A 72,089-nucleotide genomic window follows, 5' to 3' on the forward strand; every position below is an offset into this window, starting at 1 on the left:
ATTACAATCAGGATCAGGGTGTCCCACAAGGCAGTATCTTGTCTGTAACTCTGTTTAGCATAAAGATAAACAGTTTGTCGAAGGTTTTAAACGATCAATTTGATGGATAATTATTTGTGGATGATTTTAATGTTTCTTGTCATGGTGAAAACATGCATACCATTGAAAGGCAACTACAACTGTGTTTAAACAAAATCCATAAATAAGTTGAACACCAAGAGTATTCTCTCCACTTCTAAATTTGGTTATTAGCCTTCTATATTCACAATGCTTAATATTTGATAAATATTTTTCACAAACGATATAAGATTTATGCAGTTTATGGAATGAGAGGGTCTTGCTGCCTAGAGATGCATGCCAATCTTGAAACGAACAATCTTTAATTATTTCGCTGAACATATGTACAAATTATTCTGCATTGCCAAACGCTTTGTTGCTTACAATATCAATTACTGGTTTGCCTGGTGATGTCTCTATTATGTATGAGCAGCCGTCATATAGTCATCTTCCCGAGGCAAGAGAGTTAACTGACTTTAAAAGTCCAGTTTCCACCCTTGCCGAACTAGGCTGGAATTCCTGGGCTCGATCGTAGCGCCACCAGTGGCTATTGCGAGTTATGTCCTTTCTATGCCTCTCCTATTGACCAATCAGATTCAACCTCTCGTATCACTTGCATTTGCTTCAAACAAAACGATGGCGCCCAGTCAAGACGATCTGATTGATAATCAAGATCTATATTGTGATAAAACAAGTCTTACAACCGACTATAAAAGTCCAGTTTCCACCCTTGCCGAACTAGGCTGGTATTATGGAGTTATATTTTGGCTGGACTAACGAGTCTATGCATAGTCGAAAATCGCTCACTGAAATCGAAATCCGGTTCGTAAAGTGTCATGCAGATTTCGGTCGACTACAGGATTTGCAAAGCATGTTCACCGCTAACTCGTTGTCAACAGATATTTTCTTAATCTTTTCATGCTTTTAATCAAGGTGCTCACGTGATTTGATGCACTTCGCGATGTAAGACTCGTTTTATCACAATAGAGATCTTGATTATCAATCAGATCGTCTTGACTGGGCGCCACCGTTTTGTTTGAAGCAAATGCAAGTGATACGAGAGGTTGAATGTGATTGGTCAATAGGAGAGGCATAGAAAGGACATAACTCGCAATAGCCACTGGTGGCGCTACGATCGAGCCCAGGAATTCCAGCCTAGTTCGGCAAGGGTAGAAACTGGACTTTTAAAGCCAGTTAACTCTCTTGCCTCGGGAAGATGACTATATGACGGCTGCTCAAACATAATAGAGACATCACCAGGCAAACCAGTAATTGATATTGTAAGCAACGATCCACGCGGTCAAGGTAGATGGCACTAGTCAACCAAATTACCGAGTCTGACCTACCAATTCATTGAGTCGCCTCTTACGACAAGCATAACTACTGGGAATCCCCACGGCGTTTGAATATTAACAGTCTCACTATATTGCTGGCATATGTTTAGAAATACTTCTAAACATCTCATAGACATGGTGGATATGGCATTGCTTCATAATTTTATTGTAATTGATTGATATAAAATGTGTGTACTATTTGTTAACTTTGGCCATGAAAGGACAGATTCAGTCAAGTAAATGAGTTTTAAAAATGTGTTTCAAGCATTGAAAAGACAATGTCAAATTTACCACGTTGCCACGCTTACTGAATATGTCTGAGAAATTCATGTTGAAATTACTAAAATCCGAAAACAACCTTCGTCTCTCGTCAGTTTTTATCATCTAATTTTAATATCTTATTTAAAAAATAATAATTTGCAAAGGAAAGATGAACAGCTGAGAATGAATGAGATGAATGTCTTGCCAAATATACTTTTGTACAAAAGAATATATTAGTATTTATATCAGAGAAGTTCAATACTTTCAAAACAGGAGTAAGAGAGAGCTGCTGTAATGCCCACATCAATCTTACTGTAAGACACGGGTAGAATAAGAGTTATCGTTTAAAGTAGTTATCATGTTCATACGCCAATATGGAAACCTTCAAGAGGGGCACGACCCCAGCTGACCTGTCCCAGTTCTTCCCCTTCATGCTGAGCACAGGGCGGGTAACAAGTAACAGTTCTGGAGAGACTGGGGATTGTGTCCACATGCATCTTTGTGAAACACATATACTCTCAAATCGTAGATCATTGATTATAGGGGGCAGGGGTGGCCCAGTCTTCTAAGGCGCCGCGATTCCCAGTGCAGAGTTGTGTCCCTTGGGCACGCCAGAAACCTATGATTGTGGATTCGAATCACGGTTCGCCCCGATTATGTTTCTAGGTTTGTCAGCACCATACCTGTGCTCGTGGGTTTCACCGAAGTGGTAAACATCTGAGACCTGCATCACTTCAGGCTTTCCTCCCACATCAATCTTACTGTAAGACACGGGTAGAATAAGAGTTATCGTTTAAAGTAGTTATCATGTTCATACGCCAATATGGAAACCTTCAAGAGGGGCACGACCCCAGCTGACCTGTCCCAGTTCTTCCCCTTCATGCTGAGCACAGGGCGGGTAACAAGTAACAGTTCTGGAGAGACTGGGGATTGTGTCCACATGCATCTTTGTGAAACACATATACTCTCAAATCGTAGATCATTGATTATAGGGGGCAGGGGTGGCCCAGTCTTCTAAGGCGCCGCGATTCCCAGTGCAGAGTTGTGTCCCTTGGGCACGCCAGAAACCTATGATTGTGGATTCGAATCACGGTTCGCCCCGATTATGTTTCTAGGTTTGTCAGCACCATACCTGTGCTCGTGGGTTTCACCGAAGTGGTAAACATCTGAGACCTGCATCACTTCAGGCTTTCCTCCCACATTAAGCTGACACGCCGTGATATAACTGGAATACTGTTAAAAGCGGCGTTAATCCCAACTCACTCACTCATTGATTATATAATCACACATACAGACACTAACTATAATCTGGTCACCTGAGACGTCATCTAGTACCTAAACAGATAAAGGGAGAAGTGATCTTGTCTTCCCCAATCTGGATCTCAAGAAGCAAATATCACATAGAACTATTTTGATACACGAGACCTTTTATTCTCAAAACATGATGCCAAATTGCTTTTCCATGAATATGACCATGATGAATGGTACATGACACTGGTGCACATCACACAGTATTGAGTAATGAACAGAATTCATAATTGGAGTTTCTCCCTTGTCTCAGACAGATCACATTGAAAACGTACAGCTAACAGACATAAATAATCAACAAGCCTAAAATTACACAATATTTACATAGATATAAAATGTAGTGTTAAATGTTAACCTAAAATTGTCCAAGCTTGTGAAAACAAAGGGTAAGACCTTAAAACTGGGTTATCAGACCGAACCAAACCAGCTTCGCTGACTGAAGATAATGTCTATTAGCGGAGGTCTGCCTGAATTGTGGAAGCTATGTTTCCATGTGGTACAAATATGCTGGATGGATCTGAAGAAACGTCTTACGTTACCAAAACGCTTCCTCGGACATCTGCCAAATTTGTTCTTTTTTATCCCCTAAATAACAATGTTATTCAAGACAATTAACATTTTACTAAAGTCTGTATCATATAAAGTCACAATCAGCCTTTATTACCTGTGATCACCTTGACAACTGCACCATCCCATGATGACAATCTCCAGCACACACAAAATAACTAAGTACATATGACAATAATGACAATGCTTGGCTTGGCACACAAATGTTGCACCAAGTCTCCTTCCATCTCCTGTAGAGTTTTTATGTTTCCATGGAGATATGAGAGACAATGATATACACCATAAATGCAGGTACGACCAGAAGCAGACTGGCTGATACTAGTCACCAGGCCGTTAGCAGTAGACTCAGCATGGATAAATAGTTCACTTCTAACACACACGTCCTCAAGGCTTCTTCTTCTTGGGCCGGCCTCTTCCATCAGGCGTACCATCTGCCTTCCGCTTCTGACTCTGAAGTTATACAGTATATGTTGTTTTATAGTTGTAAGATGCTGACATTGAAATTTACACATGTGCATCTAATGAAATGGCAAATAAATATGTGGACCCCGATGCAAACATTGAAACTTTTACATATATATATATCTGATGAAATGGCAAAAAAACCTACGACCCGGTATGATTTGTTTGTTGTTTAACGCTGTACTCAGCAATATTCCAGCTATATGACGATATGGTCTGTTAGTAATCGAGTCTGGACCAGACAATCCTGTGACTGATATCATGAGCATCGATCCACACAATTGGCAAACGATGACATGCATCAACCAAGTCAGCGAGTCTGACCAACCGATCCCGTTAATGACCTCTTACAACAAATATAGTCGCCTCTTATGGCAAGCATAGGTTGCTGAAGACCTATTCTAACCTAGATCTTAATGGGTCTGGAATAAGCTCAGTATCCTATGCTGGAGTTATGCCCTTGGCCTACACATATATGCTTATTATAACTCAGACATGGTATAGGCTCAGTATCCTTTGCTGGAGTTATGCCCGTGGCCTACACATATATGCTTATTATAACTCAGACATGGTATAGGCTCAGTATCCTATGCTGGAGTTATGCCCATGGCCTACACACATATACTTATTATAACACAGACATGGTATAAGCTCAGTATCCTATGCTGGAGTTATGCCCGTGGCCTACACATATATGCTTATTATAACACAGACATGGTATAGGCTCAGTATCCTATGCTGGAGTTATGCCCGTGGCCTACACACATATACTTATTATAACACAGACATGGTATAAGCTCAGTATCCTATGCTGGAGTTATGCCCGTGGCCTACACATTGTTGATCCCCCAACTATGCTACAGGCTAATACTGCATCCGATAGTACTTACCTTGGGTGTTCCTGATTTTGGTCGTCCCTTCCTCTTCTCGGCCTTCTCTCGTTCCTCCAGTTCCATGTTCTCTCTCTCTATTAGTGTGATCAGTGTGTTGCAGCGACGTTGTAACTCCTGGAAAAGTTAATTTTGTACAGATCTAGAAAATCTTGTTTTAAATCAGGGAGGGCTTGGAAAGTTAACTATGGGTTTGTCAAGATAATCTCAATATTACCAAAAATAATTCTCCTGAGGGTACCTGTTTCTTTGTTGTTTAACACCACATTCAGAAACATTCTAGCAATATGACTACGGCCCTTAAATAATGATTCTGGACCAGACATTCCAGTGATTGATATGGCGAACAATGATCCATGCCACTGGGGTACGATGACATGCCATCAGCCAAGTCACCAAGACAACGGATGTTCGCAGCTCAATTTGTAGTCATGGTTAACATAACACAACTAGATTTCGGAAATAAACAAGCAGTCCTTTTTAATTATCACTAGTATCGGGACAATTGTCACTTTTTATTCCGATTTTTATTATAAAAATATCAAACAGCATAAAGAGACAAAAAATTAACAATGTCACTCAATTTCATTATTTCTTAATACTAACCATGGCAGTCCTTGACTTGATGAACCAATCAAATCGGAACTGAGGAGCCTGTCGTACTGCCTGGCGGAGGTCGTCGTACACGTTCTCCTTGTCAAAGCCCAGCTTGTGCAGCATGCACACCAGGAAGCGGTCCTCCTCTTCCGTGTAGTTCTTGCCCTTGTTGGTTCCGTACTGGATACGCAGCTGGTGGAATGGTGCTCGGTAACGGGCCATCTGGACACACGATAACATGGTGATGATGTAGCTTGGAGTGAGTGAGTGAGTGAGTGAGTGAGTGAGTGAGTGAGTGGGTGGGTGAGTGAGTGGGTGGGTGGGTGAGTGGGTGGGTGGGTGGGTGAGTGAGTGAGTGAGTTGGGTTTAACACCTATTTTAACAGTATTTCAGTTACATTGCAATGTCAGCTTGAGAGGAATGTGATGAAGGTCTTAGAGGATGAAGTTTTGAATACATTTTAGCTCTATGACTACTTGTGAGAGGAAACCTAAAGAGACACAGGTTGTAGACATTTACTGCTTTGGTGATGTTTGTTTGTTGTTTAACACCACACTCATGGAATATTCCAGCTATATGACAGCCTTTAAATAATAGTCTGGGCCAGTCCATCCAGTGATTCATGCAATATTCCAGCTATATGACGGCCTGTAAATAATAGTCTGGGCCAGTCCATCCAGTGATTCATGCAATATTCCATCTATATGACAGCCTGTAAATAATAGTCTGGACCAGACAATCCTGTGATTGATATTGTAAACAATGCTCCATGTTGTTGGGGCCGATGACACGCAATCAACCAAGTTTCCGAGCCTAACAACTGTATCCATTTGGTCACCTCTTATGACCAGAATAGGTGCCTGCGGATCTACTCTAACCTGTAATCCCCACGGCATGCTAATAAACCAAGACACAGCCTGTACCAATAACATTTCAGTCAACTAGCCTAAAATTGGAGTGAGTGAGTAAGTGAGTGAGTGAGTGAGGGAGTAAGTGAGTGAGTTGGAGTTAATGCCAGTTTTATCAGTATTCCAGTTATCTCACGGTGGGGGACACCAGGCTTGTACCCATGTGGGAAAATGGAACCTTGGTCTTCAGCGTAACAAGCGAACGATTTAACCACTAGGCTACCCACAGCCCCAGGCAGAATTGGAATCTTTGCATTGCTTTAGTAGATTTTAGTGTTATATGCTCTACTATCAGTTTTACAGACCTAGGCTTCGGAGTAGTGGCTAAGACACAGTATGATAATAAAGAATAATCTGGTATACCAAACCTACAACCAGTATACACAGCCAAGGCATGCAATGGGGGTCAGTGAATGCCTAATGATTAGACCACTTCTCCGTGTATAAACAATTAAATATTCAGATGTATCTGTTTAGCAAGAGAAGGATTGCAACATACAGTTGTCACTTTTTGCACATGAAAGTACTGATTCAAATTCCTGAATCTGAACACGAGTATTTACATGACTATCTTGTGAAACAATCCTCACCTTGGCATCGAGGGCCTTCTTGATGCTGATTCTCCGCTGAATTCGAGCCTCTCCCCTCTCGATCTGTGCCATGATTCTCTCAATATCCTGGAGCTCATTACATCGTTCCCAGAATACCGTTGAATACGCCATCACCTGCAAACATCAGTCAGACTACAGGCCTTGTCTCGCAAAGCGATGTTAGTGTTACCACTTTCCAATTCAATGGTAAAGTATGGGAGTTTGATTGTCTTGGCACTAACACTGCTTTGTGGATTGGGCCCAGGATAGTAGTATCCTGCACAAGGTTGGTTGGTTGGTTGGTTTGTTGTTTAACACCGCACTCAGCAATATTCCAGCTATATGATGGCGGTCTGTAAATAATCGAATCTTTACCAGACAATTCAGTGATTCATATCATGCGCATCGACCCACGCAATTGGGATTGATGACATGCATGAACCAAGTCAGCGAGCCTGACCACCCGATCCTGTTAGTCGCCTCTTACGACAAGCATAGTAGCCTTTTACGGCAAGCATGGGTTGCTGAAGACCTATTCTACCCCGGATCTTCACGGGTCCCCTGCACAAGGATACACATGTACACATCAAATGTCATTCACTGAAATTCACTTCAAGATGTCATTTTCAAGTTTAATTTTTCAGCCTTAATGATTTACCTCTTCTGGTGTTTTGCCTTCCACTTCTCTGGCAATACTTTCAATGTCATCACGACCGTATTTCTCATTTGCTTTGATGAACTGTTGGAAGTCTCTCTTGGTCCAGTTGGTGAAACCCTGCAATTGTTCACAATAAATTAGGAAGGACATTTCAAGGTTAATGCAAAATGTCAGTCACAAAAGGTTAATGGATTCTCATGCACATGATCCTATTTCAAGGCCTTATGATTTTGTTTGCTGTTTACGCTGCACTTAGCAATATTCCAGCTATATGATGGCGGCCTGTAAATAATCCAGTCTGGACCAGACAACCCAGTGATTGATATCATGAGCATCAATCCACGCAATTGGGATCGATGACATGCATCAACCAAATCAGCGAGTCTGACCATCTGATTCCGTTAGTCGCCTCTCATGACAAGCATAGGATGACTAGAAACTAAAAGTCCTTCAAGACACACCTCTTAAATCAAGTTCTTTTCAAGACAGATCCTGAACAAACCTCACTGTCTGAAGTCCTCAATCAAATAACAGGTAATGATTTGCATAAACCTGATAAATCACAACAGAAAAATAATCCACAAGTTTGAAATATTTCATCTCCCATGCACTATGCTAAAACATGACCTTCGAAATATTAACAAATGGCTTCTACGGGTCATGTGTAGGTAACTCTATTACATGTCTACCTGTTTGAGGAGGTCTTCCTTCTCGCCTATCTCCTCATCATTCAACTGCTCCGATTCATCGATCCTTATCTGGTCCTCCTTGCGAACTCTGTCTGCATCTGACCCCAGGTCAGGGTTCTTCGGTACCTAGTGACAGTTACACACACTTGAGCATGAAGTGAGGTGAAATGGGGTCTTACGTCGCGTTCAAGATTATTGCACTTTTTTTTTTTTAAAACGTCTTATCTTACCTATGTGTTAGAATGATGAGATCTGATCAGTTCACGTGATCTTGACAAAACACTTATACATCCCGCCTGGGTGGGAAATATATTTCTGAGCAGGAGAATAAATCCATTATACCCTGCTACGAAGTAAAACGTTGCATGTTGCTTACAAGTCAATGAAAGTCATGTGACACAGCACAAGTTCACCTCAACCCAGATATATTCTTTCAACAATGGCAGATTGAAACATGTCGGCAAGATAAATTTGTTGTAGCAGTATCACTCGGGGTATATCAGCATTAGAAATTGGCACTAGTCCTATAGTCCTTGCCAAACTGCCCAATGGTAAAGGTATCATAAGGACTAGTAGAAATTTGCCCTGTATTAGGGTTTTACTATATGTTATCATTATAAGGACAAGTGGACGAAAACTGTTAGTGTCTAACCCTGTATTTGTGGTTTTATGTGTCCCAGAATAGATTTTATACCACTCGCCTCCAGCGAGATAACAAATCAATTTTGGTTTACATCCATCAGCGGTTGTGCACAAACCTTGTATCCAATAGTTTTGCGGTAGAAGTAGATCTCCTTGTCCAGGAGCTCGAACAGCCGGGGAGGGAAGAACTGGAAGTCCTGGATATTGGGCTGCTTCGGGGGACGGGGAGCCTGCAACATATCAGAATACACTGTACCATTCCGCATCACTGCAACATTACATTGAGTCACTGTACACACTCCACTGCAGCATGACATGTATCCACTGAGCCACGCCAGATCACTTCATGCCACTGTTCAAGCAGTCCAGACATTGCAAGATGGTAATAACTACTGAAGCATCTTGAACTACCTCTACACAGCTGTATGTTTGGTGAAAGTGATACTCTGCCATGAAATAAGTTTATCTGATATGTGATAGATGATCCAACAGAGTAAGCTCAGGATTCTCATCTTTTTGCGAACACCTGGTATCATCACTATTTGATAGTGATTCATAAACACATGATATAATTGGAATCGTACCATCATGTCCGCTTTCGGCAGTGATTTCATATGAATATGGCAAGGGTCTTGACGTTTTTAATCACAAGGCCAGCCCAGCAATTCAAAATATTCAAAGAACTGCGCCATGAGTGTCATCAGTGAGTGGAGTGAGTGGGTATGGTTTTACACCGCTTTTAGCAATATTCCAGCAATATCACTGCGGGGGGACACTAGAAATGGGCTTCAAACATTGTACCAATGTCGGGAATCGAACCCGGGTCTTCGGCGTGACAAGCGAACGCTTTAACCACTAGGCTACCCGATCGCCCCTGAGTGTCATCAGAGTGGTGTATGGACATACCTTGGGTGCCTTGGGCTCACTGACACGTAGTGCCTCTCTAAAGTATGCGTCCACAGCGTAATTGGCTTTCCTCTCTCTCTTGGGCGGCTCAATCCAGTGGCCTATACCCAACTTCTGCTTGTCCCGATAATCTTCTCCCTCGAACTTGTACACGCTCTCCTGGGACTCCATGGTGAAGGTCCGCAGACTTCCCTCGCCCATGTTCTCAAACTTCTCATTGATTTCTTCAGTCTACAAAACATACTTTTACCATGAGATTATCATATTTCATCAAAGCAGTTGAAACTAAACAGGGTCTTAAGCTTTGCTCCCATAGTATTTCAATCTAGGGACCCCCTGATTCTTTAACTCTACCATAATGGCAGTGACAAGGACCCACCGACTTCCTTGCTTAATTGTGTTGGTTAGTTGGTTTGTTTGTTGTTTAACGCCGCACTCAGCAATATTCCAGCTATATGACAGCGGTCTGTAAATAATCGAGTCTGGACCAGAAAATCCAGTGATTAATATCATGAGCATCGATCCGTGCAATTGGGATCGATGACAAGCATCAACCAAGTCAGCAAGCCTGACCACCCGATCCCATCAGTCGCCTCTTACGACAAGCATAGTTGCCTTTTACAGCGCTTAATTGTGACCACTGCAGAGACATATATAGATCTCTAAACATTAAAGCCAATTCACTATAAATCATTAACAAACACATTTGAAGGGATAATTCTAGGGTGGGGCTTTGTGCTTTAAGCCCCTAAATTTGAGAAAAGGCCCACATTTTCAAATACTTTGGGGCATTTTAACATTGTGCTGTATGGGCAAATGTGGGTGTACCTCTGGAACATTTGATTTTTTCAGATGAAGGGCCCATGTCAGAAAGTTCCTAGAGTGAACTCTGCATTTGATAATACAACTTCAAAGAAGACTATAGCTCAGGCAAAAAGGTAGTCCTGGCAAGGTTGATTTTGGTAATGGATACAACTGTGATAACTCAAATATTAGAAACATATTAATCAAACAGTTAATGAATACCCTAATTACAGATTGACAATGTCAATTATAACACCTAGAGAGGAGAATGGGCCAATTGAATAGATCACCGTCCATCTTTACTACATCGGGCTAGTAGTACCTTTCTCTCTCCCTTCTGGATGATGGAGTCGATGTCTTCATCTGTGATTTCACTGTCTTTCGAGGCAAACACGTGACTAGCACCATGCCTGATCATACTGAGCACCTCGTCCTTACCCAGCTTGTTGGCCGAGTGATCCAGCAGACGGCCTGACAACACAAAACATACTTTGAAATAATTGTGTTTATTATCCAAAACTATGAGATATCACTTGGATTAGATCATCGGTTATCAACAATGCCACACTCAAAGGACATCATTATTTTATTTGTTTGTTTGTTGTTTAACACCGAAACACAGCAATATTCCAGCTAAATGACAGCGTACAGTAAACAATAGGGTCTGGACCAGTGATTGATGTCATGAGCATCGATCCATGCAATTGGGATACGAAGATGTGCATCATCATCAATGTAAGCGAGCCAGACCACTATCCTCTTTTGACAAGCATTGGTTGCTGAAGACATATCTAAATCGGATCCTCACAGGTCTTTTTTTCTGTCATGTGATATCATATGTACGGATTATTTCAACTAGGTGTGTACTGTATTTACTCCCGTGTGAGTTATCAAGTACACGGTACCATGTGTGGCCAGCCTGTTGTCAACCTAGGTGTTGGTTTTCTTGGCTGGGATTCTGCAATGTTTCCGACAGTTGTCAGGACTAAGAAACATCATATAGATCCTAGCAAATCTTTGGCTACCTACCCAATGCCACTGAACAAGTTGGCACCGATTGAGCTTGCATGCTTTGTTTGTTTGTCTGTTTGTTGTTTAACACCGCACTCAGCAATATTCCAGCTATAGGACGGCCTTTAAATCCATGTTTATTTAGTTCCCGAAGTCTTGATCATCTTTATAAATTTCATTACTGCACCAGATTTTGTGCTGAGAAGGTTTGTAGTGAGCTCCAACTCCAGTTGGTTAGTTGGTTTGTTGTTTAACGCCGCACTCAGCAATATTCCAGCTATATGACGATGGTCTGTAGATAATCGAGTCTGGATCAGACAATCCAGTGATTGACATCATGAGCATTGATCCATGCAATTGGGATAAATGACATGTATCAACCAAGTCTGTGAGCCTGACCACCCGATCCTGTTAGTTGCCTTTTATGGCAAACATGGGTTGCTGAAGGCCTATTCAAACCCGGATCTTCACGGGTCAAGCTCGCATGCTGCCTTACAGAATGTAACAAGAGGATGTGTTCACCTTGTTGAATAACGATGTTATCAAGCCTCAGCTTCATCTCAGCTTTTTCCACAATGCGTTCCTCCACAGTGTTCTCAGTGATAAAACGGAACACCTTCACCTGTTTCTTCTGACCAATACGATGAGCCCTGTCCTACAGTTCAAAAAGAAAATGGGTTCTCTTTTGTAGAAGAAACAAGTAATATAACAACAATATGTTTGTTTGTTGTTTAACACCGCACTCAGCAATATTCCAGCCATAAGATGGTGGCCTGTAAATAATCGAGTCTGAACCAGTGATTGACATCTTGAGCATCGATCCACCCAATTGTGATACGATGACATGCATCAACCAAGCCCACGAGCCAGAAAACCCAATCCCGTTAGTTGCCTCTTCCGACAAGCATAGTCGCCTTTTACGGCAAGCATGGGTTGCTGAAGACCTATTCTACCCAGGATCTTCATGGATCAACAGCAATATGAAAACCAACAAGAATCTGTCTTCCTCTCGGGAAATATATCTCAGACGTTTGATTTTAGGGGAACAAGTAATGATTGAGAATTCCAGGAAATCAACAATTATAATTTATCCTCAAGTTTATACCAAGAGGACTGTCCTGAGAGTCACTCCGAAAGTTCTAGGCTTGCCCATTCAAAGAAATTATATGAATTAAGCAGTAGTAGAATAAATATTTGTTCCAGCTATACCCAATCTTCCTGAGTTATGAATGACTTGAATCTAATTTTCTGGGGTTGAAAATTGTCCAAAGCATACATCTTCCCGAGGCAAGGGAATTAACCGACTATAAAAGTAAACTTTCCACCCTTGCCGAACTAGCCTGGAATTTCCAGGCTCGATCGTAGCGCCATCAGAGTTATGTCCCTTCTATGTCCCTCATATCCATCAATCAGATTCCATATCTCATATCACTTTCATTTGCTTCAAACAAAATGGTTGCCTCCAGTCAAAACGATCTGATCGCTAATTAAGATCCACATTGTAATAAATCGGGGTTTACCCTGAAAAGTGAATCAAATCGCTTGAGCGATCCTGCAGTTGACTGAAAATCTGCACATTTTGTTTACACACCGATTGTCTAGTTCGTTCTGCGATTATGATTCGACTATGCATGAACATGTAAGTCCCGCCAAGATGTAGTTCGGCAAGGGTGGGAACTGGATTTTTATAGTCAATTAACGCCCTTTCCAAAGGAAGATGGATATACCCCCACCAAATTATCAAGTGGTCGACCAAAAGATGCTTGCACTAATGACAACTTGGTCCCTATGGCCCTGGGAGGTAACAGAACAAATGACATACCATGGCCTGTAAATCAACTTGGGGATTCCAGTCAGAGTCGAACAAGATGACAATGTCAGCTGTAGCAAGGTTGATGCCAAGACCGCCAGCCCTTGTACTCAACATGAAGACAAACTTCTTACTGTCAGGCATGTTGAAGTCATTGATGGAATTCTGTGGAGGTAAATCAACATGGCGGAGGGTCAATGGTTGATGGCATTTATTAAGAGTCTGATAAGCAGCCTGAAGATCCAGTGGAAATTAGTCCACCATTACTTGAGATTCATTTTAACATGATGATCGCAGCTGTTATGAGAAATAATGTATAATTTGGGGCTAGGCCAAAGACAATACTCCCTAATAAAGGAAATTGAAAATGTGAAAATATATTTCATGTTGCTCAGATGACAATCACTCAAAGACCTACAAGAGAAACATCCTATCATCTACGTTTGTTTTGGCGTAAATTCATAGATCCCATATTAGTGTAAATTCATACATTCCATAAAATTTGTAGAATCTATTGTTTGAGCCAGGGTGTGTTTAGCTAGTTTCAGCTCATAATCAGCTTGTGAGGGTGTACCTGTCTCTCCTCGTGCGGAGTGCTACCGTCGAGACGGCAATAGTCATACTGCTTCCAGTAGCAGTAGTCCTCAAGGATGTCCAACATACGGGTCATCTGACTGAAGATCAACACACGCGACCCTGCAAACACCACATGCATATTAGATGAAAATTGGTCAAAATACCATTTCATACCTCAAAATGTATATGCCTTTTCACAGAAAAACTAGTGTGTAAATACATTGATCTATTGATAGGCTATCGATTCGTTAAATAACCCACTTGATTCCAAATAAAAATAAAAAGCATCTATACTACTCAAAAGAAGTTAAGGATCACCTGATTCTTCCATATTACAATAGTTATTCTCTCATGCCATGACAGATCAACATTACCAATATGAAAGAATTGGGTGATCCTTAACTTCTTTTGAGTAGTATATTTAATAGAATACCTCAGATTTCAATAGGGATTTTTTCTCTTGTTTGGCTTGTTATTTGTTTACCCCTAACTCCGGTATATGGCAAGGTGGGAGGTGAAACAGTTTTACAGCGCATTCAAGATTACTGCACTAATATAGACATCTCCATGTGTATGTGATTGCTTGCATACTGACTCCTAGCCGACAAGTCCTTGTAAGAGGCGACTAACGGGATCAGGTGGTCAGGCGCGCTGACTTGGTTGAAGCATGTCATCTATCCCAATTTCGTGGATAGATGTTCATATCAATCGCTGGATTGTCTGGTCCAGACTCGATTATCTACAGACCATCGTCATATAGCTGGAATATTGCTGAGTGCGGCGTTAAACAACAAACCAACTAACCAACTGGAGTTGGAGCTCACTACAAACCTTCTCAGCACAGAATCTAGTGCAGTAATGAAATTTATAAAGATGATCAAGACTTCGGGAACTACATAAACATGGATTTAAAGGCCGTCCTATAGCTGGAATATTGCTGAGTGCGGTGTTAAACATCAAACCAACAAGCCCATTAATGCCGAGCACCAGGCAGGGTAACAACAATTACCATCTTTTATTTTGTCTTTTGGGATGATGTTGCCAGGGATTGAACTGACCTTCAAGAATTTGAATTTGTCCCGACCATATGGCTGGTTTCTGCTATCGCATTTATTATCAAAAGGTTGGCACATAGATAATGGTTAAGTAATGTGTTCATTAGTCGAGAAGACAAACCTTCTCTCTTGAGTTTGGGCAACATCTTGTCCAGGATGACCATCTTGCCACTGTTTTCTGCAATGTGGTAATCTGTGGTGTAGGGGGGCCCCGGCTCGGCCCCGTCAAACAGGTACGGGTGATTACAGCACTTTCTCAACTGCATGAGAATATTGAGCAGTCGCATCTTGTCTGTTTTGCCAGCTCCGTTAACAATGTCGATGTCCTTCATCAGAATCTTGGTGTACCTGCATGTAGTAGACTTCTGTAGGGTCCATTCTGGCATGTACTTTACAGACAGGTTACCTAATGGCTATCATCAGTTTTCAGTGTAAAATACTTGAAATGTATTATGCCCTTAGAGAGTATTGATAATACACAAGAACAACTGACAGTAGTGCATGATACAAGAAATCATCTTCCCAAGGCAAGGGAATTAACTAACTATAGAAGTCCAGTTTCCACCCTTGACAAGCTAGGCTGGAATTATGGAGTTATATTTTGGCTTGACTAACGAGTCTATGCATAGTCCAATCAAAATCGGTGACAAAATCGACATCCAGGTAGTAAACTGCCATGGGGATATCTGTCGATTGCAGGATTTGCAAAGCATGAGTACCGTCAATATGCCGTCAACAGAAATTCTCAAAATCTTTTCATGTTTTTAATCAAGGTGCTCACATGATTTGATGCACTTCACAAAGTAAGACCCGTTTAATTACAATATAGAGTTTGATTATTGATCAGATCATCTTCACTGGCGTCCATATTTTGTTCGAAGTTAATGCAAGTGATATGAGAGGTGGAAGTCAATTGGTCAACAGGAGGGACATAAAAGCGACATAACTTCTAAAAGCCACTACACACGTTACGATCGTGCCCAGAAATTGCAGCCTTGTTCGGCAAGGGTGAAAACTGGACTTTTTACAGTCAGTTAACTCCTTTGCCTCGGGAAATGCATGTACACCTCAATGCCATAAGGAAATTCCTGCAATCTTGATACTGCCACTACTGTGGGGACAGAATGTGCCACTAGCCTGCTAGCCCATGTCAGGTTGTCTAATGTTCAAGGTATCCCAAGTGCTAGTATAATTTAGTAGAGTGAGGTGTGGGTGTGGGTGTGGGGGGTGGGGGGTGGGGGGTGGTGTAGGGTTGGGGGTCTAATGGCTCGGAATGTTTTTTACTTTTCTTACCATTCTCTTTGCATTTTGCCCAAACCGACAAAGATCTTGGTCTCTTTCTTTGGTAGCAAACGTTTCTCCACCTCAGACTTGATACGTCGCAACAAGAAAGGTCGAAGCACCTGTCAAGTAATAAGTGTGAAAATGGTAGATAAAAGAGGGAAAGAAAGACGTGTCCTTTTTTATTAGTCTGCAATCTCAAACTTAATAATTAAATAAACGTAAATTCATCTGTGGACTTAACATTTTCCAAATTCACCATCATGATATACACAAAAACATATGTCACCACACTGTGGGGTGTAGGGAGGCAACTCTCAACAGCAGGTTGCAATGTTATAATCCATTGGATCACTTGTGACCAAGATATTCACAAACGTACGTATTTGGAGAGAAAAAGAAGCAGTCGTTGAGTACTTACCGCATGAAGTCTTTCAACTAAGGCAACATCTCCGAAGCAATTGTTGGCATTAAACCAAGAATCGAAATCCTGCATTGAAAAAAACACACCAGAGTTTAGTTTCAAAACTGAAACTTGCATACAATATCCACCCACATAAATAGACCAGATGACCCTAGCCATTGTTTGTATGATTGCATGGTATACAGGAATATATACCTTTGACAGTAATCTACAGTACCATGGTGTCCTCTACAGAGATCCACATTATGTCCTTGCTAATGTTTCTGTCAACAAATTACCGTCAATGGCAAATATTTCACATGCTTGACCTTGCCAATGTTTAGAGGTCCTTGTTTAAGTTTTACATAATGAATAAGAAAGGGTAATTCCTCAAGATCACAGTGATAACCAGAGCTCAAGATAAGCTTTTGGTTATTTTCCCCAGGGGTTGGATGTGGATTGGGTATTCAGCACTATAGCTGGGATATTGTTGAGTGTGGCGTTAAACTGACACAATTTTTAAAGGGAATTCAAAAACAAATTACCCAGCTGATTCTTGACATTTGGGTATTTTAACTTATCATTTAATCGGTAAATCATTTAAAACTAAATGAATAGTAGTATACCTGTCTGTTTAAGACAACATGCACATTGACTAGGCAGATTGTGCTTTTCAATTCGAATCTATTGGTATTCAAGCTTGTTTGTCGCACAAGCTTTTCCGAATGTAGCTATCAGTAAGTGAATTATGCAATCAGCTTATAAACAATCATTTTATCTAACAGTTGTAATATATGCAACTGTTTTATCTAATAGTGGTAATATACGCATCAATTTTAGTCAAATCTAAATATTTTTTTACATTTGTATACTTATCCTGCATTACTCCTTAATGCATCTTAAACGTAGTAATGCAGGATAAGTAAAAAAATCAGTAAAATCTAAATATTTTTACATTTGTATACTTATCCTGCATTACCATTTCAATTGCGTTCTTTTAGTTCTTGTTGCATATAGGAAGGGGTTTGATTTGTCTGTGTATTTCATTATTATATCTAATGCATATTTTACGCAAAAATGCAGCCTATCTTGAGCTCTGGATAACCACAGAGTGAAGCTTGGCTCAACGTCTGGTCAAAGAGACTTAAAATATATTTTGTACAATTTTATGGTTCAACAATGATCCATGATTTTTTCTCCAAAAATGTACAAAGGTTATTATATTTTGTCTCCAGCCAGAGCATCATCCCTGCAAACAGCATGTATGGTAAAGGCCTTACGTCAGATGAGTTGAAGACATCAGGGAGCAAGAAGTTAAGAAGTGCCCACAGCTCGTGCAGATTGTTCTGCAGCGGAGTTCCAGTGAGCAGCAGGCGGTTTGTTGACTTGAATTCTCTCACAATCTCAGAAAGCTGAAATGGAAAAACTTATCTACAAAAACACACCAAAGAAAAGGTCATTTTCTTGCCATACAACACATCAAAATTACTGAGTTGCAATCAAGTCATTGGTCTCATTGGCTCACAACTGAACTGCTTCTGATTGGGTGATAATAGAGTGAACAGGTTTGTGTTACATTATTCCACCAATCAATGTCCCTGATTTTGTATTGTCAGTGTTCCCGTTTACCGGTAAAATTAAGCTTGGACCGGTAATTCATGTTACTGCCAGTCCCTGTGGACCGGCAAATATAGCATCTTATAAATCTTTGTTGTTGAACAAAACATTGATGATATTCAAATAAGTATATATTTCGAACAAAGTCAAGTTGTCAGTTGACTTCTTGGTTCCCCTTGTCTGTTTTTAGTGCTATTAAATAGCATTTCGCTTTGCTTCAAGGTTAAATATATATTTGCAGTGATTTAGTCTTGTAGAATTTTCCTATTCGGAATATTCTATAAGTAATACGTTACCACTGTTATACCGAGGCTGTTGTCTCCCACAACTGCTGCTATAGCGAAATCTACCACAGAGATCTCAATTACCTCATGCAGCACGTGCGTAGCCACCTAGCTGCCATGTGACACCCTTCACTCTTGTCTCCTGCGAGAGCAAGTGCTCGGGGGACGGACGGGCGGGCAGCAGCCCAGTGGTAACGTATTACTTATACAGTGATCGCTCGCTATTGCGCTACCAGTGGGGTCCAAATAATTGGTGGGCGCTATAGACGGTGAGCCGTTTAACCGAAGCCGAGGCGGGGGAGCGCGCTCGACCAATCTCACGATCTTCGCCTTGTATCGCACATTGCAATGATACAGGTTGTTCATAGTGTAAAAATAAAGATATTCCCATTGTGTTTTCGTCGTTTGTTATTATTTACAAGCCTTAACTGTCACATTCAACGTGATACATGTATTAGCCTACTTACATGTAAATATCGATCGATAATGGTAGTAACAGACGCTATGAGTGAAGGGCCAACAGCCTCGGTAATGTCTGTTTCTGTGAAGCCGAGAAAATCTTCATCAAAGGCGCTGCCCAGTCCCTTTCTCCAGCAATTGTCAATGGTGCTTGTCGTAATCTGAGTCCATGCGTAATGTGTTGTGAATATCACGTCCTTCATGGTGACTGTCTTTATGTAGTCTGTTGGGGGCATGGCGGAATCCAGCAAATTGGTGATGAGTTTCCTCTTGCAGTGGGATTTAAAGGCCTTTATAATACCTTGATCCAAGGGCTGTATTAGTGACGTTGTGTTTTTCGGCAGGAGAACGACCTTGATTTTGCCGTCGTGTGAAGACAACGTTGAGGCAGGGGGGTGGGCTGGGCAGTTATCCAAAAGCAGGATTGCTTTTTCTTCGAGTTTTTGTTGTCTCAGGTAATGACGTACGGCGGGGATGAAATTCTTAAAAAACCAGTCTTTGAAGATGAATGCCGTCATCCACGCATTCTTTGAACTTTGGTAGAGCACTGGCAACGTAGAGCGGTTCACGTGGTGGAGGGCGCGGGGGTTCTTCGATGTTCCTATAACAAGTGGCTTCAACTTATGGCGTCCGGTCTTGTTACAAGCAAGCAGCACTGTCACACGTTGCTTGGCCTTCTTGAACCCTGTCTTCTGCCTGGGGTCATTTTTCTCGGCGAGAGTCTTGTCTGGGAGCATCCGATAGTATAGGCCGGTCTCATCTGCGTTGTAAATCTGCTCATCTTGCAGGCCTTCCGCGTCAATAATGTCTCGTAGTATCGTTGGATATGCCGCAGCAGATTCAACATCGGCAGATTTAGATTCCCCGCTGACGGTGATGGACTTGATACCGTGACGTCGCTGGAACCTCCACAACCAGCCATCACTTGCCTTGAAGGTGTCGTCGTCCCCGTTTATCTGCCTCGACAACTTCTGGGCCTTGACCTTAAGTATTTCACCCGAAAGGGGAATACCATCGTGTCTGGATTGTGTGAACCACTCGAACAAGGCCTTGTCCAGAGTGGTGTCGTCGGCTCCACGGATCTTCTTCGTCTGCGGTCCTTTGCTGTCGTGGCATTCGGCGGCGGCTGTCTGAAGTTTTTCTTCATTCTTTATCCACCCCCTGATGGTCCCCGCTGGAACGCCGGACTGGCGGCTAACGCTGGCCTGTGAAGCGCCATCTTTAACTTTCTTCACAACGTCTAGCTTTTCTTGCACTGTGTACGCTTTCCTCATGTTGAAATTGGAATGCCCCTGATCTGATAAATTCACTTTATATACAGTAACGTATGTCAAGCCAGTTTAATTGGTTTGATACGGTTACTTGATCCGAATCAAAAGGAATGACCGTCGTGTTGTGACAGTAACTAATGTGAGTTGACAGTGTCGCCTCAAATTGGATTGCCCACTAATTAACTTGTGATTTTTGTGAACTTCGCTTGTGGTTCTCTTTTATTGCATGCATGCGCTTCTAAGATCAAAGGATGTATAGTGTGAAAAGTTAACTAGTAGAACAATCGTATTTCCGGGACCTGCCGCGGATGTTTTCAAACAGATAATTAGAACTCCATTCAGCGATAAACCGTTGATTATGCAATGAGAAGCGTTATGTGCAAATAAACAACGAACAACAATACAATCATGTCTGTGTAAAACTCTCAGTATTAAAAGTGTACATAAATTTTGGGAGCCATGCGTTACCGCGCGTAACAACCGAAGTAGCGCTTTATCGAAGAGCGCAATAGCGAGCGATCACTGTAGAATATTCCGAATAGGAAAATTCTACAAATTACATTAAGTAATACGTTACCACTGTTATACCGAGGCTGACTACCACAGTAGGCGGTGGGGAGCACCTACAACCCGAATCCTGACTGCTAGCGTTCCTTCTGACCAGCGGAAGTAAACACCAAGGCGGAAGCACTCGATGCGCATGCACCTAGCTAGGCGTTACCCTATAGGAATACCAAAGCATTGTCATGCGCATACCGTAAGGCTCAATCGTCATTGCCAAAACGATTGGTGACTCCAAACGGCCCCACTGGATAGGTATTTCATCGCCGCAGCGGATGAGAACACTGTATCCGCGTGAGCTAAATCTTAGATCAGGTTAAACAGTCGAAAAGAGGGAAATTAATTTCCTTCAGACCGTATATCCCAGAGCAAGCCTACTGAAAGTATGCATTAGGCGCGTGACCTAATTCCAGTATTCGTAAGCATGTATCGCAAGGTTGGAATACACAACAGACAATTAAATGCATAATTGTCAAAATACAAATAAGGACAAAACACACATAAAGCCGCCTCACCTGTGGTGTGAGTGCGCTGGTTTGCAGGACCCCCACTCCGAAGCCGGCTTAGAATGTGTGGTATCAACGCTGTCGGCGGGTAAGCATAAGCGTCCAAGCCCGTCCAGTCTAACGCGAGAGCATCGTGATCGATGGCCCTCGGGTCCGGGACTGGTGATACAAACAACGGGAGTTGATTGTTGAACCGCGTTGCGAACAGGTCGACCATCGGACGACCCAAACGTTCGCACAGCCACTGAAACACTACTGGGTTCAGCATCCACTCTGTGGGGCTCGGATCCCGAGGCCTCGATAGAGCATCGGCCAGTACGTTCCGCACACCTGGGATGTGACGGGCGCGTATCTGGCACGGGACACTGTCCACCAGAGCGTAAAACTCGAACGTGAGATCGAGCAGCGAGTGACTGTGGGTTCCCCCCAGTTTGTTCACATAGGACACTACCGTCGTGTTGTCGGTCGCCAGCATGAGCCGGGCGTCGACGAGACGATGCTTCCAGTGATTGACTGCGTTGATCACTGCCTTGAACTCGAGACAATTGATGTGAAGACCTAGTTTGTCTACGCACCACAGCCCCGAGCTCACCTCCCCCTCTAGATGGGCGCCCCAGCCCACTAGAGAGGCGTCTGTATACAGGTTCAACGTGGCCCGGTAGGGCCGCATAGAGACTCCTGATAAGACATTGTAAGGGACCGTCCACCACTCCAGATGCAGTCGGAGCCGATCCGGGAGGGCGACGGTCGCACTGTTCACCTCCGTTGCTAACAACTGGATTAAAAACCGTTGCAGTGGGCGACCAGTTGCAGTTGGAGACGACCCCGTACAGTGCAGTCCTGGGCTGATACAAGTAGCCCTAACAGCTGTTCCCAAAAGTGAACAGTCTGTTGCACCGCTAAGACTTTGGCAATCATCGCCTGAATTTTGTGCCACCGGTCTGGGGGGACAAATAGGCGATGGGACACCGTGTTGAACCGACCTCCGATGAACTGCAAGTTCTGAGAAGGGGTTAACTCGCTCTTGGGGAGATTGACAATCCACCCCAATTGCTCCAAAAGCCGACGTGCGAAAACGAGATGGCGTGACAGGGTGTCCGACATTCGATTTGCTACTAGCGAGTCGTCCAGGTACGCGAAGTACCGGACACCCCTCTGGTGGAGGAACCCCACTATGGGGGTGGTTAACCGGGTGAACAGCCAGGGAGCGGACGAAAGACCGAATGGGAGTACAACCCACTCGTAGTGCCTGCCTTGAAAGACAAACCTGAGATACCTGTGATGATCCGAGTGAATCGGAACATGCAGATAAGCATCCTTCAGGTCGATCGAAGCTAGCCAGTCGGCCGGCATGATCAGTGCTTTCAGGTCCGTCAAGCTCAACATTCTGAACTTGGGCGGCTTGCGCAGGTAGAACTCGTTGAACGATTTCAAGTTGTGAATCATTCTGAGTTTGGCACTGTCCTTCTTGGGAACGAGAAATATCCTGGAGTAAAACCCCGGTGTTATTTCTGGTAGAGCTAACTCCCGAACTGCCCTCTTCTCCACCAACCTGCCGATGGCATTGGCGAGGAAGGGAAGATCGGTTTCCGAATAGAAACCTGCCGACGGGGCAACGGTGAGCGGCGGATTCGCTTTGAGATCGAGCCGATAGCCGTACCGAATCTTGTTGACCACCCACGGGTCGTCGAACACTTGTTCCCAATTCTCCCAGTAAGTCTGGAGTCTGGCTCCCACTGGGGAAAGAGAGGGGGGCCGGACGGGCTGCGGCAGGCGCAACTGTCCAGGGCCGTGTGACTCGGGTTCGCCTACGGGCCAACCGAAGTTGGCGCTGTTGGCATACGAACCCCTCCAATGAGAGTCACCTGGAGGGGCCCTTGCCGTCCTTAGACGACTTGGGCTTCCCCCAGTTCCCCTTCTTCCCGCGAAAGGGCTGCTGAGAACCCTTACCGGAGCCCTCAGAGCGGGGCTTCTTCCCGGAGGAAGGAGGACCCGACCCCTTAGGCCTGCCGGACGCAGCAACCTGGGGCGCGCTCCGCTTCGGAGCGGCACCCAGGCGCCTATGCAAGGACCCCACAAGATCCAGTGTGTGCCGAGAGGCCTCGGCAGACACAGCGGCCTGTTGTTCCATCAGAACCCCAGGGATCTTGTTATTAAACAGGGTCCGAGCAGACCAAGGCTGCGAAAGGAGCACCTCCTGATTGGCAGCGTCCAACCCTGAAGCAACCAGATACGACTGGCGCCGAAGAAAATGGCACGTGCCGGAAACAAAGGCCGAAGCCCCGGCAACGTACTCCAGGGAAGCATTCAAACCGAGCAAGCAGTTGTAAATGCGCTGGTCACGGTCCGTGGGAGAACCTTCGACCAGACTGGCCGCCTCAGCCAGGTATGTGTCTCCGTGAGACATAGCCAGCATGGAGTGTCGAGCGAGGGTGTCCAGCTGTTGCAGGGTACCTTGCGGTACCGTGGCAACCGGTGGGGCACGGACCCCCAAACGCTCCACATGGGCTTCCGCAGAAGGACCAGCCTCGGGAAAGGCAAGGTCATGAACTGGGAAAGACCCTTTTCTCCACGACGGGGGAGGTAACGGGAGACCCCGACCGGAGGCAGCCGTGAAGGCTTTCTCCAAAGACGGCTTAATCCCGCGCAGCAAGGTTGATGCCGGGAAAGCCTTGTCGGACGACTCGTCGTATACCTCGGAGGAACCCACGGAACCGTGGATACCCCGCGGTATCGGCAGGGGCTTTGGCATGTCCTCGAAGAGGTCATACACCATGGCCACGCGGTCCTTAACCGATAGCGGAAGCAACGGTTCGGGGGAAGGACCGGCAACCACGGCAGCCGGCGCCGTACCGGTGGACCCCGCGTCCGAACCCGCGGCCACCGAAGAGGCCGGGGACGGAACAGCCAGCGGCCTATCTTGCGATAAGGCCGCCAGCTTGGAGTCCACAATTTGCGACAACAATGCGGCGACGGAAGCCCCAGACAGCCCGAGGGCCGCAAGGGGATCCGCCGCAGCCGACAAGGAGGTGCCCGCACGGGGGCCCCGACCGGACGAACCGGCCACCACAGGGGTGGAAACGGACTGCGCGCACAGCCGGTACCGCTCAAACTCCGCAGGTCCCAGACCTTCGCACAGGGTGCACCGGGTTTCCTCGCAAGGAACCCTGCACCGCGGGCAACGATCGTGGGGATCCCGGGACGACAAAAACTTTCTGCACACCCCACAACTCCGAGGAGCAGGGGTAGAGGGGGTGGAGACAGGGGACATATCCATGTCAGACATTGATTGTTTTCTAGAAACAAAGAACAAAACATGGTTACAACGCACGCACCACAATGATTCACAAACGAACATTTTCACAAGAAAATAAACGAGCAATGTGAACATATAACATACACATATAACTTTTACTAAAGAAATAAGTTATGTTAACCCCCAAAACATACAAGAACAGGGGAAACGTAAAACACAACGTGCATACGCGAACCCCGCAAGTATATAGAAAAAAGGGCGGGAAAAATTTTCCGTTTGGCGGGAAAATTATAACCAAGCGTAGCTACCACAACGCCCCATAAAAGCACAGTTTATTAGAGAATAAACGATAATAAATATCACCAAATCTTCAAGGAACGCTTCAGCAGGAGAAAACACGTCTTGCTAAGCAGACGAAGGAGACAAGAGTGAAGGGTGTCACATGGCAGCTAGGTGGCTACGCACGTGCTGCATGAGGTAATTGAGATCTCTGTGGTAGATTTCGCTATAGCAGCAGTTGTGGGAGACAACAGCCTCGGTATAACAGTGGTAACGTATTACTTAATGTAATTTGAAATATTATACAAAAAGTGAGTGGAAAGAATTAAAACCAGGTGATTTTCATGGGTTTTTTTCATTTGTTGAAAGTTCTGACTGACAAAAATTAGGGGGGACTGGTAATTTTTTAGAGTTGCCAGTCATGGTGGACTGGCAGTTTCAAAAGCCATCGGGAACACTGATTGTTTAATACATTTTTTAACGTAAATGGTTGAATAAGCATTCTGTGAAGTTATTATTGTTGACTTGTTTATTTATAAGTATTGACTTCAATCATGCATGGAGGTATCAGCACGAAAATTGGTGTGAACCCCAATGCATAACTCCACACACACAATAAACATTGAAGTCTATTCTTAAGTAACAATGATTAAAAAAAGAGTACTTGTCTGCAGATGACATACGTTCTCCTTGCTACTTAAACCTTACCTTGGATTTTTCATTCTTAATTCTGTGAGCTTCATCAATGACAAGGTACCGCCAGTTGAACTTCTTAAATACCGACTTTTCCCGAATGACCATCTCGTATGAGGTGATACAAACATCCCACTCGCCGGGCATTAGAGTGTCCCGGATAAATGCAGCCTGAAACAGCAGCAGGGATGTGCAATCATGACGCCATCATCATCACATCATGTGCGGACAAACAAAAACAGCAGATATTACACAGCCATTTGATGATAAAATTATTGATGTCATCAATGATATGCCGAGTGTCATCATGGCATTGTCACAATGTCTAATCATAAATCATAAAGAAATATATAATCATTTTGGATGATTTGAATCTAATTTTCTGGAATTGACAATTGTCCGAAGCATACATCTTCACGAGGCAGGGGAAAAAACTGAGTACCAAGTCCAGTTTCCATGCAGGCTGAATTAGGCTGGAATTTCCAGACTCGATTGCAGGGCAGCCTAGTTTCAGCAAGGGTGGAAACCGGACGTTTGTAGTCAGTTAACTCCCTTGCCTCAGTAAGATGGAAGCATAATGCATTTTAACATTTGTTTAAGTGAGACTATTCCATGGTCTGGTGAAAGTTATCTGCCAAGGTCAAGACACTCATTAATACCATGTGTGGAACTTAGACATTGTCTCTGTGTAATCTGGGCTATCATTAACTGTTCAACTTGTTGACAAGTAGGCCCAAAACTGTCAACCGAGAGATGTGAATCAAATTTGCTAGGATTGCTAAAAAGTGGCGTCTTGTCTCCCTTTAAATTAAGCTTAAACACTATTCTTCCATCATCATCATCATCATCATCGAGGAAGCTTGTTCCAGTGACTGGTCAGGTACATGCTTTGTAACAAGCCATTAGAGACTGTCTTTGTGTTACCAGGGTAACTGATAGACTGCTATGCATAAGAAACAACATCAAGCTGACAAACAAGGTGGGCTTGAAATATCTTGCATCAAGCTTGACATTAATGCTGATTTACCAGGCCTAATCCCCTCTCAACCAAACCTATGCTCAAAATTGATTTGGTCGGATCAATACAATTTATTTGCTTAGAAAGACAAACAGCTTTGAACATTTAGAAATACGCATAATGCAATCTGCTCTTCAGCCACCTATCTGAAGCCCAAGTCTAGTAAACCAGTTCGGACTAGTAAGCTTAGCTATTAATTGTTCATATGATAACACTACAATGTACTACAAATTGTGCTGAGAGTCAAGTTGGGGCAGCAGTTTTGGGCACAGACGTATAATGTTGAACCCAGTTAAAATCTATTTCAGTTCGAGATGTGGGAGTACAACCTACCCTCTGTGCCTGGTCTCCAATGAGACAGACAGCTCGGAGGCTGGGACACCATCGGTTGAACTCGTTCCTCCAGTTGTGCAGGGTGGACTTGGGGCAGATGACCAGATGAGGTGAGGCGATGCTGCGGTAGTGCTTCATGTAACCCAGCAGGGATATCGTCTGGAGAGTCTTGCCCAAACCCTGATCACAAAAACACAGCATATCTTACACACACCTGCTTTATGGCAGTCACTAAATGACGATACCACAATGCACTGTTGACCATCATGCCCAACAGAAACAAACATGGCTGTGCCCAAAGAATATAATATTGTGACAACGATATCCTCAATATAAATTTATAATCTTCACATGATTGCTGTAAATTAAGTATTGTAAGTTAGCATTTGAATATGTGCTATGTGAAATATTTGTCATATATTCTATGTGTGTCATAAGGGCACAGGAACTTAGTTCGAATCGTGATTTTAACCATGCAATTGACACACTTGTATGTGAGTGATTGAGTTAATATTTAACGTCACATCGGCAATATTTCAGCCATATCGTGACGAGAAGTTATATGTTAAGAATACCTGTACACACTTGTATGTACAAATTTCAAACCCTGGACCTTCTCTCTAGACTGATGTTCCATCCAACAGATGAGCTGGAGGATAGAACTCCCTAAATCTAATCTTCCAGTCGAAAACCTCGGACCATGGCAAAAAGGGCTGGGACCAAGGGCACCCGGGAACCATTAGCGATCTTCATGACAGAATTGAGCGCTGCAAGATATGTTAGTGTAACCAGCAAGGTGATGGGGTTGGCAGAGAAAAACCAAGAAGTTAGCCAGTTGGGGGACGGTGGCATCCACCAGAACTATGTACCTGGACAAGCAGGAAGCCTGGAACAGTATTCCAGTTATATCACAGCATGTCAGCTTAATGTGGAAGGACACCCTAAGTGATGCAGGTCTCAGATGTCTACCACTTTGGTGAAACCCACGAGCATGGATATGTTGCTGACAAACATACAAACATAATTGTGGCAAACCACGATTCGAACGCACAATCTTAGGTTCCTGGCGTACCAGAATGGACGCAACTGCATAGTGAACTGCAATTCCTTAAACAACTGGGTCACATGTGCCCCATACAACCGGAGTAACTCATACCATCTCGTCTGCAAGGATTCCGTTGATGCCATTCTCGTAAAGGGAGATCATCCAGTTCAGGCCTCTGACCTGGTAGTCTCGCATCTCTCCAGTTTTAATGTCTAGAAAACAAAGACATACATTTAACAAATTGTTAATCAACAGAAAAAAATGTCAATGTTTCAAATTATGTTTTAGCCCCCTAAGCATTAATTTGATACAAATAGTTTCAACATGTGTCTTTTTTTTTATTGGACAACAGATAAATGATATATGGGTGTCATTGGTTTACTGTATGACAGATCAGGCAGATATTGGCGTGAAACTGACGAAAATTCCAAACTTCTTGGATGGAAATATCAATCATTTGAAGATTTATAACCTGTTACAGAACCATTTTCATTCTTACTAACAGGTTTTGAATATATTGTTGAATTTTTTAAGTGTATTTTTAAGGAAAGATAATCTGATTTTTTTTGTCAGATAAATCAAAATCTCAGCAGAAATCCTTTTGTTCATGGGAAACTGATCTGCATGATTGACCTCAGAATTGATATTTGTTATCTCATCTTTGAACATGAAACTTTTTTTCTCACATGAAGGGGATGCCTCGAATCTTGTGAGGACGGCTGTTGTCTTTCGACTCTCAGACAACAGTTCTTCGTCCTCCTCTTGCTCGGTTCTGCGATGCCGGTGACTACAACAAAGCGCATGGCAATATTACCTAATTAGTATTGAGTACAATGATCATCAAACAAGTCACAAGCAATGATACAAAACACAATTTATGACAAACCCAAAAAAAGTATGGGGACATGTAAGATAATGTGGACAATATATATCCAATATGTAACAGAGGTCTCAAGCTACTGTTTTACCAACTGTTTGTTTGTTGTTTAACGCCAAAATCAACAATATTCCAGATATATGACTGTGGTCTCTATATAATAGAGTCTGGACTAGACAATCCAGTGATTGACATCATGGGCATCGATCCACGCAATTGGGATACGAAGACATGCATAACCAAGCCAACAAGCCTGACAACCTGATCCTGTTAGTCGCCTCTTACGACAAGCATAGTCGCCTCTTACGACAAGCATAGTCGCCTCTTACAAGCATAGTTGCCTCTTACGACAAGCATAGTCGCCTCTTACGACAAGCATAGTTGCCTCTTACGACAAGCATAGTTGCCTCTTACGACAAGCATAGTCGCCTCTTACGACAAGCATAGTTTCCTCTTACGACAAGCATAGTCGCCTTTTTACGGCAAGCATGGGTTGTTGAAGACCTATTCTACCTCGGATCTTCACGGGTTGATTTACCAACTGACACAATGTACTAAATATATTTAGGTAAGCTTCCCTTTGATGAAGTGTCAAATTGTCAAGCATCTTGCCACCACCTTAGTATTGTTACACCCCTTTCTATGAGGGCATTTCAGTTTTGCAGTATATTCAAATTCTTAGCCTTCTGTGACATAAACATATGACCTGGAATGTCACCAAGATCTTATACTTGAAATTTTTTATAAATCAAATTATCAAATGCTTCATGGTCACTAGTACCAGAAACAGATACATGCATAGTATTGGATGTCAAATCAGCTGTTATTGTCTGTTGTTAAACGCCACACTCAGCAATACTGCATCTAAATGATGGAGGCCTGTAGATAATCTAGTCTTGAACAGACAATCTAGTGACTGATATCGTGAACAACAGTGAGTGAGTGAGTATGCTTTTACACCGCTTTTAGCAATATTCCAGCAATATCACGGCGGGGGAAAACCAGAAATTTGCTTCACACATTAAACCCATGTCGGGAATCGAACCGGGGTCTTCGGCGTAACGAGCGAACGCTTTAACCACCAGGCTACCCGACCGCCACTTCGTGAACAACAAGCCATATTGTCAGGGTACAAGGACATGCAATCAACCGAATCATCAAGCCTGACCACCCATCCAATTGGTCACCCGTCACAACCAGTATAGGTTGCTAGGGGACCTACTCTAACCAGGATCTTCCAATGTGCACAAATCAAGTCAGCAGTCCACCTACTCTCCCGCAGCAACCAGTTTAGCCTTCTCATCCAGCTTCTTGACCTTTGGCCGACCTGGCTTCATCTTGAGGGGACTTGTTGGTGCAACAGCCCCCGTTTTGGTCCCAGTCGACATGAAGTGAGCGAAGAGCTCAGTTTGTTGAAGCAAGAAGTCAAAACGATTGCTTCTGTCATTTTGCTATAAAAGACACAAATAACTTTGTCAGTCAAACATGGTCAATTGCTAAGGGAAAATTAATCAACATCTTTGTATCACCTGCGAACTACGAATTGCTCTCTGCCATCTTAACAGATACTTACTATATTCTGATTGTACTCAGATGATCTGGCTTGTCTGTTTTGTGTTTATACTAACCCAACAAAAAAAGCATGTTTAACATCAAAACACAAACATAGATGCAACAATGCATTAGTGAGGAAGTTTAGGGATAGACACCATTGCTCATATCCAAAAGGTCATTTCAGAAAAAAAATAAAAATTCCAAAACTAAAGAGCTCTGGGCACCATAATTGGAGATTACTCATGACTTTGTTCAAAACTAGATTGTAAAAAAAAAGAAGAAAAAAAATAAATTAGGAATAATAGGACATTGTTTATTTTTACTGTCGCCATGGTCATTTGCTGCAGATATGAGGCCGAATATCCGCCTCTGAGAGGGTATAGCTAAAACAAGTTTGCAGAAAAGAACTACTCACTCTAGATTGTCACTGGTCTAACCAGTCCCTGAACCTGAACCCTGTGTCCATGGTATCCAGCTTTCAGAAAGGCACTTTAAATACCTTGATTATTTCCCCAAATTTCCCTCGGTGGATATGACATGCATAAGTGAAATTTACCACATTGACCATGTTGACAGTGAGATTACTTTTATGACATGTGGTAGATCATGTTAGCATTGCAGTGTCCAACCCAGAATTGAAAATCAAGGGGACTTGTCCCCCCATCATGTAGAAAATAGGGGGGATTTTGAAAAAGTAGGGGGGATAATTGCTTTCTTCAAAAATGTCTTATTTTGTATTATGTACTGTCTTTCTTCGTTAATTGATTAAAAGATTTAGTGAGTATTGAATATAAAGGTAGGGATAAACAGCTGATAAAGTAAGTGACTGTACGAGAAAATACTGTGCGTGACAGATCGCGCTTTCATTTTTTTATGAGGGGCGATTTGATTTTTTTTAGAATGAATCGCGCGGCCTGGGTTGGACACTGGCATTGTAGGTTGCCAAATCTTCAATGTCATGTCTATAACTTAGGTGTGATATTACAACAGATGATTACTAAGTACTGATTATTTTCATCAAAATAAATCCAAATTTTATACAATACACTTCAGAGTTTGTAATCATGCTAGGGCTGCAACGATTATGATTATATCGCAAGTACGGGGTAATGAATACAAATATTAAATCACGAATACAATAACAAGTCAGATTTATTATTTGTTACATTCAGTGAAAAAAACATAAATTATATGACATGGTTTGTTAATTATTAATATTTAATACATTTATATTCTGTACTTATCCAGGAACTAGTATCTGCTCTAATGCGACAATGACCAGAGACCACAATACTGTCCAATTGAATATTATAAGAGTGTTGTCTTTGAAGAAATCTATGCATTTAATATGTTCTTATGGATATTTTTAGGTACAGGGTATGTAAATGCAGATGATTGCACATTCATAAATATTCGATTCTAGTGGCCACGATTAACGAATTCAATTCGTGAATGGATACAGTTCGATTCACCGAATGCGAGAGTGAATCGTAACAGACCTAAATCATAATATTGATAACGAAGATGGATACTCACGATTTTCTCTTCAAATTCTTCATTATCCTCTCCCCCTCTTTTAGGGGGTGATTTCAACAAGACAGAAGGACCTGGCACTGGCTGAAATAAACAATAGGAACATACATAATCATGATGATCATTAGCCATGTTCATGTGATTTAGCACATATACAAAGTGCAGAGCTCCAGATAAGCTTTTGGTGTTGTGGGTATTTTACCCATGCATTTTAAAATCATTACTGATCATTGGGTATCAGTAATTCTACCTGCGTATTCATATTTCTGTTACCCACTAGTTTTTACACATGTGGGTATTTAAGTTAAATATTTAAAAACACTATTCATCTAGTCCCAGCAAACTGGTGTCTTGTGGGTTCGAGAGCTTTATAGGACTCAAAAATACCACGATACTTCCACAAGAAAGTGTGATGGCAAATGATCATGATGTAACTGTCATCGTGGAGTTTGGCAAGGTTGACGGAATGCCCCTTTATAATTTCAAAATAAGTTGCTGATTTGCTAATCGAATACGCAGGGTTACTTCACAATATTTTGATGATACGCACAAGTTTTATTTTTGTAGCGTATCTGTAATGTTCGTTGCGTATTTGATACGTTTGGATTATATTTTACTGTGTATTTCTGCATTTCTGATGCGTATTTCACGCAGATACGCAGCTTATCTGGAGCTCTGAAAGTGGTTAAGTCTTGCTCGTTCTTGAAATATGCCTGTTGACATTTGTTCAGCAATATCATGTGAATATTTATAAATCACTAGACATGACAATTTCTTGGTAAATCTCACAGCTTACATATCATGACATGCAAAACAGTGGCTGAGGCCAATCTCATTGACTATTGACACATAATACAAATCAAAGGGGTTACTTAATGAGAAAATTTATAATACTTAAGAACATGACTTACATGAGGGTATTAACATTTCCATGACAGTCTTTTTTCAGGTGTACTTTTGAAAAAAGCATGTGAACCTGGTGAAGGCCAATGCCATTGTTACTGCAGAAAGGATCTGTATCTATTATATGTGTATCTAAAATGTTTTGGCCGGGGTAAAACAACTTCCAATCAGACATTTTGTATGCAAACTCTGAACTCAAAACCTACAGCAGGTACCTGAGTAAGGTTGTAAATTTTGTAAAATATACAACTTTCTCTCTTCTCTTCGTGAGTTGTCTTGGGTACAAAGGCCACACTACTTGAAACATGACCATATCAAAAAGTGCACTTCTCCTTCAGTTTGTAAGTTTGGAAATAACCATTTGGAAATTACTGACTGTGCCGTAATACATATTATTGTCTTTCGAAAACTGCGGTATTATCAGCTAGAAACTTGTCATCAAGTCATTTGACAATCGTCAGGTGTATGAAAAAGAAATGTTATCATTGACAATTTCAAGCTGTAGAATACCAACTTCACAAGGATGTACAACATATAACAGAAACCACCTTCAATTATTTCGTCGCTGTTAATAAAGTTATGAACTCAAACAATGATCATGAAAATCGAATGATCGAAAACTGAACAACATCCCCATGTGAAGCACAACACAAAAGGAAACATGACCACAGTCTTTTAATAAACTCTTCTAAAATAGCAGCTAAAAGCTTTGTGAAGAATACTTACAGATTGATCCATTGGTTCATCCTCAGGACCACTGTCCGGTTCTGGCTCAGATTCGGACATTGTGCTTTTGGTACAAATTGTTTTTATGTCGTCCTTTATCTGTCGTAAGAGCACCCGGCTTTTGGCGGGGGAAACGCTTGCTGATGCACTTCTCGCTCGCAACGAGATTTTAGAAAAATAATCAACATACGCAAGCTGTTTTTGGTCAGAATAACAAAACTATCATAGAAATATCATGGCGTCCAATATCATTTATAATACAATATATTCTACTTAAAAAAATGTATTTGAAAACTAACAGTATGGATCGGTTTTACTCGGACATTTCCGAGATAAAGGCGGTAAACTGGTTCCACTGTTGGTACGCGCCATCTACTAGACATGAGCCCAGTCATTAAAAAGACTGGGGATTACCTCCCTTATACTGAAGCCAAAGAAAGTATTTTTTGCCGTGTCTCGAGACCACCCAATAAATATTTCTTTGTTTGTCGGGATTATTTATCCATGGTACCGAGCTGACGGGAAATTATGGTTACAATTTTTAACAAATAACACCGTGGGAACGCGGGGAAAATGTATCCCCAGCACCCCATGGGGTGATGTCACAGCGATGCAGTCCATCACTGCGCATTTGGGACAGAGGACAAAACAGACGCTGTTGAATTCCATATAAATTTGTTATCACAACACAATCATTGCATTTACATTTATAAAGTGAAGCATTCATTCTCTATAGCATTCACGACAACTTATTAAACATACACATACATACAACTAACATCAACACAATCAAACGCAGCACAAATAAACAACAACAATGCCGACATCGCGTCGATCGATGCTCCATCACTGCATAGCCTGGTCCAGACAGTCATTATATCGCTGGAATATATTGTATATCGCATTTGTCACACAGAAGTGCTTGCTGGCGCAAAATCAAATACTTTAATAAATATAGCCATAGTTCAATTGAGTGTGTATTGTTTTCGACCGCCTTTAGCAATATTCCAGCAAATGGGCTTCACACGTTGTACCCATGTCGGGAATCGAACCCGGGTCTTCGGCGTGACGAGCGAACGCTTTAACCACTTGGCTACCCGACCGCCCCTTACTCACGTATAACCGCTAAGATAAATAAATGATGCAATAACTACTTTGTCTACCCAGCAAAGTCACTCATCCTTGACTCTACCTGCATGGGTTGTCTAATTGCTACTGCTTACCTGTTTTAAAAAAATAGACGAAACAGGTTGATACCCATCAATGACTCTGATCATATAACATTATTTTTAAATTCTACATTTGTTCATTGTGATTAACTGGATGAAAACACAAGTGCTAACTCGCCCCATCCTCGATTATGCTGCGCAATAAACCTTCATTCTATAAATTAATTATATATATATTTACAAAAAAAACCGTGAATACTTTACATATATTCCAAAGCATTTATGATGTTCCCCGCCGTGACATTGCTGGAATATTGCTAAAGTCAGAGTATAACCACACCCACTCATTCCAAAGGACCACATTTTGAAGTATCCACTCGTATCAGGTTTGACCCCGATGAAACAAACACTGACTTTTCACTCATATGGTCTATTAAATGTAAATGTAAATATATACAGAACACGCGTAAAACCGCGCTAAACATCCGCGCTAAACATGATTGGTCTGACAAACTGTCCAGCCAGAAAACGTGGTTCGGTCCATGACTTTTCAGCTCCATTTAACAACGATCATTTCCTGGTGGTGTGCATCTATACACCTATTCACAACGATCATTTCCTGGTAGTGTGCATATATACACCTATTGACCAACGATCATTTCCTGGTGGTGTGCATATATACACCTATTAACAACGATCATTTCCTGGTGTTGTGCATCTATACACCCATTTACCAACGATTGTTTCCTTGTGGTGTGCAACTATACACCTATTTACCAACGATCATTTCCTGGTGGTGTGCAACTATGCACCTATTAACAACGATCATTTCCGGGTGGTGTGCAACTTTACACCTATTTACCAACGATCATTTCCTGGTGGTGTGCAACTATACACCTATTAACAACGATTGTTTCCTGGTGGTGTGCAACTGTACACCTATTTACCAACGATCATTTCCTGGTGGTGTGCAACTATACACTTATTTATCAACGATTGTGTCCTGGTGGTGTGCATCTATACATCCATTTACCAACGATAATTTCCTGGTGGTGTGCAACTATATCCCTATTTACCAACGATCATTTCCTGTTGGTGTGCAACTATACACTTATTTATCAACGATTGTTTCCTGGTGGTGTGCAACTATACACCTATTTACCAACGATTGTTTCCTGGTTGTGTGCAACTATACACTTATTTACCAACGATAATTTCCTGGTGGTGTGCAACTATACACTTATTTACCAACGATAATTTCCTGGTGGTGTGCAACTATACACCTATTTCCGAACGATTGTTTCCTGGTTGTGTGCAACTATACACCTATTTACCAACGATCATTTCCTGGTGGTGTGCAACTGTACACCTATTTACCAACGATCATTTCCATGTGGTGTGCATCTATACACATATTTACCAACGATCGTTTCCTGGTGGTGTGCAACTATACACCTATTTACCAACGATCAGTTCCTGGTGGTGTGCAACTATACACTTTTTTATCAACGATCATTTCCTGGTTGTGTGCAACTATACACCTATTTACCAACGATCGTTTCCTGGTGGTGTGCATATCTACACCTATTTACCAACGATCGTTTCCTGGTGGTGTGCATATATACACTATTAACAAACGATCATTTCCTGGTGGTGTGCAACTATACACCTATTTACCAACGATAATTTCCTGGTGGTGTGCATCTATACACCTATTTACCAACGATCATTTCCTGGTGTTATGCATCTATACACGTATTAACAACGATCATTTCCTGGTGGTGTGCAACTATACACCTATTAACAACGATTGTTTCCTGGTGGTGTGCAACTGTACACCTGTTTACCAACGATCGTTTCCTGGTGGTGTGCAACTATACACCTATTTACCCACGATTATTTCCTGGTGTTGTGCATCTGTAAACACAGTAATCACGTGCTACATTTTTATCCCCACATGTTAATGACAGAAAAAGGTTGTGGATACTTCAGGAACCAAACCCTATCCGACGTGATCTCGCGTGATGCAGTATAAGACAGATAAACAGGTTACCACAGACAATAAACAAAGGCGGCCATGTTCTTTATCATTGGGATGTTCTGTCTACATACCTGTGCTATTTCTGAAAATTATTGGGAATATATGCGACCGAAATCACCTGCCTCGGCTGGGAAGGTGAGGTGAGGTGAGGTGAGGTGAGGTGAGGTGAGGTGAAATGGGGTTTAACGTCGCGTCCAAGATTATTGCACTTATATAGCGACGTGCGTGTACGTGTGTGTGTTTGTGTGGCTGCTTGTACTAGTCGATTTATAGTGCTAGCTCACTGAGATGCCATGCCGCAGTTTAACATGTATACACCACTCAGACACAGTATACTGACTCCGAGCCGACCAGTCCTTGTTTTAACCCCTTAATGCAGAGCGCCAGGCAGGGTAACAAGTACCATCTTTTAACGTCTTTTGGTATGACGCGGCCTGGGATCGAACCCCGGGCGGACGCTCTACCACTAGACCACGGAGGCGGTCGGGCTGGGAAGGTGTGCACGTGCTTCAGTGTCAAGTTGATGTGTGATCAAAATAACATATACCGGTAGATGTTTTAATATATGCAGAAGTGAGCGTTCAAAACTGAGAGAGTAAGGTGCGTTTGAAGCCGCGTTCATACCCCAAAGGGGCCCCGGGTTAGAAATGGTTCCAACACTCTGAGAGTGTTGGTCGTAAAAGGCGAAGACCAAAAATATATTTTGTTTGTTGTTTAACGTCACACTTAGCAATACTCCAGCTATATGACTACGTTCTGTAAATAATTGTGTCTGGGCCAGTTCAAGTGATTGACGTCATGAGCATCGATCCACGCAATTGGGATACGATGACATGTATCAATCAAGTCAGAGAGCCTGGCAACCCGACCTCGTTAGTCGCCTCTTACGACAAGCATTGTCGCCTCTTACGACAAGCATTGTCACCTCTTACGACAAGCATTGTCACCTCTTACGACAAGCATAGTCGGCTCTTACGACAAGGATGGGTTGCTGAAAACCTATTCTCAACCCGGATCTTCATTGGTGTAATATACATGTAGTGCCGTCCTAATAGTCCGTCGGACATCACCGATCTGCAGCAACACAGAAGGCTTCGAGTCTTGAGCGACGTATGTGTAGTGCCCAAGAGCTATAAATACACCCACTATAGATGCATAATTATGTCAAGACACGTGACTACCAGACATAAAGTGTGTTGCCACACTACCATGGCGGTCCAGCTGGGGTTCTCGGGGACCAATCAGAAACAGCTGTTGTTGATTCTATGCTACGTCATACCGAAATAAGTTAAAAGATGGTAGTTGTTGTTACCCTGCCTGGCGCTTGGGAACAAAAGAAGGACTTGTCGGCTGGGAGTCTACTGTGTCCGAGTGGGATATCCGTGTTAAACTTTGGCAAGACATCTCAGTGGGGTTGCACTGTAGAACGGCATTAGTCCAGACTAGCACAAGCAACACACACACACGCACGCACGCACGCACGAACGCACGCACACACGCACACATACACACACACACACACACACACACACACACACACACACACAGCTAATCACATTGACACTTCACATTATGCATGTTTTTGTGCGCGCCTACAGAGAAACTCACAATCATTAAGCACGTGAGCAATGCTCTGAGACATTATCTCAATGAACAGACAAAATGGCGAATACGATAGACTGGGCACGGGGGCCAATTTTCCAAGTTGCTCGAATGTTGGGCAAATAAAAAAGCGTAATTTCTCGACTGTGGGACAAGTACCGTCAACGGGCGGGGTTGCAATGAGACATGGGCGTGGCAGGCCTAAAAAACGACACCTAAGCAAGTCAGTCTGCTCCTGCCATCAATAGTGAATTCAAGTTGCTCGAATGTTGGGCAAATAAAAAAAGCGTAATTTCTCGACTGTGGGACAAGTACAGTATAGTGAATTCCGTACAAAAACAGGCGAATTTCAACGTCTAACTTTAAATGCGTGTGCGCGTGTGTGTGTGCGCGTGTGTGTCTTCAGCAATCCATGCTTGCCGTAAAAGGCTACCATGCTTGTGGTAAGAGGCGACTAACGGGGTCGGGTGGTCATGCTTGCTGACTTGGTTGATGCACGTAATCGTATCCCAATTGCGTGGATCGATGCTCATTATATCAATCACAGGAATGTCTGGTCCAGACACGTTCATTTACAGACCACCGTCATATAGCTGGAATATTGCTGAGTGCGGCGTTAAACAACAACCAACCAACCACTCACATTAAAGCTGGTTCCAAAGCGATGAAATGCGTGAGAGATAAAGTGTGTGAGAGACACGTAAACACGCTATTGTTCCCTTATATACAACCCAATAAGCTACTGGAACTTTCAAAAACCGTGCCCTGACCACATCGAACAGTACAGACATTCGGTAACATACCATCATCGTCCGAGAAATACCGGACCGGAAGTTTAAACACCACACTAACATCTAAATATAGTAACCTCCTGACGAATAATCACTGTCCAAATACAATGCAAATGAGCGTCTATCAAATCTTAACAGAAACAATGCAACACAATCGCAATCACTGTCAAACAATAAAATACACTGCCATATACCACTTTTTTTCACGCAAATGGAGTGTTGCAAACTATATGATGGTCAAAGAAAGACGTTACAAACACATTTAGTGAAGAGTAAAAATAGTTTTGTTTAATAAGTCAGAAAAGTATTTTTCTGATTCTTGCAGAATTAAAGTCTGAATATGAATACAAGAAAGGTGAATTGCTATTTATCATTCTATATCTGTACATAAACGTATTGTAAAAGACATAATGTGTCATCTTCATAGGCGGGATCACACTCGCTGAACACTCATTAAACTCAGTGACTTAAGCGCTGGAGAAATGTTTATGTTGTGCGTGAAGGGGGCTTGAGTTCAGTGACAAACAACACAGAAATAAATGTCTTGTCATGTTATTCTGAAGCCTAGGGTATGTAGTGGAGATATAGGTCTAACAGGTAACTTCCGGTACACGGAGTTCACCTGCAGTCTTCTGAGTATTTCCAACATTGTGATTATAAAGGTTATGTTTGAAGAGTAAAATAAACTGTAAATGCGTTTAATTGGTGGAGTAAGTTTGGCATTCTCGCATATTCAACAATCCTTACGTCGATTATTTGTACCACGATTAAGCATTGTTCTATCATGACGTCATTTCTGGAGCTTCGAACATGCTATCAACTTGATGACGTCGTATATTGGACAACGTAATTTTTGAGGATGGAGTTGTTCCCATAGATGTAACTGTGCAGAGCATATAAAAACAAATGACAATCGGTAATGGGAGAAAGGGTACAGGTAATTGACGGGAGGATTGTGAGAATATGCGAGAAAAACTCACCTGTGCCTAAAATGGACCTATACGACATCGGATTCTATTAAGGGAGTCATCATTATTGAATTACGGATAAATATTTGTAATGACTGTACATTTTATCACCAGTCTAAAGAAGCTGTACTTAATGTTGATATTTCATATAAGAAATAAACGACGTCATGATAGAACAATGTTTTATCGTGAAATAAACCACGCTTCGTTCTTCATTGTTCTTAGCGATTTTTATCGCGTTGCTATCTGATATATACCACTAACTGCTTGCATAACGCATAACTACCTGACGTGTCAGCTGACCAGGGCCCACTTGCACAAAACGATCTTAGCGCTAAGACTATCGTAAGCCTATGTTAAAGTATGGGAGTTAAGATCATCTTAGCGCTAAGATCGCTTTGTGCAAGTGGGCCCAGGGCTGGTATGTGTGCCTCCTCGACTGTCCTTAAACACTTGTATTAAATAGACCATTAAGCCGCGTTAACTCGTGTGTTTAATAGATATTGCTTTTGTATTCACACTTAAAACAGTTTATAACTTTTATACGAGTTTATTACATTGCTGTATAATTTGTAAGACATTTTGACCTGTTTTACCGCCACAACAGACCTAATTCACACTGTCAGGAATTGGTCTCCTGGGTTCTTCCGATTCCATGACAACAACAATAGTAATCATTTCCCAATTGTCCAGCTGCCGGCACCGTGCCATCACCTGTTGGACCAAGGCTCCACTTTTCTCCGAATAAACAATTTCTACTGTTTCCATGGCAACGGCAATGTGATAATGACGGATTGGGGTTGGGCGATAACAATGTTTGGGTGAGTTGCCTATGAGTACTGACATTAAGTCTTGTGCTGGTGATGCCTATATGGGGGTCAGTCAAAGTACACTACAACCAGCTGTCGTGACGATCGTAACGATGTCGTGACAAACATAGTGTCTCTACGTGCGTTTGAGTACAAGTATTGTAATTTGTGTGCCATTTCTTGCAACCAAGACTGACTAGATTCAAACTGAGTTAACTTAGATTTACACATATCTGGCAACCATGGTTGACGAGATTCAACCTGAGTGAACTGAGGTTACCACATTTCTGACAACCAGGATTGACTGGATTAACCAATGTTAACCTAGCATAATAAAACGCATAAAACGGAAGCTAAGATATAATACAAAGTGTCTGTAAGGAGAAGGAAAAAAACAATAATCATATGGACAACTTACGGTAGCCCTTTAGGGCCATTTGTTTTTTAAATTCTTTCGATACTATCTTGAAATGTCAAGATACTAAGTTGAAATGTCAAGATAGTGTCTTGAAATTTCAAGATACTAAGTTGAAATGTCAAGATAGTATCTTGAAATTTCAACTTAGTATCTTGAAATTTCAAGATAGTATCGAAAAAAACAAAAAAAACAAATGGCCCTAAAAGACTTCCGTAACAACTAGCTTGAGCTATACCTTAGGTTCTACGAAGTTGCTTGAGTTGTCCAGGATTTTGAAATTGAACCAAGCAATCAACGGTGCTCAGGATTTGTTTCGGTCACCGCTTCAGAACACGCACTTATTTTCTGTGACAGAAGGAGCCGGTGAATTCATTGTTTTTAAAATATAATCATTATCGAACAATAATTCTTTTGGCAAATCTGAAAAAAAAATTATTGTACACTTTTTGCTGGAACGTATTATAGTTTGAAACTATCCGTATTAGAGTGAGTGAGTGAGTGAGTATGGTTTTACGCCGCTTTTAGCAATATTCCAGCAATATCACGGCGGGGGACACCAGAAATGGGCTTCACACATTGTACCCATGTCGGGAATCGAACCCAGGTCTTCGGCGTGACGAGCGAACGCTTTAACCACTAAGCTACCCGACCGCCCCTATCCGTATTAGAACCTGACCTCCTCTTTCATGACTGGCCAATGCCAAAACACAACACAGCCGCGACAGTCATGTACATTAAACGTTTCTTCAGCTGAAACTGTATTCCTTATTTCTATACACCATGTTCCTTGTCACCCAGGACGCCGCGATTCGCTGTGCAGAGTTGCGTCCCTTGGGCGCGCCAGGAACCTATGGTTGTCGGTTCGAATCCCGGTTCGCCCTGATTATGTTTCTAGGTTTGTCAGCACCATACCCGTGCTCGTGGGTTTCATCGAAGTGGTAAACGTCCGAGACTTGCATCACTTCGGGCTTTCCTCCCGCATTGACCTGACACGCGGTGACATAACTGGAATAATGTTAAAAGCGGTGTTACACCCAACTCACTCACACACTGCTACCCAGTTCCTTGCGTTCTGTTACCTCTGTCACAGCACAGCGATATGTGATACTGACTCGTCACTTCTTACACCGTCCATTGAACAAATTCTTGTTTATCATCAATTCATTTCGCAAACGTCAAAGTGGGCGTCATAGTTGACGTTAACAGGGAAAATATACTAGACTATATACGTGAGGGGTGACTATCTCCATAAGTCTATTTACCCTTTCCTTACAATGGTAGAACGATTCCATGTGATGACAAAATGCTTTGGCTAGGGTAAGATCACTTTGGTGTATAGTGAGGGAGTGAGTTCGGTTTTACGCCGCTTTTAGCAATATTCCAGCAATATCACGGCGGGGGACACCAGAAATGGGCTTCACGCATTGTACCCATGTCGGGAATCGAACCCCGGTCTTCGGCGTGACGAGCTAACGCTTTAACCACAAGGCTACCCGACCGCCCCTTGGTGTATAGAGATTGACATTATCGGTTGTTGTGGTAGGATATACAGTCGAACCTGGTTGTGTCGAAATCTTGGGGACCTGGGCGCCGTTGTACAAAATAACCTTACCACTACGACTGCCGTACCTCTGTCTTAAGGTATGGGAGTTACGATCACCTTAGCGCTTTGTACAACGGCACCCTGGAAAAGGTTCGAGTTATCAGGGGTTCGACACAACCACCAAAGTAAATTTCTGAAAACGAACATCAAGTTATGAGAGATCATAACATGTAATCTAGTCATCTGTGGTTTTATACTACGTTTTAACGTAACAAATAATCAACTACATGTATCATGTAATATTGCTTTATATTGTATAAATGATGATAAATATCTATACGTATGTACCGGATGGAGATTTCGCGACAACGGGGAATTCGACACACCCAAGTCCGACTCATCGAGGTTAGACTCTATTTTGAATTGCACAACGACCTGAAATCACACTGAAACCACAGAAATAACAGGGACTGCTCTGATTTGAGAACAAGCGCGTTTGTTTACAAACAAGGTATCAACTCTTGGCACCTCTCCCCAATGCTGAGTCATCACGTTGTTTGGTAGCATAAAGAAATTGTTTTGGCGTTTTGGCTGCAATGTTCTGTATGCTGTGGAACCTGGCGTTAGGCGGTACGTTACGGTGAAAACAGTTACCGTGTACCTCATGGTGCATTGTGCTCCAGTCCTGGCCGGGATATCATGTTGATAGGGAATACGCCGACTCGACCAGAATGTTATAAAGACAAACCATGGTGTAATCCCTCCTCTGGCTCAAGGAGTAATCCCCACTATTGGTGACCCCATTCCGGCATCCTACGTCCACACCCTCCCACCCTAACCCATCTCACACCTGCACATCCAACACCAATACATCCCTTCTCGCCATACCAACACATTCCCCTACCCCCACACCAACACATTGCCCTAACCCACACCAACACATTCCCCTACCCCACACCAACACATTCCCGTACCCTACACCAACACATTGCCCTCCCCCACACCAACACATTGCCTTCCCCCACACCAACACATTCCCCTACCCCACACCAACACATTGCCCTAACCCACACCAACACATTGCCTTCCCCCACACCAACACATTGCCCTACCCTACACCAACACATTGCCCATCTCCAAACCAACACATTCCCCTACCCAACACAGACACATTGCCCTAACCCACACCAACACATTGCCCTCCCCCAAACCAACACATTGCCCACCTCCACATCAACACATTGCCCTCCCTCACACCAACACATTCCCCTACCCCACACCAACACATTGCCCTCCCTCACACCAACACATTGCCCATCTCCACACCAACACATTGCCCTCCCTCACACCAACACATTCCCCTACCCCACACCAACACATTCCCCTACCCCACACCAACACATTGCCCTACCCCACACCAACACATTGCCCTACCTCACACCAACACATTGCCCACCTCCACACCAACACATTGCCCTCCCTCACACCAACACATTCCCCTACCCCACACCAACACATTGCCCTACCCCACACCAACACATTGCCCTCCCTCACACCAACACATTGCCCATCTCCACACCAACACATTGCCCTCCCCCACACCAACACATTGCCCTCCCCCACACCAACACATTGCCCACCCCCACACCAACACATTGCCCTCCCCCACATCAACACATTCCCCTACCCCACACCAACACATTGCCCTCCCCCACACCAACACATTGCCCACCCCCACACCAACACATTGCCCTCGCCCACATCAACACATTCCCCTACCCCACACCAACACATTGCTCACCCCCACACCAACACATTGCCCATCTCCACACCAACACATTGCCCATCTCCACACCGACACATTGCCCATCTCCACACCAACACATTGCCCATCTCCACACCAACACATTGCCCACCCCCACACCAACACATTGCCCTACCCCACACCAACACATTGCCCTCCCCAACATCAACACATTCCCCTACCCCACACCAACACATTGCCCACCCCCACACCAACACATTGCCCTCCCCCACATCAACACATTCCCCTACCCCACACCAACACATTGCCTTCCCCCACACCAACACATTGCTCACCCCCACACCAACACATTCCCCTACCCCACACAAACACATTGCCCTACCCCACACCAACACATTGCCCTCCCCCACACCAACACATTGCCCTCCCCCACACCAACACATTGCCCTCCCCCACATCAACACATTCCCCTACCCCACACCAACACATTGCCCTCCCTCACACCAACACATTGCCCATCTCCACACCAACACATTGCCCTCCCCCACACCAACACATTGCCCTCCCTTACACCAAATCATTGCCCACCTCCTAACCAACACATTGCCCAACCCCCACAAAAACACATTGCCCTCCCCCACACCAACACCAAAACATTCCTCAACTCCACACCAACACATTGCCCACCCCCACACCAACACATTGCCCTCCCCCACACCAAAATCAAAACATTCCTCAACCCCACACCCACACATTGCCCATCTCCACACCAACACATTGCCCTCCCTCAAACACACACATTGTCCATCCCCACACCAACACATTGCCCTCCCCCACACCAACACATTGCCCACCCCCACAACAACACATTGCCCTCCCCCACAGCAACACATTCCCCTACCCCACACCAACACATTGCCCTCCCCCACACCAACACATTGCCCATCTCCACACCAACACATTGCCCTCCCTTACACCCACACATTGCCCACCTCCTAACCAACACATTGCCCAACCCCCACAAAAACACATTGCCCTCCCCCCAGCCAACACCAAAACATTCCTCAACCCCACACCAACACATTGCCCACCCCCACACCAACACATTGCCCTCCCCCACACCAACATCAAAACATTCCTCAACTCCACACCCACACATTGCCCTCCCTCACACAAACACATTGCCCTCCCTCACACCAACACATTGCCCTCCCTCACACCAACACATTGCCCTCCCTCACACCAACATCAAAACATTCCTCAACCCCACACCAGCACATTGCCCTCCCTCACACCAACACATTGCCCTCCCCCACACCAACATCAAAACATTCCTCAACCCCACACCCACACATTGCCCTCCCTCACACAAACACATTGCCCTCCCTCACACCAACACATTGCCCTCCCTCACACCAACACATTGCCCTCCCCCACACCAACATCAAAACATTCCTCAACCCCACACCCACACATTGCCCTCCCTCACACCAACACATTGCCCTCCCTCACACCAACACATTGCCCTCCCTCACACCAACATCAAAACATTCCTCAACCCCACACCCACACATTGCCCTCCCTCACACCAACACATTGCCCTCCCTCACACCAACACATTGCCCTCCCCCACACCAACATCAAAACATTCCTCAACCCCACACCCACACATTGCCCTCCCTCACACCAACACATTGCCCTCCCCCACACCAACATCAACATCAACATTCCTCAACCCCACACCAACACATTGCCCTCCCTCACACCAACACATTGCCCTCCCTCACACAAACACATTGCCCATCCCCACATCAACACATTGCCCACCTCCACATTGCCCTCCCCCACACCAACACATTGCCCACTTCCACACCAACACATTGCCCACCTCCACACCAAAACATTGCCCACCCCCACACCAACACATTCCCAACCCCACACCAACACATTCCCCACCCCCACCCCAGCACATTCCCCGCTCCCACACATCCACACTCCAAAACACAACCACAGCTACCCAATCCCCCAGCACCCAAAACCCTCTCCCAACTCCCAAACCCCACAACACTCTCCCAAACCCCAAACCCCACAACCCTCTCCCAACCCTCTCCCAACCCCCCCTTCCCTGATAATTCTGTTCAAGCTCACTCACTCACTCGCTTACATAAAGATATCACGTTATCACACACAGGCATTCAGTCATCGTACCATGAACCAGGCGTCAAATATTATCAAAAAGCAATTTGGCACAATCGAAACAACAGGGCTTGGAATTCGGTTGCGTCGTGCATTGTAACGCCATTTGTTATCGTCATTCACAAACAGCATGATAAACACGTGGTCGGCCGCGATCTGGAGCACGCGCACTGGTACAGGGTTGTGATGAGACAATGACCGAACGCGCAGAAATGAGGTATCGCGCACTAACACGTCACAGCGAATACGCATAACCTAGACGAATTCAGTTATCTAGGCCTGCGTCAAGAAGTGTCTAACTAGTGATCGGCATTGTTTCAGCCATGCAGCTACGAGGAATGTTTTGCAAGGTGCGTTCGATTATTAAAGCTGGGGTCAACCGAGGTCACCACACTTCTGGCAACCAAGGAGTGAGTGAGTGAGTGAGTATGGTTTTACGCCGCTTTTAGCAATATTCCAGCAATATCACGGCGGGGGACACCAGAAATGGGCTGCACACATTGTACCCATGTCGGGAATCGAACCCGGGTCTTCGGCGTGACGAGCGAACGCTTTAACCACTAGGCTACCCGACCACCCCTGGCAACCAAGGAAGACTTGATTCAACATGAGTTAACCAGTTTTAATCAACTCAGAAATAAAACACATAAAGTGCAACCTTAGATATAACAATCGAAAGTTTATTTTCTCTGAAGTATAACTGAATGCATATACATTATCAATAACTATTTATCATATTAGTTATAAATGTTTTTAATCATGATTGATTCATTAATTAAATTTATTTTCTTTACCGATGTCACTTGGAGGCTGCTAACCAATGTACAGCACCCCATGGGTTCATTAGGTATGGGCAACGTAGGTCAACCGAAGTATGACGTCAATCAGTTAACATGTGCTGACTAAATAGAACGCAAGCACTGTCGCCACAACACCACGGAAACAGTATGTGTGTGTTGTACTAATGACGACCTGAGCTATTTTTCTGGTGTTGTGGACAGAGCGTCAGCCTGGAGAGCGGAAAGTCGGAGATCGATCCCCTGGCTGTGTCATACTAAAATACGTTTACGATGTTATTTGCTGTTACCCTGCCTGGTGCTCGGCATTAAGGGTCTAAAAGAAGGAATGTCCGGCTCGGAGAAAAAAAGGACTGGCTCGGAGTCAGTATAATATTTCTGAGAGGAGTGTGAATGTTAAACTGCGACATGGTGTCTCAATATGCTAGCACTAGAACACCGGCAACACACCAGCCTTGTACAAGCAGCCACACACGCGTGCATAAAAATAATTTTGAACGCGACGTTTCAATTCAGCACCACCTATTACAGACAGACTACACTGATATAGATGTTACGATGAAATATATAGATGAGCCTGGGAAGGTGATGATTGCTGCAGAAGCAGCCACAAGGCGAGCTCGCGTAGCTGATTAATTACCACCGCGGTCATTTTTTAATCTCAGCAGGGAAGCATTGACCATCAATCAGTCTGGCCACTCGCATTGAAGGACTGTGCTCTGTGATTTGTAGAGATTTGTGGAAAAGAAAAAAAATCTCATAAATGAAATTCTTGGCAACTCCTCTGTATGACCTTTAGAGAAAGCTGATAGTGGAGTTGATATGATTTTATTCTGGGAAGTATCTGGCCACCATCAGCGGTGGAATTGCTAAAGCGGGGCATTGTGGTATCCACTTATTACATTTCCACGACAAGCTGCTCAGACAATTACAAGTGTATCTTAAACTGACACTTGGACACTCCTTGAGGAAATATGTGGATTTGATACTTCGAGACTGGAATGAGGCTGTAGCCGATAGAGACTTAAACCAAAACGTGATTTGGCTGACAAAATATACTATTGCAGCAATTAAAGTGTAGCGTTCAATCGGCAATCTCTCACTTATTCCCGCATGCCGCGGATGTTAACACTCGGTCTCACACAACAAACTTACATTTCAATTTGATATTCATCCGTCGTTACATACACCCGACCTGTTCTGGGAATATGAACTTCCCCTGTGTACCGAAGATGATTCTACGAATGGTTATCATTTTTAGAAATGGCTACAAGCAGACCCACAAGGCAGGCTTATCACCTAGCCTGAACCTTTGCCCATCCACATCACAGGAAACCCTGTCAGCATAATGCAGGAATCGATTGCAAAGAGGAAATGACAATCCCATACGAGGCCACAACAAAATAACACTCTTCTGAATTAAAGAAAACACACCATCATGTATATTCCAATGATAGGTGCGTGAATAAAACGCCTCTTTTGAACAGTAGTTCAGTTATGTCACGGCGTGGCAGAATGATGTGGTTAGCATCTTCGGCGTTTACCACATGGGGAAAACAACGGACACAGGAATGATGCTGTTAACTCAAGGGTCATAAACGGGGCTGGGATCCGAAACAAGGTTTAATCGGAACCTGGAACCTTAAGTTAATCAACATGCGGCACCTTCTACCACTAGACCCGTGAAGATCCGGGGTAGAATGGGTCTTCAGCAACCCATGCTTGCCGTGAAAGGTGACTATGCTCGTCGTAAAACGCGACTAACGGGATCGGGTGGTCAGGCTCGCTTACTTGGTTGATGCATGTCATCGATCCCAATTGCGTGGATCGATGCTGATGATATTAATCACTGGATTGTCTGGTCCAGACTCGATTATTTACAGACCGCCGTCATATAGCTGGAATATTGCTGAGTGCGGCGTTAAACAACAAACCAACCAACCAACCAACCTTCTACCACTAGTGAGTGAGTTGGGTTTTACGCCGCTTTAAACAGTATTACAGTTATATCGCGGCCTGTCAGTTAAATGTGGGAGGAGAGCCCGAAGTGATTACGGTTTTAGACGTTTACCACTTCGGTGAAACCCACGAGCACGGGTATGGTGCAGACAAACCTAGAAACATAATCGGGCAAACCGGGATTCGAACCCACCATCATAGGTGTCTGGCGTGCCCAAGGGACGCAACTCTGCACAGCGAATCGCGACGCCTAAGACGACTGGGCCATCCGTGCGCCCTCTTCTACCACTAGACCAATAGAGGGATAAAACATGATCTGATCAGTATACTGTGCCTGTTAAACTGCGACACACAGACACACACAGACACACACAGACAAAGACACACACAGACAAACACACACAGAGGCACGCACACACGCGCACGCACACAAATGCGATGCACACACACACACAGAGGCACGCACACACGCGCATGCATACACACACAGGCACGCATACACACAGAGGCATGCACACACACATGCACACACAAACGCACGTACACACACAGAGGCACGCGCACACACAGAGGCACGCGCACACACACGCGCGCATTCCTTCACGCACAAATACACACACGCATGCATGCACACGCATACATCATGCACATAAAGCACCTCGCTATATAATTACAATAATCGTTAAACCCCATTTCACCCTTTGGCAAATATTGAAAACTGTTTGTGGCTAACATCGTTTGACAATTATCCAGTTATATCAAAGCCTGTCAGCTTAATGTGGGAGGAAGGACCCTTATAGTGCAGGCGTGTACCACTTTGGTGAAACCCATGAGATGGCGCTCACAAACCAAAATAAATAATCTGGGATTCGAACCCACGACCATAGGTTTCAGGCACGAACATCTAAGTGCTAAGTGAGCGAGTGAGTATGGTTTTACGCCGCTTTTAGCAATTTTACGCCAATATCACGGCGGGGGACACCAGAAATGGGCTGCACACATTGTACCCATGTCAAGAATCGAACCCGGGTCATCGGCGTGACGAGCGAAAGCTTTAACCACTAGGCTACCCGACCGCCCCCTAAGTGCTAAGAGAACACCTTATTCAGCTGAACCTAGCTATTGACATGTTGTGGTTTTAACTAAAAACATCGTGACAGTGAGATCATAATTAGCGCAATGTCGCGTCATTTGTACAGCCCTATCACACATGACTGTCCATCTCTGAAAATGTTTATTTGACGTCGAGTAGAAAAAGCAGTCACTTTAAAAAGTAAGACTTGAATTCGGGTAAATTTACTTTTTTAAATGAATATTTCTCGCCTATCAACGGATTGCGGTCGATAAAAAAACGTCGCAAGTATTACCGAGCATATGTCGTGTTACATAACGTCCGATTGCAGTTCGGCTTCATTGACGGAAACATGCTGACATAATCGTTTTAACTTGGCTCCTCTCGATTGAATTATCGATTTTACGCCAAGAGGAAATATAAATTAGTTACATTCCAGTTTTTTACGTTCTAACAGTCTTGTACCAGAGAGAGGCATGCACGAAATCTAGTAAAGGCAAAATCTTTGACGGTGATTATTCCGAGTTTGGCGAGCTGTGTTAGTTCATCGATCAAACACATATCGACGGTATACCACCGCGTCTAATTATGTACACGGCAATTACCAGCGGTTTCGGGTACTGAATATACTGGACACATAAGTTGTAAATCAGTTATAGCACGCTGGCCCCCAGGAAATGTCTGCATCGGAGAGAATTGAATTCCCTTCTGAATGTAATCAATGCCCTTCTAACACCTTGCCTTTTCGCAATCTAAAAAAACCGAATTCTGTCAAAGCATTTGATTTTTCACCTCTGAACACCACTATCCCATATGACAATCTTTTGGAACCTGTGAAGATCCGGAGTAGAATTGGTCTTCAGCAACTCATGCTTGCCGAAAAAGCGACTATGCTTGTCGTAAGATGCGACTAATGGGATCGGGTGGCTGGTTGATGAATGTCATCGTATCAAAATTGCGTGGAACGATGCTCATGATGTCAATCACTGGATTGTCTGGTCCATACTCGATTATTTACAGACCGCCGTCATACAGATGGAATACTGCTGAGTGCGGCGTTAAACAACAAACAAAACAAAAAAAGACAAACTAATGGATGTGGCTTTAATTTATCAAAATTGAAAGCAAATGCCATCTGAAGTTTACTGATAAAACAATATGTGAAATGCTGGACTTCGTCATTGATAATATCTAGGTACAATTCGGAGGTAAGACATTGAGCTTTTAAAGCTTCAGGTATGTCGATGATCTGATATCGTTCGCGACAAAAAACGCTGTCGAGTGTACGATTCGGACGATATCCCGAGAATGTGTTTATGAATCATTATCAAATAGTGATTATACAAGGTGTTCTCGAAAAGGTGAGCGTATCCTGCCCACCGGTGTTACCCGTCACAAACGGGTCGTGATTTCTGAGATATACATCCATATATTGAAAAGGCTTCTTTATCAATGTCATACGACTTACTAAAATAATTCTCAAATACATTTGGAGGAATGTTATTTTATTAACTACAAGTAAATTATTAGTGAAGTTCTTTATCAGCCCCCAAATGTTTTTTTCAGTTTCCTTCCATCTGTATAGAAAAATGAATACTTTTGTCTGACTGCTGCTTGTACTGACTTGCATACAGTAAACTACGTTTATAACGAACACGCTTATAACGAACTGACAGATATTACGAACTGTTTTTGGGTCCCGTCCATTTGCTGTATACAGGGTGTATATTTGCCTATAACGAACCACGGTTATAACGAACTAAAATTTGTGGTCCCTTTTAGTTCGATATAACCGTAGTTTACTGCAGTTGTTTGAACCATGTTCTGATCTCTTTCAATAATACCAGAAAGTATATTAAGCAACTTCAGTATTTTGCTCTTTCGCAGTCTAAATCAAACCAACTTGGTTGTTATTTATGACTAAAACCTTAAGGACATATACCGTCCCATAGTGACTCACAAGCTCTAACATCTTAACATATTAATATCTGTTCAATATGTGTTGCCAGTTATACTAATGTCGCCTGCATTATGCACACAGAAGAGGATGGGTTAGACACACTGTTAAACATCGGAAAAGAAACTGATGCTGATACTTTGAAATGACGGACACATCCATAAATGCCATTTGAGCGACATGATCAATGCGTGGCCTCAACAACGCCATCAAATTATCCAGATCTTATAAGGGTCTACATGAGACTAGATATTTTTGTAGCTACAGCTGCAAAGCCAGATATCTTTTTTAAAATTAAACACCTATTTCTAAATACCTTGCAACAATGTAATCTTTGAGGCAGACCTCTGTTTCTACAGAACGAAGCGTTTCTTTTCCAAGCGTTATCGGAGACACTTTATCTTTTTCGATAACAACCCCACCCCACCCCACCCCACCCCACCCCACCCCACCCCACCCCACCCCACCCCACCCCACGCACACACACACACACACACACACACGCACGCACGCACGCACGCACGCACGCACGCACGCACACACGCGCGCACGCACACACACACACACACCTACCTAATGATCGGGCGGACCATAAGTCACAAGCAATTATGGCTGTCTTTCACAAGACCACCACACATATTAACACGATGACCTTTCCCTATCGACATCGATCTTAATTATCTTAGATTTTTACATAACCTTTCCTGTCGAAGTATTTTGGTTTCCGAGCTGTAAGACGTCACAGGTCAAAGGTCAAAGGTGTTTATTGCAGTTTAAGCCCATCTTAATGGGAGTTACTAATAAGTGGATAGTTTTACACATTCGGATAAATTTTGACAGTTCGTTTCTAAAAGAAAAAGCATATTTGACTTTTAAAGCCAGTTTTAATGGAACTGTGACAACATAATTCTTTGAAGAGAGAAAAGAAATAAAAGTAGATTCAGAAAAAAACTTGACAGATAGCCTTCACAATGATAGCACACAAAAATAAAGTGAATTTCATATTTTCTATAGCTTTTCAGTGCACAATTTTCTTCCTTCATTTATCATGAAATCAAACAGCCCAAGTCTAAATAGAATAAATGAATATCTAAGTGTTTTATGGTAAGAAAGCTAATTATTGTCTGGTTGAAGGGTTTTAAAATGGTTAAGTACAGGTACATCTACTGCACTGTAGCAAAGCATCTATTACTCATGCATACCATCTATTACACCAACAGAACATCTATTACTCAGACAGAGCATCTATTACTCAAGCAGAACATGTTTCTCAAAGAGAACATCTATTACTTAAGCAGAACATCTATAACGTCAGCAGAACATCTGTTCCTCCAGCAGAACAGCTATTACTCAAGCAGAACATCTATAACGTCAGCAGAACATCTGTTCCTCCAGGGGAACATCTATTGCTCCAGCAGAACATCTGTTCCTCCAGCAGAACATCTATTACTCAAGCAGAACATCTATAACGTCAGCAGAACATCTGTTCCTCCAGCAGAACATCTATTACTCAAGCAGAACATCTATAACGTCAGCAGAACATCTGTTCCTCCAGCAGAACATCTATTACTCAAGCAGAACATCTATAACGTCAGCAGTTCATCTGTTCCTCAAGCAACCATATACTATTCCAGCAGAGCATCTATAACTCAAGCAGCCATATACTACTCCATCATAGCATCTATACCTCAAACAGCCATATACTACTCCATCAGAGCATCTATAACTCAAGCAGCCATATACTACTCCATCAGAGCATCTATAACTCAAGCAGCCATATACTACTCCAGCAGAGTATCTATAACTCAAGCAGCCATATACTACTCCATCAGAGCATCTATAACTCAAGCAACCATATACTACTCCATCAGAGCATCTATAATTCATGCAGTCATATACTACTCCATCAGAGCATCTATAACTCAAACAGCCATATACTACTCCATCAGAGCATCTATAACTCAAGCAGTCATATACTACTCCATCAGAGCATCTATAACTCAGACAGCCATATACTACTCCATCAGAGCATCTATAACTCAAGCAGCCATATACTACTCCAGCAGAGCATCTATAACTCAAGCAGCCATATACTACTCCATCAGAGCATCTTTAACCCAAACAGCCATATACTACTCCAGCAGAGCATCTATTACACAAGCAGCCATATACTACTCCATCAGAGCATCTATAACTCAAGCAGTCATATACTACTCCATCAGATCATCTATAACTCAAGCAGCCATATACTACTCCATCAGAGCATCTTTCACCCAAACAGCCATATACTACTCCAGCAGAGCATCTATTACACAAGCAGTCATATACTACTCCATCAGATCATCTATAACTCAAGCAGCCATATACTACTCCATCAGAGCATCTTTCACCCAAACAGCCATATACTACTCCAGCAGAGCTTCTATTACACAAGCAGCCATATACTACTCCATCAGAGCATCTATAACTCAAGCAGCTATATACTACTCCAGCAGAGCATCTATAACTCAAGCAGTCATATACTTCTCCAGCAGAGCATCTATAACTCAAGCAGCCATATACTACTCCATCAGAGCATCTATAACTCAAGCAGCCATATACTACTCCAGGGCCCCGTTCCACAAAGCAATCTTAGCGCTACGATTGTCGTATGTCAGTGATAAAGAATGGGAGTTACGATCGTCTTACCGCTAAGATTGCTTTGTGGAACGGAGCTCTGCAGAGCATCTATCACTCAAGCTGAAACCAGGGTTTCACAAATCACGTATATGCATGAACGTGTGTTGCAAAAACTGCTACCAGACAATTTCTAAAGGCAACATGTTAATCTGCTTCTGTAACTGTTTGTAGTTTTACAACCTGAAACTGCTACAAAAGAAATGCCAATCTTTCTAAATGGATACGAGAAATCCAAATACTTACTAATGTATAACATTTTCGGAAGTCACAGAAAGTCTTTGAAAGCACAGTGTTCAATTGGCTTTTCAAATTGCACGCAATGAGCCGTAAGCTCTATTCAAAACTGTTCAAATCGTTCCATTCCTTCGGCAAGCAATTACCAGAGGTTAAACTACTGGTACATAAGGGACGCATGGGGATGCTGTTCTTCCGGCTTCCTTGGGCATTCCCGTCAAACAGATGAGATATTAAATTGGCATTCCGAAAGAAAGGAGGTATCTTGAGGGATGAAATACTACCGAGCATGTTAGACCTTGACCGGGTTCTTTCGGTATTTTGTCCTGGAGAGATCGATGGTACACATCGTGACCGTCTGACCTCAACATGGAACCGCCCTTGAAAACATGTACAGATGATATTGTGTGGTGCAAAACGATTCTAGACTATTTGAGAGTTTATTTAAGCTGTAGTTGAAGTGAGCTGTGAGTGAACGCGGTATGAGTGAACGCTGTATGAGTGAACGCTGTGTGAGTGAACGCTGTATGAGTAATCGGTGTATGAGTGAACGCTGTGTGAGTGAACGCTGTATGAGTGAACGATTTATGAGTGAACGCTGTATGAGTAATCGGTGTATGTGTGAACGCTGTGTGAGTGAACGCTGTATGAGTGAACGATGTATGAGTGAACGCTGTATGAGTAATCGGTGTATGAGTGAACGCTGTATGAGTGAACGCTGTGTGAGTGAACGCTGTATGAGTGAACGATGTATGAGTGAAAGCTGTATGAGTAATCGGTGTATGAGTGAACGCTGTATGAGTGATCGCTGTATGAGTGAACGCTGTGTGAATGAACGCTGTGTGAGTGAACGCTGTGTGAGTGAACGTTGTGTGATTGAACGCTGTGTGAGTGATCACTGTGTGAGTGAACGTTGTATGAGTGAACGCTGTATGAGTGAACGCTGTGTGAGTGAACGCTGTATGAGTAATCGGTGTATGAGTGATCGCTGTGTGAGTGAACGCTGTGTGAGTGAACGCTGTATGAGTAATCGGTGAATGAATGAACGCTGTGTGAGTAATCGGTGTATGAGTGAACGCTGTGTGAGTGAACGCTGTATGAGTGAACGATTTATGAGTGAACGCTGTATGAGTAATCGGTGTATGTGTGAACGCTGAGTGAGTGAACGCTGTATGAGTGAACGATTTATGAGTGAACGCTGTATGAGTAATCGGTGTATGTGTGAACGCTGAGTGAGTGAACGCTGTATGAGTGAACGATGTATGAGTGAACGCTGTATGACTAATCGGTGAATGAATGAACGCTGTGTGAGTAATCGGTGTATGAGTGAACGCTGTGTGAGTGAACGCTGTATGAGTGAACGATGTATGAGTGAAAGCTGTATGAGTAATCGGTGTATGAGTGAACGCTGTATGAGTGATCGCTGTATGAGTGAACGCTGTGTGAATGAACGCTGTGTGAGTGAACGCTGTGTGAGTGAACGTTGTGTGATTGAACGCTGTGTGAGTGATCACTGTGTGAGTGAACGTTGTATGAGTGAACGCTGTATGTGTGAACGCTGTATGATTGATCGCTGTATGAGTGATCGCTGTGTGAGTGATCGCTGTGTGAGTGAACGCTGTGTGAGTGAACGCTGTGTGAGTGATCACTGTGTGAGTGAACGCGTGATCGCTGTGTGAGTGAATGCTGTGTGAGTGAACGTTGTGTGAGTGAACGCTGTATAATTGATCGCTGTATGAGTGATCGCTGTATGAGTGAACGCTGTATGAGTGAACGCTGTATGAGTGAACGCTGTATGTGTGAACGCTGTGTGAGTGAAAGCTGTGTGAGAGAATGTTGTATGAGTGATCGCTGTGTGAGTGAACGCTATGTTTGAGTGATCACTGTGTGAGTGAACGCTGTATGAGTGAACGCTGTGTGAGTGAACGCTGTATGAGTGATCGCTGTGTGAGTGAACGATGTATGAGTGAAAGCTGTATGAGTAATCGGTGTATGAGTGAACGCTGTATAAGTGATCGCTGTATGAGTGAACGCTGTGTGAATGAACGCTGTGTGAGTGAACGCTGTGTGAGTGAACGTTGTGTGATTGAACGCTGTGTGAGTGATCACTGTGTGAGTGAACGTTGTATGAGTGAACGCTGTATGTGTGAACGCTGTATGATTGATCGCTGTATGAGTGATCGCTGTGTGAGTGATCGCTGTGTGAGTGAACGCTGTGTGAGTGAACGCTGTGTGAGTGATCACTGTGTGAGTGAACGCGTGATCGCTGTGTGAGTGAATGCTGTGTGAGTGAACGTTGTGTGAGTGAACGCTGTATAATTGATCGCTGTATGAGTGATCGCTGTATGAGTGAACGCTGTATGAGTGAACGCTGTATGAGTGAACGCTGTATGTGTGAACGCTGTGTGAGTGAAAGCTGTGTGAGAGAACGTTGTATGAGTGATCGCTGTGTGAGTGAACGCTATGTTTGAGTGATCACTGTGTGAGTGAACGCTGTATGAGTGAACGCTGTGTGAGTGAACGCTGTATGAGTGATCGCTGTGTGAGTGAACGATGTATGAGTGAAAGCTGTATGAGTAATCGGTGTATGAGTGAACGCTGTATAAGTGATCGCTGTATGAGTGAACGCTGTGTGAATGAACGCTGTGTGAGTGAACGCTGTGTGAGTGAACGTTGTGTGATTGAACGCTGTGTGAGTGATCACTGTGTGAGTGAACGTTGTATGAGTGAACGCTGTATGTGTGAACGCTGTATGATTGATCGCTGTATGAGTGATCGCTGTGTGAGTGATCGCTGTGTGAGTGAACGCTGTGTGAGTGAACGCTGTGTGAGTGATCACTGTGTGAGTGAACGCGTGATCGCTGTGTGAGTGAATGCTGTGTGAGTGAACGTTGTGTGAGTGAACGCTGTATAATTGATCGCTGTATGAGTGATCGCTGTATGAGTGAACGCTGTATGAGTGAACGCTGTATGAGTGAACGCTGTATGTGTGAACGCTGTGTGAGTGAAAGCTGTGTGAGAGAACGTTGTATGAGTGATCGCTGTGTGAGTGAACGCTGTATGAGTGAACGCTGTATGTGTGATCGCTGTATGAGTGAACGCTGTATGAGTGAACGCTGTGTGAGTGAACGCTGTATGAGTGAACGCTGTATGTGTGATCGCTGTATGAGTGAACGATGTATGAGTGAACGCTGTGTGAGTGAACGCTGTATGAGTGAACGCTGTATGAGTGAACGCTGTATGTGTGATCGCTGTATGAGTGAACGCTGTATGAGTGAACGCTGTATGAGCGAACGCTGTGTGAGTGATCGCTGTGTGAGAGAAGGATGTCTTATGCAACTGTCAGCGATATTGAAGAATACAACAACTGTTGTGGTCGGAAGTGTCACGTTGTCTAGGTGTCTCCTAGATTGGAGACTTAATCGGTTAAGGCACCACTTTGTACAGGTGTATCCAGACCATACAGTCCACTGTACAGATTGTACATAGTCACCATACAGTCCACTGTACAGATTGTACATAGTCACCATACAGTCCACAGACAACCGACTGTATGAGTGAACGCTGTATGAGCGAACGCTGTGTGAGTGATCGCTGTGTGAGAGAAGGATGTCTTATGCAACTGTCAGCGATATTGAAGAATACAACAACTGTTGTGGTCGGAAGTCCCACGTTGTCTAGGTGTCTCCTAGATTGGAGACTTAATCGGTTAAGGCACCACTTTGTACAGGTGTATCCAGACCATACAGTCCACTGTACAGATTGTACATAGTCACCATACAGTCCACTGTACAGATTGTACATAGTCACCATACAGTCCACAGACAACCGACTACACAGTCACCATACAGTCCACAGACAACAGATAGTACACAGTCACCATACAGTCCAAAGACACCGAAATGCAGTAAGTCGCCATACACTCCACAGACAACAAATTCTACACAGTCTCCTTACACTCCACAGACAACAGATAGTATACAATCGCAATACACTCCACAGACAACAGATAGTATACAGTCACCATACACTCCACAGACAACAGATAATATAAAGTCGCCATACACTCCACAGACAACAGATAGTATACAGTCACCATACACTCCACAGACAACAGATAATATAAAGTCGCCATACACTCCACAGACAACAGATAGTATACAGTCAACATACAACAGATAGTATACAGTCACCATACACTCCACAGACAACAGATAATATAAAGTCGCCATACAGTCAACAGACAACAGATAGTATACAGTCAACATACACTCCACAGACAACAGATAATATAAAGTCACCATACACTCCACAGGCAACAGATAATATAAAGTCGCCATACAGCCATCAGACAACACATAGTATAAGTCAACATACAGTCAACAGACAACAGATTGTATACAGTCGCCATACAGTCAATAAATAACAGTCAGTACACAGATGTCAGGCAGTGCACATACATCAGACAGTCAACTAATACAAGACAGTACACTGACATCAGACAGTTCGCAGACAAATACAAGACCCTCCCGAGATACCAGACAGTCCACATATACCAGAGAGACCACATATACCAGACACTCCACAGATATCAGACAGTCACAGCCACCAGACAGTGGTTGCTCTTTACGGTGGAAATAGCGTGCTATAGACACTGTCAACACATCAGAAGACACTGAGACCGAGCACAAGACAGAGGACTTTACCATCTGAATACAGTTATATATATAAATCTTCCGATGACTTTAACACCTGAATACAATTCTTTAGAGATAAAGTCTTCCGTATAAAAAAAGCATACGTGCATGTCAAATCTACACCAGATTTTCAAGTAACCCCAAATGCATGGGTAACATCCTCGCATCCTCCATTTCGCCAACTTAACCTTTACATTGACATGACTCGTGCACAGAGAAACAGACGATCTCATTAACCGAAGGCCATTTACACTGTCAACATTGGACGTGTGCGTCTGGTTGTTGGTATGAAAATAGTCTCAAATACCACAGCAAGGTGACTTGAATCGTTGTGGGTAGAATATTGGTCGGTTTGGTGTTCGTTGCCAATGGACATGATTTGCTGTTGTCAGCATGATAGCATTACGTGTTATACATATCATTGGCGACCAATGGCTCTGATTTATCATGTTTCAAAGAAAAATGCAAATTCACAGTCAATAAATGCAGATAGTCATCAGTGAAATGTATTCCATCAGCACTTCAAGTGATTATTTACTAGTATCTTGATATAGAAGCCAGCAGGGAACACGATTTAGCGCCGGTAGTTGTCCTCATAGCAGATATTGATCATGCAGAATGCAAACATGTGAGAAATGTAATAATTTTCCCACACTCAACAATATTCCAGGAGTATTAAGGAGCCTGGACCAGACCATCCAGTAATTGATGTCTTGAGCATCAATCCATCCAATTGGGATACGATGACTTGCATCAACCAAACCAGCGAGCCTGACCACCCGATTAAATGCTATTCGAAGGGAGGGGGAGGGTTTTTATGGACAACAATATATTGTCTCCGAATTTTCTTGAAACAAATAGTTATTCTTCAGGATGTTGAAAGTAAAAGAAATTGCCCACAAAAAATACATTGTTACAAGGTGTTTGTGTGTTTCTTAAAAAAATGTTTTAAATAAAGAGATATCTGCTTTTGTTGTAGTAGCTGAAAAATGTCTAATTTCGATACCAAATCCAAGGTCCCCAGTGACCACCTCCGTTGTCAAGTGGTAGAGCGTCCGCCCGGAGAGCGGAAGGTCCGGGGTTCGATCCCCAGCCGCGTCATACCAAAAGACGTTCAAAGATGGTACTTGTTGTTACCCTGTCTGGCGCTCGGCATTAAGGGGCTAAAACAAGGACTGGTCGGCTCGGAGTCAGTATACTGTGTCTGAGTAGGGTATTCATGTTCAACTGCGGTATGGTATCTCAGTGAGCTAGCACTATAAATCGTCATCAGTCCGGACTAGTACAAGCAGCCACACAAACACGTACATGCACGTCGTTATACGAGTGCAATAATCTTGGACTCGACGTTAAACTCCATTTCATCTCACCTCACCTCACCTCACCCAGGTCCCCATGGTGTTCCTTTCACGTTTCCTATGGTACTTCGGGCGTGTTCCAGTAGCGTATTTAGGGTATTTCCCATGGTGTTCCTGGCGTGTTCCCTATTGTGTTCCTTGGGTTTTTTCCCGCGGTGATCCCATGGATGTTCCACGTGGTATTCCTGACGTGTTACCTACGGCGTTCCCAGAGAATTTCTCATGGTGTTTCTTTCATGTTTCATGGCGTTCTTGCGTGTTCCAATAGTGTTCCTAGGAAATGTCACATGGTCTTCCTGGTGTGTTCCCAATGATGTTCAAAGAGTATTTCCCATGGTGTTCCTGGCGTGTCTTCTATGGAGCTCCTTTGATATTTCTCATGATGCTTCTTGGGGTTTTTTTCACGGTGTTCCTGGCCTGTTTCCTATTGTGTTCTTGGGGTATTACCCATGGTGTTCCTGGCCTGTTTCCTTTGGTGTTCTTGGGGTATTACCCATGGTGCTCCTGGCCTGTTTCCTTGGTGTTCCTCGGGTATTACCCATGGTGTTCCTGGCCTGTTTCCTTTGGTTTTCTTGGGGTATTACCCATGGTGTTCCTGGCCTGTTTCCTTGGTGTTCTTGGGGTATTACCCATGGTGTTCCTGGCCTGTTTCCTTTGGTGCTCTTGGGGTATTACCCATGGTGTCCCCGTGGTGTTTCCCGTGGCGTTTATGGCGCGTTTTCTATGGTGGTCTATTTGACACAGATATATGACACGATAGGCGTTTTTGGACGAGATACCCATTCATCAACATTGAGAATGACAGGCCAACACGTGTTTCCCTATTACATTAGAAAACAAAGAAACAGAATTGTTTTATAATGCCATTGGCTCTTTGGTAAGGTGCAATGCCCCATTTACTTTCTTTAATGTGAGTAAGCCGATTATCTGGTTAGAAAGTACGGAGTCTACTTAGCAGTTATTAAGTTATCCTCGATTCTGTCAAATTATCAATACTCTTAGACGCTGTGCAGAGTTGGTTCGTCAACAACACGCTCATAATAACGTCTCTTGCTTGACAAAAACACATCAGAAATATATTGACAAGCCATACGTTTTGAAAGTGTGGTATCAAATACTGTTATTATGTAAAGGGGAACGTCTCGGCATCCTTTGGGTCTGAATATTTAAGCAATAGCGTGGAGTGTGTGAGTTGCGTATGACGTTTTCAACTATATTTAGCTTTGTCTGACGTTTACCACTTTTGCGAAACTCACATGCACTAGCAAGAATCATAATCAGGGCGAATCAGGAATTAGAACAATGATTTTCGGATCCTGGCACAATAAAGGGACGCAAATCTTCACAGGGTAATTGCCCGATCAAACAAGTGTGTTGAACAGACTTGTTGAAAGATAAGATATTTGCTCCCCCAACGCGCACTGACATATTTCAAATATTGAAATTGCTAAGTGTCAACTAACATAATTGTTGTTGCATATGTCTGATAATACCAACTGCATGAACTTTGAGAACACTGTTACACATTAAAACACGTTGTGTTCTCCTGCTTATTCATTCAAATTTCTCAATTTGCAAGGTAATATGATAAGATAAGATAATGCTTTTTACTCAACATTATTTGTCTTACATCAAACAGAGTTCACAGGTACATAAAATGACGATCCGTCACATATAGAGAGACAGATGAGTTTATTCATTATCAAAAATTAATATCTCAAATTCATATGACACCGCTTTCAGACATATTCAATCTATATGACGGCGGTCTGTACACAATTCGGACCAGACAATAAAGTGACTGACATCATGAGCATCGATCATATAATTAGGAAACGATGACATGCAGCGATCCCGTTCGACGCCTCTTACGCGAGCATAGTCACCTCTTACGGCAAGAATGGGTTTCTGGGGATCAATTCTAACCATGTTCTTCATGGGGTATTTCAGTTATGACTTTATAGAGATTCTCACACCCACTCCTCACAAAGTTATATGGTAAATGTAACTTCGAGGTACAAGTCTGCTCGACTCTTTGCTCCTTGCTAAAGTCTTCATATATTGGTGAAAATAAAGCGACAAAACCCTTTCCATATCCAATAGTAATCTCTGCATAAAGCCGATTGTCCGATTCCGACTTTATCAGGAGCATATGTTTATGAATCACTATCAAATAGTAATGATACCAGGTGTTCGCTAAAATGAGAGCGTACCCTGACCCACCGGTGGCATCGTCACAAACACATGGAAAGGCAAGTCAATTGTTCACCTGAAAGAAAAGTACGGGAAACATGCTCAATGATGTTTCAAATGTGCCTCAAGTTTGTTGATTAACTCATGGATTATCTTTCATAAAATGAAACTGAATATGGATTTGTAGGGTTTATTTAAAAAAAACCCGGTGAAATAATAGATTACCAACAGGCACACATATATGTCATATCATTAATATAGAGATACTTGTCATCCCATCAGAAATGTCTGGAATATTAGAGATCCTGATTGAATATATGACAAAGTACTGAAAACATCCCCCTTGGTGTGTACCTCCTTTGAATGAATTCTGCAAAGCATATATTCAGAATGAACTTTGATACCCAATCACATATTTGGAGTGAAATATGAGTTCATTGTCAATACTGAGGATTAGGAATATGTGTAAGTTTTTGTTTCTTTTTGTCGTGAAAAAGAGTCAAATCGATTGTTGAACATGATAAATATATCTGTCAGATTACACAAAAGAAAAACGAATTGTGTTTTTTAAGTAGATCCTATCGAATTTCGCGCATTCCACGTTTTCCTCAGCATGTATTTTAACTGCTTAAAGAGCATAATTGTAGTTCTGAATAGTACAGCTATGTCATGCCGTCCAGCAGTCAGCCAAATTATAGTTATATCACGGCAGGCTGTAGTCAGCAAACATTGTACTTATATCACGACGGCTTATAGTTCTCAATATTATAGCTATATCACGGCGGCATGTAGTCAGCAATTTTATAGTTATATCACAACGGCATGTTGCGTCAGCATTATTATATTTATATCACGGCGGCCTGTAGTTATTAATATTACAGTTTTATCACGGCAGCATGTCGTCAGTATTATTATAGTTACATCTCGACGGCATTTAGTCAGCAATATCATACCTATATCCCAACGGGCTTGCAGTCCGCAATATTATAGTTTAGTTTTACCACGGCGTCATGTCCTCAGCATTATTATAGTTACATCTCGACGGCATTTAGTCAGCAATATCATACCTATATCCCAACGGCTGCAGTCCGCAATATTATAGCTTTATCACGGCGGCAGGTCGTCAGCATTATTATAGTTTACATCTCGACGGCATTTAGTCAGCAATATCATACCTATATCGCAACGGCTTGCAGTCCGCAATATTATAGTTATATCACGGCGGCAGGTCGTCAGCATTATTATAGTTACATCTCGACGGCATTTAGTCAGCAATATCATACCTATATCCCAACGGCTTGCAGTCCGCAATATTACAGTTTTATAACGACGGAATGTCGTCAGCAATATTATGCTCATATCACGGCGGCCTGTAGCTCTAAATATTACAGTTATATCACGACGGCCTCTATTTATCAATATTATAGTTATATAACGGCTGCTTGTAGTCAGTAACATTATACTTATATCACGATTGCGTGTTGTCGGCAATATTATAGTTATATCCCGTGGTTAGCAACTACATCATTTAAACGTATTGTAGTATATAGACGACAGGGAAATGATTTGGTTTGTATTTACCCGTCCACAGTGAGTGAGTGAGTATGGTTTTACGCCGCTTTTAGCAATATTCCAGCAATATCCCGTGTCGGGAATCGAACCCGGGTCTTCGGCGTGACGAGCGAACGCTTTAACCACTAGGCTACCCGACCGCCCCTTACCCGTCCACAAGGACGGGACACCTACTCTGTCTTGCATGGCCAGGGTTGATCCCAGCATGGGCACCAACACAATGAGCCGATGGTGGTGTACACCGTCGTGGTACTGCTGGATTGTTACTTAACGGAGCTCAATCCTTTCTGACCTTCTCCAGCAAGGTGAGCATTGGGTGTAAAATGTTTGAGGACTTCTCGGGTCAAGTCAAAGGCTGCAAAGAACTTGCACACTACTGGAAGTGTCGAATGACAAGGATGTATTTCACTGAAAGGCCATATTCTATGGCCATTAAAAATATGACTGCCATACAACTTGGTTGACACTACTTTTTATTACTATGCAAACAATATAAAAGTCAGTCAAGGGTTTTTTACCTACCGAAGCTCCTATCTACTATGTTAAAAATAGTATATTTATTGCGTTCCATCCCGATACTATGGCGTTCTCTCGCAATAATAACTGCGAAGTTTATTACGAGGACACCACAGAACAACGAGGGAACTGCTAGTATATGATAGTGGTTTGGGGCAGTGTAATTTATTGTTAAACAATGCTTCTAAATTTATTACATTCCTTCCGTTGAGATTCAGTATAAGTACATTGCATTGTATTTGGACAATGATTAGTTGTCATGAATGTAGTACTATTTAATGTAAGCAGTGGTGAGGAAGTTATTATATTTAGATGCTAGTGTGATGTTTAATCTTCCGGAATAGCATGGATGGGCGCAAGCGTTACAGAAACATATGGAATATCCTGTGATGTTTGAGTGACACTGGATTGGTCTGGCACTGTGTAGAAAGTGCTGGTTGACTATATTATATTTAAGCAGTGCCGGCGCGTGTCTGTCATCTCACATTTCATCTGACATTACATCAGAACAGCTTTCGCGTGAAGATCACTTTTCGCCACGGGTTTCCAGCCAAAGCCTATCTCGGAAGCTTGATCACTGTTGCGGATATTATTATCCCTAAACTTTTTGCTGTCACCACTGCCATCGCATTTTGTAATTTGAAGCCTGGACAAACTACCGTATTTTGACTTTGCCAATCCGAGCAGAAATTCCGATTCATATGCACAAAGATCGGCAAGAAGGGGACCGCAATTGATATCCATGAGGATGCCTACTTCTTGCCAAAACGTCTTACCGCCAAATGTTACATAGATGTTATCAATGAGGAAGTCCAGCATTTCACATATTTTTTTTCTAAGTAAACTTCAGCTGGCATTTGCTTTCATTTTTGACAAATTGACCGGAACCCCTGAAGATAAATATGTAATTATACTGAACCGCAAAAGAAACGTCACCATGGATATATATATAGATATATATAGATATAGATATATATATATATATATATATATATATATATATATATATATCTATATATATATATATATATATATATATATATATGAGAAACCTTATTTGTCCAAACACTGTAAACATACTTTGAGACATATTAAAAAGATGAAACTTGGCAAAACTGATCAACAAGGTTGAAATTGTGTCCAAAGTGTCAAATGTTCTTAAAATGAAACACAACACTAGTCTCGGAGAAAATAGCATCACAAGTCAGTATCTCGTGTGTCCGCCATGTGCAGCGTCACTGCATGGAATGGTTGATGCGGTTGATGAAGGCCATAGGCACTTGAGCCCACACACTGAGGAACGCCTGACGCAGTTCAGCTGCAGTTGTCGGCCTTGGTCGGACGTCATTCAGCCGTCTTTGAATCTCGTCACACAGGTGCTCCATGGGATTTACATCGGATCTGAGGGCAGGCCACTGCATGGTTCTGATGCCATTTCCGCTGGATGAAGTCTCTTGTTGCTCTCGCAGTGTGGGCACGGGCTTTATCATGCTGAAACTCGTGGTTGCGGCGACGTGCCAAATGAGGTATGGCGTGTGATCTCAAGACTTGATCAATGTACCGAGCTGCTGTAAAACCATTGCCTCTCCCTGGACCGATGTTCTGGAAGACCACAGGGCCGACCCTCTGTGCAAGACCAATTCCACCCCATACCATGATGCTCGGACCACCCCACGAGTCTCTGTCAACAACATAAGCATCCAAATAACGTTTCCCACGGCGTCACCAGCCTCCCTCTCTGCCATCTGCTGTTGAGGTACAGTAACGGCTCTCGTCTGAGAAGAGGACTCTTTTCCACTGCTGGTGGCGCCAGTGCTGGTGCTGTGTTGCCCACTGAAGACGGTCCCGGCGATGACTTGGTGTCAGAATGGGTCCTCTGTGTTGTCTGTGACAGTGGAGGTGTCTGCTCGTCAATCGTGGACGCACGGTGTCCGCACTAATGTGTCGCTGGTGTGTCCCCATGGTCTGTCGAGCAGTTTCCGCAGCAGTAACAAAGCGATCTTGAAGTTGCTGTCGCACAATCTGACGATCCTAACGTCGGGTGGTGATCCTTGGTCTTCCACTACGTGGTCGGTCATCTGTAGTGTTGGTGGTCTGGTACCGTTGCTGGAGCCTGTATATGGTCCTTACGTGGACTTGAAATGCATTGGCTACTTGCCGGGCGGTTTGTCCAGCTTGCAATCGTCCAAGGGCATGTAATAGCAATTCAATAACGAATGAATGTTTTCCGATCTGGGTGGATGTTTATAGGGCAAGAAATGGGGGAACGCATGTGCATTTCAATTTGCACGGAACTCACGTGCATCGGGTAACCCTGGCCGTTGCCATGATGCGTTTGGGCGATCGGTTTTATTGTCATCTGCTTTGTTTTTAGTCATCAAATTTCTTTTTTTCTGGACGAGGTTATGTTAAATTTTAAAAACTCTGACAAAATTTACCCAGATATTTAGATGACAACTTTTCATACAATGTTACTTGGGGTGACGTTTCTTTTGTTGTTCAGTATATATCTATGGTCACCACATTTTGTAACAAAGTCCCCATGGACAAAAAAATGAAGTTTTCCCCTATGTTTGTCCTATGGGATAATGGTGTACAAAGTTGAAAAATCAAATGTTTTGAAAGAATTGAGCCTTTGAGATTTTGAGATTCCACACAGTATAAATTCCACTTTTCTCAAATACTTTCCGTGAAAATAAAGAAATTCCTTCCTTGATTGTATTCAAGATTATGGTTAATGATTAGACAGGGATGTGGTGTTAAATGTGCTGAACCCAGCAATATCTCTCTCTCTATACGGATTTTTAATGGAGCTTTGGAATCCTGTACAAAAGAGGAATGGACAATTATTCAGGTTTTACAGTCAAACGTTGATAGTACTGATGCATGGTACTGGAAAATTTCTTCCTCAGTTACCTAACTGGCCTTATATGAGGCATTATTTGAAATGTCACTTATACCAAGTTCTTCGATCAAACAATTAAGGTGGTGATGCTTACATATAATGGTAATGTTATTTGAGGCCTTGTCAGTGGGAACGAGTACAAGCGTTTCATGTAGGGCAGCCAGACGATGGATGAGAGCTGGCCGGGACAGAATTGGTTGATTCGATTTCTGTTTCCTCTTTTTCAGTTTGTGCATTGTGCACCAATGACAACATCGCGCACTCACTTAACCCACTATGAAAGACATTCAACAAGTTTTTCGTTTCTTCTTTTGCCCATCTATTGAAATATATGCTTCGACAGCATCCAAAATGACTTTGGACTTGGGAGACTGCTCACGATATTTTGGTCCATATTGGAAGAAATGACGAAACTTGTTGTCAATAAAAGCGATTGAAATGGGTTATCTGGCTTGATAACGTGGCTGATTGACTTGGATCGTTGCTCGTACTATCAGTAACTGGTTTGCCTGGTCCAGACTCAATTATTTACAGATCACCGCCGTGTACTTTACAAATTATGAGATATGTGAATATGTTGTCTGAGGTGCCGCAATTCGTGTGGAGAATTGCATCCCTTTGTCGTGCCAGGATCCTACAACCAAGTCTATAGATCCAACCACCAAACACGTTTGATGCTTACTCTAACCCCGTTGTCAGATATGTTATCTGGAAAACTCTGAACCCAATACAGAGAAGCCAATCATAGAACACAAAATAATGTTTGTTCCTGAGTCTGGAAACAAGGACCTGTAATCGGAGCACCAGGAGAACAACCTGCCTGAAATATCCGGTCTGAACAGTAAGTGAGTGAGAGAGTGAGAAGCAATATTCCAGCAATGTCAAGGCGGAGGACACCAGTAATGGGCTTCACACATTGTACCCATGTCGGGAATCGAACCCGGGCCTTCGGCGTGACGAGCGAACGCTTTAACCTCTAGACTATCCGACCGCCCCCTGAAAAGTGAGGGTGACATTGTCTTCATAAGGGCAATCCAATTCATAACCCGTTTCAAAAGGTCTAACGTATTAGATATGCAGAATGCTGTCTAAACCTCACATAAAATTATCAGGAATGCAAGTTTGACAGAAGCAGTGCATATTTAATGAGCGTCAGTAAACAAATTAAAAATAGCTTGCACCAATTCAGGTCAGTCAGTTAGGGGTTGAAAAATGTAGGTTGTGCACATTTACATACTGTGACACGTTTCAACACAGGGATTAATGTAGTACTTTGGTTTCAAACAATAAGGCAATGTAGTCAACTGTCGGACAAAAGAAAGTATACACGCATGTTTGAAGGTGGCTAAAAATAAAACAAACTAGAAGTGTTTTTTCGATGGTGATGTATTTGATACGGGTATCATAGTTGATGGTGCCAACCGCCTCCTCCCCGGAATCCTGAATACATCTATTTTTTAGTCTCATTGCTCAACCCTGAATCCCGAATACTACTTAACATAAATTTTAAAATCACCGATAAAAGCGTGCGATGTAAAGTTGAATAACTGAAAAAAATATTGAAAAACTGTTTTTGTTTTTACAATGTTGAGTCTGCCCATTAACCTATTTTGTCCGGCAGCTAAGTCTTATACCAAATTAGTCATACGATCGTAATGGGGTGTATAGTGTAACAGACGAATAGGCAATGTATTAATTCTAATAATTATTAATAATTGTTATATTATGGTAATTATATAGATACAGAAGAATAATGTGTTTTTTAAGGTTATCGCGTTATTTGATGAACGACTTATACAAGCCAAGATTCTTGATGAATTGTACATATCTGATCTAATAGAGTTTTCTTAAACTCTTAAATCGTCTAGGCATGAAGAAATGGATTTTTGCAACAGACATAATATTATTTATTTATAAATCAATTTCAGTATCAGCTAGTGAGTAAGTTTGATTTAATGCTGCCTTTAACAGTAATTCATTTACACCACGCCGGGTGAACTGAATGCGAGAAGAACGCTAATGCAACTCTGGTCACAAACCCAGTCTAATTATAGACTGGGGACCTTATCTACATGGAAATACAAACAGGATTAACAGCTGAGGGAAATAACAAGTCCATGTTCGGACACTCACCTAACACAAGGGAATCATTAGTGTGTTTGGTTAGCGCTATTGTCCTCTGATTAAGTGACAGTATTCCAGTTACTACTCAACGTTGGCTGAGGATCAGCACTTTAAAAGGTAATATGTCCAATTGTGCGCATCTGTTGAAATAGGCAATTGAAGACAATATTACGCGAAGACATGTTTAATGAACAAAAGTTAAATGAACGACATGTGACCAATAATCAGTCAGATCACCCGTCAAAATTAGAGTATGTGAACAAAACGGAAACGTAGCGCGTATGTGATCAAGGTGATGCGTTCACACCCTGGCACCGTCGTCTCGTAGACCAAGTAAGTATATTGATTCTTCGGTCGTCAAATGACGTCTTCCACGCTTTGGGGCCATAAGTGCATTCAGTTGTTGCAAAAGATGTGCAACGATTCTGTCACGGTACATCCAAACACAGGTTTTCAAACACCTCGTGCACATCTTGCCCACGCCGCTGTCCGTTCATCATGAAATTGGTGCCCCATAGGTGTTACCCAATCATTGTGTACCGCGATATTTTATTCTGTATTTGTTGGATGCTTTTCTGATATCATCAAAACATGATCCTCAGCAAACTTTGAGTAGTATATTTCATGGCGTGTCAGTTTAATGTGGGAACAATGCCGGAAGTGATGCAGAGTTTACCACTTTGGTGAAACCCACGAGCACGGGTATGGTGCTGACAACCTAGAAACATAATCGGGGCGAACAGGGAACGCGTGCCCAAGAGATGCAACTCTGTTCAGCGAATTGCGGTGCCTTAGACGACTGGGACGACGATGTCCCCAATCCTCCTCTGAACTTGGATGTTTACAACGGTTTCCCAGTGAAGCCTACCCGCACGATTAGAATGTGGACCAACCAAGGATTATAATTGTGGCGAGTCTGGGATTGGAATTCATCATCAAAGGATGCTGGAACGGTAAAATGCAGTGCATTATAAGGTACACATGGGTTTAACGTCGCGTT

The 72,089-nt window shown here is 43.0% G+C and overlaps 1 protein-coding gene across 2 annotated transcripts; it reads right to left on the reverse strand.

Annotated features, from left to right (window-relative positions):
- Positions 1–3,059: 3,059 nt before the first annotated feature.
- Positions 3,060–33,881, reverse strand: LOC124118281 (SWI/SNF-related matrix-associated actin-dependent regulator of chromatin subfamily A member 5-like). Of its 2 annotated transcripts, none has more exons than XM_046480390.2 (23): positions 33,725–33,881; positions 32,099–32,179; positions 30,281–30,459; positions 28,818–28,918; positions 28,243–28,343; positions 27,087–27,266; positions 25,751–25,906; positions 18,090–18,221; positions 16,828–16,896; positions 16,419–16,528; positions 15,247–15,473; positions 14,069–14,190; positions 13,507–13,659; positions 12,207–12,339; positions 10,996–11,144; positions 9,870–10,100; positions 9,080–9,193; positions 8,322–8,447; positions 7,633–7,749; positions 6,975–7,109; positions 5,486–5,698; positions 4,880–4,996; positions 3,060–3,977 (listed from the first exon to the last, which is right to left on the reverse strand). In XM_046480390.2, the coding sequence occupies exons 1-23, from the start codon at positions 33,782–33,784 to the stop codon at positions 3,912–3,914; spliced, it is 3,072 nt and encodes a 1,023-aa protein (XP_046336346.1). In that variant the 5' UTR covers positions 33,785–33,881; the 3' UTR covers positions 3,060–3,911. The 2 variants fall into 2 exon arrangements, with proteins under 2 accessions (XP_046336346.1, XP_046336345.1); XM_046480389.2 differs by having other exon boundaries at positions 28,818–28,921.
- Positions 33,882–72,089: the final 38,208 nt, after the last annotated feature.

This window comes from Haliotis rufescens, unplaced genomic scaffold, assembly GCF_023055435.1.
Source record: "Haliotis rufescens isolate VD_foot unplaced genomic scaffold, xgHalRufe1.0.p SCAF_7, whole genome shotgun sequence".
Taxonomy (NCBI): Eukaryota; Metazoa; Mollusca; class Gastropoda; order Lepetellida; family Haliotidae; genus Haliotis; species Haliotis rufescens.

Excerpts from the sequence above, each read along its gene's own strand:
- LOC124118281 (XM_046480389.2), bottom strand. The coding sequence starts at position 33,784 with ATGTCCGAATCTGAGCCAGAACCGGACAGTGGTCCTGAGGATGAACCA. Across the intron at positions 16,897-18,089 it reads ATGTCTTCAACTCATCTGAC|GATTTCGATTCTTGGTTTAA; the intron begins GTAAGGCCTTTA and ends TTTTCAATGCAG. Across the intron at positions 11,145-12,206 it reads TAACATCGTTATTCAACAAG|GCCGTCTGCTGGATCACTCG; the intron begins GTGAACACATCC and ends TTGTGTTGTCAG.